This window comes from Papaver somniferum, unplaced genomic scaffold (genome assembly GCF_003573695.1).
Source record: "Papaver somniferum cultivar HN1 unplaced genomic scaffold, ASM357369v1 unplaced-scaffold_21, whole genome shotgun sequence".
NCBI lineage: Eukaryota > Viridiplantae > Streptophyta > Magnoliopsida > Ranunculales > Papaveraceae > Papaver > Papaver somniferum.
In genome coordinates, this window is record NW_020631041.1 from 5134432 (window position 1) to 5206520 (window position 72089).

The window sequence follows — 72089 nt, forward strand, 5'->3', positions numbered from 1 at the left end:
TAATCCTAAGGGAATTAGAAGTCATCTAGTTCTAAGAAAAGGAAAGACATGTAATAAGGTAATAGGACTAGGAAAAGGAAGTCATAGTTCTATATATATATGATCACCAAAGTTGTGGTTGATCATATGAGCAAGATTAGAGCTTGTGTTTAGTTTTGAGAGATTTTCTAAACATCAATAAAGAGAGTTGTCTTTATATAAGCTAAATTTCATCTTGCAGTTGCCATTATTTACACTGTCCACACTATAAATGTCAATTCGTATAGAACAGAAGTAAAAACAACTTATAACTCTCATGTACATGATGAGTCACTTTTGGCCTAGTTTAATTTGCCAACGAACGAAAAACATTAGCATTTCAAGTGGGGATCAAAGAACTTTGTTTGTATCTCTTTACCGGCCACATTAAACTCATTCTCCATTTAAAACGATATTTACTACGTGAAAGCAAAGAACTGCCATAAATACATAATAAGTTTTCTTTTTTATGGAATGCCCAGTGTGTTATGATTTTGATGTTTACCTGATTCCATCAATTCCCATTAGTGCACTGAAATTCACGAAAGAAAAATTAAATTTAGCATCGATGTATCACATGCATTGTACATAATTAATTTCAGAAATACTTAAAATGGTTAGAACTGTTTTTAATTTTATCTCTTGACTTTTGATTCTAGCCCTTCTGAAAATAGTGACGCTTCAAGACTTCAACTGTGGACGGTTTGCAGGGCCCTCAATTCTGCGCACCTTTCACTGCATTATCTATTTTGTTTGTGCAAGTATAACTGTGTGGAATGGCTACGCACAATGTGGCACTCTCTTTGAACACATATCAACTCAAGTATTTTGGATAGGAATCTGACGCATTTTCCAATGTGTGTTCGGCCAAAAAAAAATTCGGCCGCCGCTGTTATCTTGATCTTTGTTTCAAATGTGCTTCAACATATTTGAGTGGCTTTAGTGAATTTGCCGTCGGGTGTCCAACGCACTTGTTGTCTATCTGGTCGGTGTAACCTTGTAAAGCTTGATTCGGGTTGAAATTTTAATTTTTGGTTTCTTCTTCCTTTGGATTTTAATCAGTGATGTAGACACTGAACAGGAGTTCTTTGCTATAAACTGCTCGGATAGGTTACATTACACTCTCTGTTTACCTAAAGCAGAAGGAACACTGTTAACAACTAGAAGTCATCAAACTAGATCGTTAATTTTCTCCTTTTCAAGTTGAAGCTACGTCATGTTATATATTAATACGGAAAAGATTGAATGCACGTGATTTTTGATGCGCATATTACCATTTATCCACCGCCAACTTAAACCATTTGCTCACCTGGATCGGCATTCACCAAGCCGATTGTCGATCCAACGGTGAATAGAGCCTCGAACGCATGCTGTGCACCCTAGCACGACTCACGGAACTGCCGGGGTTAAGGATTGGGGTTACTAGCCAGTACTGACAAGAAATAATTGAGAACTTGTTGTGAATGCGACCCAACTTTAGTACGACGTAATAAGACATATCTAACTTTACATATGCTTATCCCATAACGAAGACATTGACTTCAGTGGCATGTGAGATGTCTGGCAAGCTACTTTCCGTCATTTCGAAATCAACAGTAAACAACTCAACTCCAGTTTTCATATTAAGGTTATTTTCTCATCATTGGTGTCTCTTTTCTCTTTGATTAGAGGAGTCCGCTTGACTAAATAACCCATAAGGAAGGGCCCCCTCACTTTTCAAGGCTGCTGACAGGGGTACTATTTTGCTTGGTAGCGTACCAACATACATAAAGGATAAAAAAAGTAATTGCCTTTGCATCGGTGTACCCCAAAAGAAAATATCGTTACCACAGCACAACGCAATTTAAGAAAAATGTCCACCGGATTTTTTTCTTTTGATCGTTCACCAATGTCGATGTTAACGAGTTTCGAACTCAGTAAATTAACATCATCACCGCTATTTTTTGTTCTTTTTGATCGAAATCACTTGACCACTGTTTTATCTCTTGAGTTTTGATTCTAGCCCTTCTGAAAATAGTGGAGCTTCAAGACTTCAACTGTGGACGGTTTGCAGGGCCCTCAATTTTGTGCACTTTTCACTGTATTGTTTGTTTTGTTTGTCAAGGTAGAAATGTGTGGAATGGCTACGCACAATGTGGCACTCTCTTTGAACACATATTGCCGGGGTGTAGATCAGCTCAACTATTTTGGAAAAGAATCTGAAGCATGTTTCAACGTGTGTTCTTAAAATCCGGCCAAAAGAATATCGGCCGCCGCTGTTATCGTGGTCTTTGTTTTAAATGTGCTTCAACATATTTGAGTGGCTTTACTGAATTTTCCGTCGGGTGTACAACGCACTTGTTGTCTTATCTGGTCGGTGTAACTTTGTAAAGCTTACTTCGGGTTGATATTTTTATTTTTGGTTTCCTTGGCTTCAACACTTCTCATTTTACCTAAGGTAGAAGGAACACTGTTAACAACTAGAAGTCATCGAATTAGATTGTTAATTTTCACCTTTACAAGATGAAGCTACATCATGTTATATATTGATATACGGAAATGAATGAATGCACGTAATTTTTGGTATGTGTATTTGCACAGCCATTTATCCACTTGCCGTTCGTTCACCTGGATTGGCATTCACCAAGCCGATTGTCGATCCAACAATGAATAGGCCGTTGCACGCATGCTATGCACCCTAGCACGCGATGGAACTGTTGGGGAGTTTAAGGGTTGGGGTTACTAGTACTGACAAGAAACAATTGGGAATGTGACCCAACTTTAGTACCACTGTACCACGTAATAAGACATATCTAACTTTAGCATAGGAATTGCCCTTACTAGTCACTAACTTCTACCTAAGCAATAAACATCAAACCCTGATCTGAGAGACAGAAACAGTATCACCAATCTAATCATACCGGAAGTTGTACTCCTCTTTACCTGATAAACCATGCTAGAAAGATTCTTTTCTGTTTTCCTATATGTCACGATAGTAATCTTATCTCTTATGAAGTGAAGCATCCCATGTACTGACAATTTGTACCATTTAAATGGTGGTTAGTCTATACTGATGGTTATCCTCCTCCCCTCCTTGTAGTGTTGGCTATCTGTGACCAAGAAAGAAACTTTTCTCTAGTTTATAGCGCGTTTGGATACACATCGAGAAGTCAAAAAGCAGGAAATGAGTTTGGGTGTGCTTCAATATATTTGAGTTGCTTTGCTTATTCTGAGTCCTAACCATTGGGTGTGGAACAGAGTTGACGTGTTATCTGGTCGGTGTAACCGTGTAAGCTCATTTCAGGTTGAAATTTTGAGCTTGCCGAAAATTGATTCCTGGTCCCTTTCTTCTTTCGGATTTTAATCAGTGATGTAGACACTAAACGGCGTTACTTTAAACTTATACGGCTATAAACTGTTCGCATAATTGACCTTCGCATACTCTGTGTTTACCTATAATAGAATTACACTTACAACTTGAAGTCATTGAAATTAAATTGTTAAATTTTTCTGTGTATATATAAAAATGATTCAATGAACGTGTTTTTTGGTGCGTATAAGCGGATCGATCATCATTTATCCACGGTAAACTTAACGGAAAATGGAAAACGAGTTATTTGTCCAAATATTTTTAAAACATGGTACAAATGGACGAATAAAAATTATTATGGGTGAAATGGATACCAAAAAAAATAGCAAGGATGAAACTGGATTCATCCTGGCTTAAACTTAAAAAATAGCAAGGATGAAACTGGATACATCCTGATGTAAATTAAAAATAAGAAAAAGTATTTAAAAATGGGTAGGATGAAACTGTTTACATCCTGACTGTTTTTACATTTTTGTCCATTTAAACAGTATCAAAATCTAAATGTCTTTTTCACCTAGGAATTGTTGATTTTGATCTTTTTAGCCAATTTTGCGTATACTTAAACCATATGTTTAACTTATTTGGCATTCATCAAGCCAATTTTATTATTGTTTTTTTATGATCAGTAAGGGACTCGAACCTCTAATCTTTAACATTAGGCTAAATTCTATGGGCTAGATTAGCCAAAAAGTGTTGCAGTTCAAAAAAAAAATGTTGTCTATTTGTTAACACTAGTTCTCTCTCCTAACATTTGCTCGCAGTTGAACTAGCATCTAGATAGTAGTGCTGAATGGTTCAGCACTATAAAAATTACCTTTTCGTTGAATGATTCAGCGCAGATCGATTTATTTTTCGATCTGATGGCTGAGATTGGTTGTGCTGAACCAAACAGCGCTGGGAGGTAGTCCTAGCTGACGTGGACTGTTAATCTAGCGGCTACGTTAGCACACTATAAGACTTAGCCTAAGAGTTCAATCCCTGGCCAAATGGACTATTCCAAACTATGTCATGGGAAATCTCTTGTAGGTTTAAGGTTTGGGGTTACTGGTACCAATAAAGAAGAACTATGATTTTAGGCATACCAAAAAATTTCAAGGCATACAAAATAGTTTTCCCATCCTAGGTGACCTTATAAGGGGTGTTTATGGGTAGTTCAATTGAACCTAAAATCAAAAAATAAACTATCCTAAACATCTCTTCTTCTTCCTCTATCTAAACCACCTTCCTTTTCTCTCAGATTTTTTTTTTCATCACTGTAATTAATTATCGATTCGTGAAAATTCGATCATCGGTTAAATTGAACTATATAATGGATCGTACAAAGAAAAAAGCAAACGTCAGGTGTTCTAAATCCTCTTCCAATCCATGAATTAAAGAAGAAGAACCAATTGAAGATGAAGGTGTAAAAACTATAATTGAACCGGAAATTGAATCGGAGATTCAACCATTTGAAGCTCTAAATACTGAAATACGGATAACAAGGTATTCCCTATAAACCCAATCTTTTATTTGTTGGTTTTCATGGATTGAATGGGTTAAACTGCTAAAAACATAGGGTTTTTGATGGTTACAGTAGCGGGTTCGGCTGATAATTGAGTTGAGTTTTGAGTCGAACTGTTCTTGAAATTTCACCATGAAAGTGTCTATGAACATTTCGGCTAAACCGTCAATGTCAACTTTTAGACTAACCCCAAAACGTGTATAGAATACGTCTCAGAACAGTGTCAGGTTCGGCTAATACCTTGCAAACCTTCCCGGTCGAACCTGAGAAGTGAAATTTACCCCAGGTGGTTGTCAGGTTCGGCTGACTCGATTAGATCACTTTCAAGCCGAACCTCTCTCTGTAAACACTTCGAAAATATTGATTTGTAGGCTCTAGGTTCGGCTAGCTCGTGTTGTTGAGTTATCAGTCTAACCTTCTCTTTGCACACTCAAGTTTTTCGATCTTGTTTTGGCCATAACATTTTCGTCCGATGTCAGAATGACCTCATTCTTTTGGCGTTGTGTTTGTCTTTTCATTCTCTTGAAGTTGAAGATAATATCTAATTGATTTTAATTAGTTTAATATGGACCTTGGTATTCTCCATCATTAGACTTCACTTTCTTAACACTTTTAGTAATTTCCACTTTTTTTGTTTGGTTCATCCTGTGAAAAGGCTGCACAATAAAAAACATATGTAATAAAAAGCCTAACTCCTAAATGTGTATGAATTTAAGTGTTTCATGGAAAATCAGTATCATGTTCGGCTGATTGATGTGTTTTTTCAATGATGTTGTAGTAATAAACAGAGTTCGTTCAAGACTTGTGAAGGTTGTGCTTTTAGATTTAAATTTTAAAACTAAAGAAAATAAAGCAAATTAAAACTGATTATATTAGAGAGACCGCGGTTCAGGATTTCACCATTCACCAAAATTCATGTAATTTAATGTTAATTTTTATCATGCAATTCTAGACAATATAACTCCAATCAAAAGAAATTTTGATTCTAATCATTTCCTAAATTAGATTTTCAAAACATCAATTGTTAATCGCAAGCATGAAGTATCAAAAGCCCTAAACTAAGCATACTTCATCAAGAGAAAATACAACTAATTAATAAAAATCATTACTCAATTTTCATTCGGTGTAAATAATCATAAAATAATTGCATAAATAAATTCAAATAAATTTTACCACATAACTTTTGGAAGAATGGATTCCTCCATCGCCCTGGAAGATTGGGTCTAGCTCATCATGATGTTGGAAACACGCTCAAAAGTTGATTTCATTGCTCAAAGTAGGTGTACAAATGATGAAATGGAGAAAATTATGAAAATTGGGTGTTTGCAACGTTTATAATTGTTGCAAAACACTGTTACAAAGAACGATAGAAAAGAACTGATGTTGTTGTAACTCTGCGACCCTCACGTGGCTGTCGTTGTCACTGTTCATAAACGACTGCCTCTGGTGGTCTTTTGTTCTTCGTGTTCTTGGTGCAGCAGCAGAAACAGAGTTCTGAAAACTCTTGATTCTGGCCTCCCGAGCTCTCCTCTCGACCCCAAACTCTCCGTCCCCCTTCTCTATGATCCCAGCAATCTATTTATACTCCTTAGCCTCATTTAATCACGCCATAATTCTCAATATTCTTCATTGAACTCGGGCAGTAAAGAAAATATTTTGGGAATATTTTCTTCTCCTGCACGCGTCTGGATACGTGCATAGAATCTTTGTTTAACTCCTTCACGTTTCTGAAGCAACCAACGCGTGCGGTACACGTCCAAACTCGCTGTAATCCCGTGACTGTCTCCTCTCATGCACGTGCTGCCCTGTTTTCTTCTCACGGACTTTTCAGCCAAATTTGATCGAAACAAACACCCATACCAGCTCTGTTAGGACATATCACAACTACTCATAAAGTTTCAGCGATTGAATCGCACAAAAACTCCCCAAAAATCCGATCGAAAAATCTGCCAGTGAATGGAAATATATTCTCACCAAAATATTTTTTTGAAATGTTGAAGATGAAGTGCCCCTATCCTTTTCAGGGGTGCGAATAGCAGATGGGTGCTGAGAACAAATTTGGGTGCTGAGGATGAATTTGGGCTATGCATAACCTTGGGTGTCGCTTAGCCAAATCTGGGGTCCGTATAGCAAATGTCCTCCAGGGGTCCAAATAGCACTTTTTGAGCAATTTTTTCCGCACAAGTGTATTTCTCCAAAAACACCTACACAAATATAAAAACACCATAATAAGTACAAAATCAAGCACTAGCAACAGAGACACTGAGGACAATTCAGACACAAAAATGTGTCTATCACTGATGTGATTTTTTGAATATGAGCCGAACTTGGAAAAGTATATAGTTCGGTTGATACGATATTTAGAGTGAGAACCGAACCTAACTCTCAGGAATAAGTTCGGCTTGTTATTAGACTTTAATATAAGCCGAACTAGGATCTTGCAAATAGGTTGGAAGTTGGAAAATGAAGGTTCCGCGTATAACGTTAACAAATTTAGCTAGCCGAACTGTTCATCAATTTAGTGGGTTCGACTTATATTTTTAAGCTGAACATAGTCCTGGTTCGCCAAACCATGATGAAAAATACAATTTTTTTGATGATTTCAAGCTACAAAAGTGAGATTAAACATAAAATAGAAGTGTACGTGTGTGTTAGAAGCATTGGGTTCCTCATCTATGTATTCATCATATGAATTTGGCTCATCAAAATCATCATCTTGAGTTTGAGTTTGTGTAAAATCATTCTCACAATCTAAGAAATTAGCCATTTCTGGATCATTGTTGTAGTTGATATGTATTTTCCTAGGTTTTATAGATGAACAATGACCCTCCTCATCCTCCATTGAATCAAGAAGAAAAATTTTCTCATTTTCTCCTTCTCTCCTTCTCAATAAAAACTTTGATATTTTTTTCCCCAAATTTTTTCATCTAAACAAACCTTTATAATTCCGAAAATTATCTTAATCACTAAACAAAAATTGTAATCACTAATCCAAATTACTAACACTAATACGTAAAGGGTAAATTTGCCATTAAAAAAATTGGTTAAAGGGATTTTTGCTTTTGTTATTTAACATCGTTTTTTATCTTTATTCAGTATGCTTAACAAGATTTCAATATGTCCGAAAATCATAGTTGATAAAGAAACAATTGGGAACTTCTTCTGACCCAGCCGTAGTACCACGTAATAAGACATATCAAACTTTACATATGCTTGTCTAATTATGAAGACATTGACTTCAGTGGCAAGCTTTCCGTCATTTCGAAAAAATCAGCAAACAAACTCAACAGTAGTTTTGAAATTAAGGTTATTTTCTCATCATCAGTGTCTCTGTTCTCTTAATCATAGTAGTCTGCTTGATTATTATCTTTGTCATCAATTCTTAGATACTGTATTTGACAGAAACCAGTGAACATTTCACAAACACAACAACACAGCACGATTCAAGAAAGATATCCATTATTTGTGATTTTTTTTCCTGGTCGTTCACTTGGATTCAGGTGTTGATGAGTTGGAACTCAGATAATTAGTATCATCGCCCATTTTATGGCAGTTTTTTCTTTTTTTTTTGTATAATTTGTCCATTATACAATAACATATGTTCCTTACACTATTATATAATAACATATGTTTCTTTCACGTATTATCAGACATGGTTGTTAATAATGGGTGCTGAATTATTGGGGAGGATACCAAAATGCATATAGGACAAAAATGAAAATCATCTGTCATATATGGGTTTTGGTACCCTCCCAATAACCCGGTACCCCATTAGCAACGGGCGGGTTTACAACTTATTCAGAACATCTATATCTCTCAGATTACAATGTTGAAACTAAACAAAGTTTAAAAATCAACTAAATTTTTTTCTTCTTTTTGTATTATTGTAAAGCAAAAGAGATTGAACACTAATTATTTTAGCTCCAAAAACGCCCTCTCAATATAGTTCCACGATCCAACCATAGTATATGCTATCTATATATCTAGCCCAACGAGCATTAGATCTAATTTAGCGTGTGTCTATGCATGCAACGAGACTATTTAAATAATGTTGGTGCTTTTAAGGGTGCAACTAGCGAGAGTGCAATACCAAACTACCGAAAAAATCCCAAAAAAAATATAATGCCAACATCTATTCTAACAATGCTTAGACCTATTTCTGGTTTGTTCATAAGATCTCATTGTATTTGACGTGGTACCGCATGTTTGAATGACCTTTGAATCATGGCATTTAGTCCGATGAATGTTGATCTAAAACTTTTGGAGATAGACACGCATTTGACGGGCTAACAAATTTTTTCAAATCATGTGTGTTTCCCAAAGTACAACTACCAAACTAAACAAAATATAAAAACCATCAAAAGGGCATAAAATAATTTTTCTTTTTGTATTGTTGTAAAGAAAAAATGATTAAAGTCATTGAATACTCACCATCCTTCCTTTTCTTCTTCTTTTCTTTTCTTTTGGTCCAACAACACACCCTCAATTTGGTTGAAAAATCCCCGGACATTATGTTCAATCCAACAACATTAGACATGATATTTTGAAGCCCCTGCAACCTTTGGATTATGACAATCAGCCCAATAAACATTGATTCGAGAGGTTAAGATGAAATACATCTTACCTCCCATTAAAAACTGTCAGTAGACTCAGCATCCACGTCAGACTATCAGTAGATATCCTAAATTACCAACAACGATTTAGGGAGGTGAAAAAGAATTAAAGTTCTGAATATTTTTGAAGATATGAAACATATAGATGATGAGCACCAACGTATTTAAAGCGTGAAACGAAGCGTGACTTGTTTTTCTTATTTTTGACAAGGGAAGCGTAGGTTGAATCGTGAAACGCCGATTCAAATTTGGCGTTGAATCAAAATTTGATATCTTATATGTAAACATTTATAAATATTAAAATATAGTCAAATATTATCACTAATAACCTTGTGGAACAGTGGTTAAAAATTCACATACTACGAACGAGGTGGTAGGTTTTCGATACTCACCATCCTGTTTTAATTTTTGAAGCATTATTTCTTGAAGTTTGATCATTTTGCGATTCTGACTTTGGTCAAAATTATTGACTAGACGTTTCGAAGCGTGAAGCATACCATGATCATTACATCTAGTGGCGGAGCCATCCCATGACAAGTGTGGGATGCTGGGTTGGTCCCCAAGCCTAATCTTTTTTAAATGTTAGGTTTCAAAACATAATTTTGTCTAACTTCCCAACATAAAAAATTTCAGCCTCCCATAATAAAATTCTGGGCGTGAACACACTGCTACCATAGAAGGATTTAAACCATATATATGATAGGTTTGCCAAAATTCACATCAGATTGCCAACAACGATTCAGTCAACTTAGTTTACGTCATCATCCACGCCAGAGAAAGATCCAAATTTCTAAGTTAAGCTATGAACATTGTGAATATCTAAAACTTGTTGACGACGAGTATGCCATCATTTGAAGATACAAACTTTGTAGATGACGGGCGGGTGGGCACATTACCATCCATTTCAGATTCCCAACAACAATTCAATATTGAACTTGGACAGGGGCGGAATTACAACCTAGATTCCCCTAGCTCAGGCTAGGCCATGAAACCCCTTGATTATATTTTTGCACCTAATATTATAAGTTGGGATGGAAAACATATTTAATATTTAGGCTCAAGCCCAGTACAACAAAACTTATCAAGCATCTCATGTGCGAGTATCATGATTCTGCTATTAAACCTGGTTTAAATCGCCATCCACATCAGATCACAAATAATAATTAAATAATTTCAAATCCATTCATGTTAGAATTCGGGTATTAGTGTCAGAGTTACTATTACCATTCGATGGCCCAATGATTGTTACTATTAGATTCTCATTATTATAAGGATTCCCTTAGCTTAAGGTATAATATGTTTTGTTTAATTATCTTGAATAGTTTTATAATTACCAGAATCTCATAATTCCTTTAGCTTAAGGTCTAGTATGTATAGTATGCTTACTTTTTCGGTTTTGAAACCAACAGATCTTTTACGGTTTGCACGGAAGATATGCATACCTTCCTGGATCACGAGTCAACAGACATTTTATGATATGAATACTGGGTATGCATACCACAAATTCGCTGCCGTCTACACCTACGCCAATATGTGTACTGGGTACATGTACTGCAGCTCCGGACTTATAACATTTCTCTCAGTATGTGAATTGGTATGCATATTGTCCTATATCCAGATTTACAGTAGTTCTATATCTCCCAAATAATCGATTTGAAACATTCCCAAATAACATCAATGATACATATCACTGTTCCAAGCTATTTTCAAATGATTAAATCTCGAACCATAGTTAGATCATAAACAATAAATTGTTCATAACCAAATTCATCAAGTATGAACAGATGTTCTTAAGCATATTTCGAGAACAATATTCATGATAAACTTGACTCAAAAATTTTGTAATGCATATATTGTCTAATTTAGTTATGCGACAATGTCTCAAAGATAGAAAGGTGAAAACTTGAGATATAGGTAGTTCAGTCTTCACTTACCTTTGTTGAAGAAGTTCTCCAGAGCTCCTATTGATCTTCACCTTCAAACGGTTGAACGCGGTGATATCCGAATCTAAACTACACCCTTCTATCATAATCCTAGACTGACTAAATGTAGACTAGAAATCAAGATATTGTTTTGACAACAAGCTTGAGATAGCAACACTTGTGAGTTCGACCGAGCAATGGTCTAACATCATGATTATTTTTTTGCACCGAGTATTATAAGTTGGGATGGAAAACATATTTAACATTTAGTTCAAGCCCATTGTGAAAAACTTATCAAGCATCTCATGTACGAGTTTCTTGATTCTGCTATTGAACCTAGTTTAAATCGTCATCCACATCAGATAGCAAATAAAAATAACTAATTTCAAATCGATTCACGTTAGAATCCCGGTATTAGTATTAGAGTTACTATTGCCATTCGATGACCCAATCATTGTTGCAAGATTCTAATTATGCGATTCTGGTAATGAATTCTTTAGCTTAAGGTCTAATATGTTTTGTTTATCTTGAATAATTTTATAATTATCGAAGCACTTTAAAAACCCTAAAATGATAGGCACATTGTCATTCTTATCCGATATAATTAATTAAATTCAAATTACCATCCACGTCAAACCGCTGTCAACCATTAAACGATGTTACCCGAATACATTGGAATCAAAATGAGTAGATACTCAGTCCATAGGGGATGGGACCGGGACACCATATTATTTATTATTATCATTACATGTCACCAGTCAGAATCAGTCCCATAAAACACCAAAATGCATTCACCTCATCACCTAATTCCAAAAGATGTCAAGTTTGTTTGATAAGACCCTCCCTATATAAAGATGTATCTCAACTCCTTAACTTACTTTTCAATTCTCTCGCTCACTTCCTAAAGAGAAGCATTATTGCAGTCCTCTAATTTTCTCACTTTAAAAAATAAAACAGAGGATTTTCAGCTCTTCATGCAAAATTCTCTTAAAATCAGCCATTAACACAGGTGAGAAGAAGCAGCAGAAGACTTTTAATTCTGAATATTCGATTTCACTTTCTTTCTGAGTTTTCTTCTTTACACATAAGTTCGGATTCGATTCTTGTCGCTGCTGACGATCACAAAGTTTCAGATCCGTACGGTTTCCTCTGTTTTTTTTTTCTTTTAAATTGAGATTGGAACGAATCATGATTTGGATGGAATCAAATGATTTTTGAAAATCTGAACTTTTGTCTTTTGAGTGATTCTGAAAGGTGTTGACTTCATTAGCCCCCCCCGAGAAACTTGTTTAATCAGAATTTTTGATTCTCTCTGTTTTTTTTATTAAAATCCGACCTGGGTTTCATTTCAAGGTCTCCTCGATTTCAATTGTCCAGTTGACCTCTTTTTCATTCCTTTTTCCTCTGTTTTTTTTCCTTTTTAAAGGTGAAGCCTTTATTCAATCATGCATTCACTCTGAACAACTTTCAATCACCTCGCATGTAATTTTTCTACCTTAATTTTACAATCCCTATTTCAGATTACTAAATTTGGTGGAATTCTGAATTCTGGGTTTGATTTCAATTTTCTGTTTATGAGTTTTTTCAGAAGTTTTTAGTCCAGGGGGGCGATTGCCCCTCTAGGCTTAACTAGTTCAGTTTCTTGAATTAGGAAGTAATGAGATTTTGATTTCAATTTTCTGTTTCATGGGATTTTCTGAGTTTTTTAGTTCAGGGGGGGGGGGGGGGCAATTGCCCCTTGTTCTTGATTATGTTCATGTCTTTCTACTGAATCTGCATTTCAATTCTTGATTGTAGTAATCTGTAGTGGAGTCAGGGGGGCAGTTGCCCCTGATCTTAGCTTGATTGTTACTAATTTGTTGCTTTTTCTTTGCAGTTGACAAAAACCATGTTGGATAAAATGGAGGAATTCAATCACAACAATGTGATAGAAGCATTTGATGCCCTTACAAAAGATGTTGGTAGAGTACAAAGAGAAACGCTGCGTCGAATTCTAGAAGAAAATAGGGAGGCGGAGTATTTACGGCAATGCGGCTTGGATGGAAGAACAGACCCTGAATCTTTCAAGAATTGTGTTCCTTTGGTTAATCATAAGGATTTGGAGTCTTATATTCAGAAAATTGCTGATGGAAATGCTGGTCCGGTGCTCACCGGGAAACCGATTACAGCTATTTCGTTAAGGTATTGTATAAATCCATCGCCTTTTTTATGCTGTGTTGGAATGTTTGTTGAATTTTGTTTTGTCTTAGTTCTGGTACTACACAAGGGAAGCCCAAGTTTGTTCCGTTTAACAATGAATTGGTGAAGAACACAATGCAGATATACCGAACATCGTTCGCCTTTAGAAATAGGTAAGAACTGCAATTCTGCGATATTTTAAGTTGGATAACTAGGCAATCAGTATGCACAGTTCAAAATTTGTAATTTTTTAAGTTGGATAACTAGGCAATTGACAAAATGTAACACCTTTTATGTTGCAGAGAATTCCCCACTGGAAAGGGTAGAGCGCTGCAGTTCATTTACAGCAGCAAGCAGTTCAAAACAAAAGGAGGTCTTTCAGCGAGTACGGCAACAACAAATATTTACCGTAGCACCGAATTTAAGAACACAATGAAGGCGCTCCAATCTCAGTGTTGTAGTCCGGATGAAGTCATATTTGCGCCTGATTTCCATCAATCCTTGTATTGTCATCTCTTGTGTGGACTTATCTATAGGGATGAAGTTCAACTTGTCTCTTCGACTTTCGCTCACAGCATTGTCCATGCGTTCCGGAAATTTGAGCAAGTATGGGAAGATTTGTGTTCTGATATCCGTGATGGGGTTCTTTCTGAGCGAGTGACAAACCCATCTGTACGAACTGCTATGTCAAGAATTTTGAAACCCAATCCTGAATTGGCAGATTTGCTGTATGACACATGCAAAAATTTGAGTAACTGGTATGGATTGATTCCGGAGCTATTTCCGAATGCTAAGTATATCTATGGGATCATGACTGGGTCTATGTTGCCGTATCTGAAGAAGCTGAGACATTATGCTGGAAAGCTACCTCTATGTAGTGCAGATTATGGTTCTTCAGAAGGATGGATTGCAGCGAATGTTAATCCAAGTTTGCCCCCAGAGTCGGCCACTTTCGCTGTTCTTCCAGATATTGGGTATTTCGAATTTATTCCACTCAGTGGCGATATGGAGAATGCGGGACTAGACAGTACTGCCGCTACTTTTGTCTACGACGAGGCTGAACCAGTTGGTCTAGCGGAAGTTAAAGTTGGCGAAGAGTACGAAATCATCGTCACCAATTTTGCAGGTAAACATTCAGATCTCTCATCTAATTCAATTGTTTATCAACTGTGTTCTGGTTTACCATTTACGGTCACAAAATAGTTGGCTTTTTAGATGACGAATACCGTTTTGTACCCACTGTTGGTTCACGGTGTTACCGTAATTACCAATACATGATTAGCTGATAGAGGTGGATAAAAAATAGATTTTTCCAGTCAAACCAAGGTTTCACCAGATTCGTACTGTTTCCACCCTATACATGTAGAAATTTTGCCTCCCAGGCTTGTGGAAAATGAAAATTTTTTTGCAACATTATCCGATTCCGCTTTTCTTGACTTATATGTAAAGTTGATGCGGTAGAACTTGGTTCGTTTAGAAAATCGTGTCTTAGCTGTTTATTTTTGCTTTCGTTGATTCTTTGTGCAATTTACTTTCATACAGACTTTGGTGTCAGACAACTACATAAAATTGATAGGATAACCAAAATTTCATATTCTTATGATTTCTCTCGAATGATGTTTTGAACATAATGGCTGGATGGAATCTTTGAATACTAAGATAAGATTTAACAAATGAAAACCACCTTATTGTGCGAACTAAATTGTCTTACCCGTCGTGTTATAGTGATGACAACTCTTTTGTCTAAAGAAGAGAATACTTAATTATGCTTAGCTGAAATTTCAACAGAAAGAAACAAAGATTAGGTGAAATGAATTTGTGGTTAGATTATTGACAGCACGTGTTACAAGTTTTGAGTGAGCCCAATGCTAAACAAGTCATTGTTCTACTGCATAATTACTCCTAATTACCGGATAATGATGGTCAGTGGGGTTTGCTTGGGCAATGTGAACTCAGAACTGAAGATTCAATGTGTGAACTTGCCGTATATCATTGGCAGATTTTATTTTTTTTCTCAAGTTGCCAATAATATTTGGGTTTTGTGATCTGTTTATTTAACATCTACATATTTGGTTGAACGTTGTAGGTTTATACCGGTACAGACTAGGGGACGTGGTTAAAGTTACAGGCTTCTACAATTCAACCCCGGAACTCCAATTTATTTGCAGGAGGAGCCTTCTATTGACAATCAACATAGACAAGAACACTGAGAAAGATTTGCAAATAGCAGTAGAAACAGCAAGCCAACGATTAATGGAAGAGAAACTCGAACTCATAGACTACAGCAGTCACGCCGATATGACAACAGATCCCGGTCATTACGTTATATTTTGGGAACTAAGTGGTGAGGCAGACGACGAAGTAATGAATGAATGTTGCAACATCTTGGACCAGTCTTTTGTGGATGCAGGCTACATTGGGTCTAGGAAGGTGAAAGCTATTGGAGATCTTGAACTTAGGATTCTCAAGAGAGGTACATTTCATAAGATTCTAGACCATTACTTGGGACTTGGCGCTGCTGTTAGTCAATTCAAGACACCGAGATTTGTCGGACCGATGAATAGTACTGTCTTGCAGATATTATGCAATAATGTAGACAAAAGCTATTTCAGTACTGCTTATGGGTGATGTTTGGAATCATCCCAATCTGTAATAACCTCTCTGTTCTCAGTGTCATAGTGAAAATATGTTTTGTTTGATGCTGCTCTTTTACTTTCTGCTATTTTATGGTTATCTGGTGGCTGAAAAGATTGCTAGTTGGCCCGTGTTTCAGATAGTTCAAGATAAAAAGGTTTTTCCAAGATTTCTTGACCTAACTTTAGTCATATTCAGATTGATGGATCCCAACTGAAACCAAAAGAAGAAAGATTGATGAAGAGATATGCTTGTCTAATGTTCACTTGCAGTTTACCTTTCAGGAAATAATACTTTCTATTACCTTCTGGATTCATCCAAAAGGCAACTGTAGTGGCAATTAGTGCAAAGTTGCAAACCCCATTACTTTGACTTGTTTATAGTTGCTGAAAGAGGGATGTGCATGGAACCCCATTATACCCCAGGAATGACGGATACAGAAAGCAAGTTTCTTTTGTAGCTCCTTTCTTTTCCGAAAGAGATGACTAGATATAGAGATGTATATGCTTCTCCCTGTGCATTGGTGGCGTGCACTTGTTTAAAATTAGCTTTAATGGAAACACAAGACAATCCAACACTAGCCACATCTTACAGACCGATGACTCTTAAGAAGCAGAAAGAACGTAACGAGAAAGGTAACCATCAAACAGGTCATCTAATAAGATTGACAAAATGCCTCTCTTTTATCATCATATGCAAATTCACATTTTGCATTACACAAAACTCCTCTTATTCACTGATTGACTGACTGCACTAACAATGAGAAGGTAAAAGTATCATCTTACATGTTTCTGATGTTCCTCGGCCCCACTGAGCTATATGAAAGAAGTTGGTCTGGAAAAAAAACGGAAGAAGGCTATGATAGCCGGGTATACTCCTCAAACTTTGATAACACCATTGGTCCTCAATATATCACGAACTCCATAAAACAGATGAAAGGCTGTGGCTAGGGCAGCGAGCTCGAGCGAGATTGGGACGAGCTTTGATGAATAGAACAAGAATTGGTTGAATGATCCATAGGTGAGGCAGAGCTGACTCATCTCCAGACATACAAAGGAACTAGAGAGAAACAGAGCGCTTAGGAAAGACGCAGAGATTCTGTTGGAAATTGAAACCGTCGAGGAGATCTGTGGCTTATAAACGGGAAGATGAGGAGATAAGGGACGTAGGAGATTTGCTTCTCCCTCTCGTGGCGTCGAAGAATGTAAATGTCGCCCAAAAATTGCCCTGGATGGAACCACCTATACAAATATATAAATATATAATCATATATTGGTTGTTGTAAGACACTGAATCATGTGGAACCTAAAAAATTGGTATTCTGAACTCCGGTAAACTAGTTACCAAATAAGACTTATACTGCACATCCTTCAGTAAGATTTTCAGGCTTTTACCTATTCAGTCAGTCATTCTTCTCTTGTAGGATATAAGTCTAATTTTGATGCAGTAGTTGGTTTATAAGAGCTAATGATTAATACCAACAAAGTTGATGGAAGTTAGAGAATACTGACCTTTGCAGAATTAGCTACTAAGCCTCTAGGTAATGCTCCAAAACGCTCATTTTGTACTCTTTTACGGAATGCATCAACCATGACTGAATATTCAACTGGAACTTTGCTAGTCTTCTCACCAGTGGTAGTTGAAGAAGCATTGCTCCATCCTGCCATCTGCATCCTTGGGCGAATGGCATCAAGCCTCATGTTAACACTCGGCTCAGAGTTGTTGTCCCTGTTGCAAATTTGAGAAATTGTGAGAAAATGGACATACTATTAGCCTATTACAGATTGAACGATTCCTTAAAGGTATTCATGGCTACAGAAGAAGAGGGAAACAAATGAAAGCAGTTTTTTAGCCAACCCCTTCAGACATTCAGCTAAAACGTTGCCTTGTAAGAATAGAAATAGGACCTACCTTGATGCTTGGTCGTTGCTGAAGAATTTGACTGCAGAATTTGGGACAATACGTATGCAGTTGGAACCCTGAACCCAAACAGCATTTCTTGTGTATTAGTACATCAAAAAAAAAATGCATCAAAAGGGACTTTAGTTTATTACATATATATAGATTGATAGGCTAGTGACAAATATAAGCAATTTCATAGTAACGCAACTTCTGAATACATGAACGTAACTGTTTTCCTTATATCTTGCTAACAATTTTAAAGCTTCTGAATCAATAAAAAACTCGAACCAGTTTTCTGATTCATTTGTAGTAAACTTTCAACATTTACAAGCAATCCCAGATTGACATTTTACAGTAACGAATTGAACATAAATCAGATCAAGTAACTAAGGCAAAGAATTTGCAGTTAACCATAAAAGCTAAGGAACCCAAACAAACAAACAAACCAGTGGCGACTCTTTATTTTAACGAAGTAGCCCATGCTCATAGTGCCAAACCAAAATGTAACATTTGAGCATCATAACTAAAGCTAGACGAATTCATACCCTAAGGAAAGCATCATAACTTCTGAATACAAAGGTAACTGTTTTCCTTCTAAAAAGAAAATCCATCTTGATAACAATTTGTAGGCTTCTGAACATTTGCAAAACTTAAATCGGTTCCCTTTCATCTGTAGTGTAAATCAATATAAATCTGATAAGTTACCTACAGTAAAATTTGCAAGAAACCATAAAAGATAAGCAAAACCAATACGAATTCTCTATGTTGACGAAGTCTCATGTTCATGATGCGAAACCTGAATGTAACAAAGAAGTAAGAACCCTGATTGATGGTGGTTCATATGTTGTTCTCTAATTTTCAGAATCAGAACTTAAGAAAGATGAATTCATACCCCAAGGAAGGTAACATATAACACACATAAACTCAATCCAAGTGCTCTCTTTAACACGCCTAATCCAAACTCGCATTTTCGCTATGCGAGAACCTACAGTTACTATCCTTTCAACAGTTACACGCAATCCTAGATTAAAATTTCACATTAATGAATACATCATAAACCAAATAAGGTACCGGTAAAATATGCAAAAACCATAAAGGATAAGCAAAACAAACAAATCTGTACATATTCTTTATCTAGTAAAAGCAGCTCATGTTCATAATGCGAAACCTAAATTTACAAGAAAACCCTGGTTCATGACTTTTGGTGGTTCATAAGTTAGTCTCTACATTTCAGCATCACAACTTGAGCTAGAAGAATTCATTCCCTAAGGAAGGTAACATATAATACACATAAACTCAATCCAAGTGCTCTCTTTAACACACCTAGTCCAAATTTGCCTTTTCGCGATAAGAGAACCAATAGTTACTATCCTTTCAACAGTTACAAGCAATCACAGATTGACATTTGACAACAATGAATTCAACATAAATCAGATAAAGTACCCAAGGTAAATTTTTTTTGCCATAAACCATAAAAGATGAGCAAAACAAGGAAAAAAAAAACAGTACCAATTCTTTACATTATCAAAGCAGCTCATGTTCATAATGCGAAACCTAAATTTCACTAAGAAAATCATGGTTCATGATTTATGGTGGTTCGCAGGTTGTTCTCTACAGTTCAGTATCACAACTTAAGTTAGAATTCATATCCCAAGGAAGTTAATGTATAACACTCATAAACTCAATTTAAGTGCTTTCTTTAACACGCCTAATCCAAATTCAGTTTCACGATACGAGAACCAGTAGTTACTATCTTTCAACAGTTACAAGCAATCCTAGATTGAAATTTCACATTAATGAAATTCAACATAAACCAAATAAGGTACCGAAGTAAAATTTTCAATAAACCATATAAGATAAGCAAAACAAATAAACCGGTACTGATTCTTTATGTCATCAAAGCAGCTCATGTTCGTAATGTGAAACCTAAATTTAACAAAGAAAACCCTGGTTCATGACTTCTGGTGGTTCATAGGTTGTTTTCTACATTTTAAGGATAGTAACATATAACACTCATAAACTCAATCCAAGTGCTCTCTTTAACACACTTAATCCAAATCCATTTTCGTGATATGAGAACCAATAGTTACTATCCTTTCAACAGTTACAGGCAATCCTAGATTTCACATCAATGAATTCAACATAAACCAACTAAGGTACCTAAGGTAAAATTTGCAATAAACCATAAAAGATAAGCAAAACAAACAAACCAGTACCAAATTCTTTATCTTATCAAAGTAGCTCATGTACATAGTGCAAAACCAAAAGGTAACAAAGAAACCCGGATTCATGACATTGATGGTTCATAGACTGTTCTGTAATTTTCAGTATCCAAAGAATTAATGCCCCAAGGAAGGTAGCATATATACAACTCTCCTGAACACACCTAATCCAAATTTCAAAAGCACCCATAGCATTTTTGCAATACCAGAAGTGATAGTGACTATTCTTTCCCCATCAATAGTACCAAACTGACCTTAGAAACTACAAATAATCGTAAGAATGAACTACCAAATGCTCTCCTTAACACACCTAACCTAATCCAAATTGCCATCCAAAGCACTCAACTCATTTGGCAATACCAGAAAAGCTATGGTTAACATCCTTTTCCCATTAACAACACTCATAAAGTCAATCCAAGTGCTCTCCTGAACACACCTAATCCAAATTTCAAAAGCGCATTTTTGCAATACCAGATGCGGTAGTTACTATTCTTTTCCCATTAACAATATCGAAATCAAATTAGAAACTACAAACAATCGTAAGAATGAAGTACCAAATCCTCTCCTTAACACACCTAATCCAAATTTCACCCAAAGCACTCATCTCATTTTCACAATACCAGAAGCTATGGTTAATTACTCCTTTCCCAGTAAACACAACTTAATAACCTACACATACAAAAAAACAAACAAAAAAAAAATCGTAAAAAAAAAAAATTTGAATTACCTGAAGCGAAGTTTCCAAACGCTCTAATGGAGCAACAACACTACGAGACCTGCATCTGACATAAATCCACAAAAATTTCAATTCCAGTTCACAACAAACCCTCTTGAAACAAATTTGGATTCAACAAAATCGTCTAAAATGAATCATCGCCCAGGAAAAATCAAGATTAAGAAATAAAGATCCCCAAAAAAACAAAAACCAAAAGGACTTACACTCCACTTGCAGCTCCACCGGAAAGAGATTTGTAGATATTGAAGACCGCATGTTTAGATGGCGCCATTTTTTGTAAACCCTAGAAAAATTTGATCGGGAATTTCCCCTTTTCTGAGATTTTGATTCGACAGAGAAAGAAGTGAAGATGATTCTAATCGAGATAAAAGGGTGGTGGGCACGCGCTGGGTCTTTTAAGGCGGCACGTGTCTTTTCTCCATTGAGATTGTGTCTTTGTTCAGGTGCCAGGGCATATGACGTGAATAGTGATGCGTCTACCATTTACCGATTTTAGATTTTTAAGATACATAATTTTTGGGGTGAATGACATTATATGAAATTAGAGTAATTATAAATCCAAAATAACCAATGACTAGCTATCTACCAAGAGGTTTCTTTTTAAATTCTATGAGTTGACTTTGAGCCTATTGTTTATATACAATGCCGACAAAGTTCGAGCTTCGGCAATAGGTTTTAATGTCCAGCCATTTTACAGGTTTACTGGACGAAAATTCATCGACTATGCTTAAGTTCCGGCAAATTATGTACAATTTTAAATTCTATGAGTTGTGATTTCTTTTTGTTTCCTGATAAGGCAACATAGATAAACGGAATTCAGAAACTATACTCTCAAGACAAATTTCATTAGAGTTGCTTATTTACATATTATTACATCTTCAGTCGATATTATTAGGCTCAAAGTCAACCTTAGGATAATTTTTGCAATACTATATTAGGCTGAAAATCATCCTTGAGATAAAACCTGGTTGAGAGCTTTATTAGATAATATATGTCTATGAATTGAGACCTTTATTGGATATATTTTTATTTTTATCTAATAATAAGTTATACTACTTTGTTAATAGTAAACCATAACTAAAACATCGTTAAGTACCTCAAGAAATCATTGTATAACAAGAATAAACACAATGTAAAACGCACATCGCCGAGTGTTTCGACTAGACAAAGAGAAGAAACGCCAAAGATCGGCAAATCATAAGTACGGAAAAACCAATTAAATCGGTAGAATGATGGTCTTCGAGATATGTTTGGAAATTTGATAAATTATCTTCTTTAGAAAGAGATACTCCATCAAAACAAGGGTCTGTAGTTAATTCTTGACCAGAAAACTTTATATTTCGGTGACCGAAACTTGACGCTTGAGCACTTAGACCACCAATCAACCAAACAAGAATTACTAATTATGTATAAAGTAACGTCTAAGAAACTCAACAAGAAACACCATAAAGGTGCAGTCAAACTGCATGATGAGGGGAATAATATTTTTCCAGTAAATGGAAAAATCAAAAAAAAAAAAATTTAAACCCTAACTTCTAAGTCTAAGAAAAAAGTGAATCAACATTAAATCTAAATGCTAAACACTACTAGTACCCACAAATGAATATATCCGAGCAGAAAACTATCGCCAGAAAAGTTGCTTTCCTAGACGGGTATCGTTGGCTCTAGAGTGGGAGAAGGAGATAAAAAAACGCACAAATGTAATTAAATAAATAATATATATGAAAATAGTATGCACATTTATTGAGTTTTATTATCTTCATTTCCCTAATTTTTCGTCGATGAAAACGTTAGGGGCGGAGCCGTCTTACAGATTATAAGTTGTGATTTATATCTAAAATTGTTCAGGTCACTTGTTTATTTTTTTTTATTTTTATCAACTTATGCTTCATTTTGATAAATCTAGGTTATAATGGCGAGAATCGGATTTTTAAAGAGAAAACAAGAAACTCTTCTGTCGCGAAGAAGAATTTGAGATGCTTAAAGACATCAGAAATGTAATAGAATATTAAGATGAAATATGGAGGAAGATGTATGTATTACTTATTCTTCAAGACAATACCCCAAATATATTTTCAAGTCAACTCCAAATACTCAAAATCCATCTTCAAGTTCCTCAAACAATATTCTCAAATCAATTTCCAAGCTCTTTTAGCATCCCTTGTGGTATCCATATTCCACATGGATATCCAACCTCTATTGATCAATATACAACATATACATCATTGTTTAGTGAAGGAAGCAATACCAATAACGTATCTGATAAACGCAAGTCAAGAGCTCAACTTAGAAAGACCGCGACCAATAACAAGGCCTCTCAATCAAAGCACACCACTCCACCTCGCAAGAATCACAAATGAGCAATGCATGCTCTAACTGGTTGAGTTTCTTATAAAGAATCTCGATATCAACAACAACAAAGTGTAATTATGAAAAATTTGCTAACAACAACACAACAACAAGTTCGTCTCACTTTATGATGGAAATGGATCCCAGTGTGTTGACTCCACAGAGAAAAAGATATAAGGAAATAAAATAACAAGACATTTTCCAACAGCTGACTGCAAATGAAGTTCCTCCATCACCATCATCATCACACCACCACCATTACGAGTACTAATTATAAGTTTTTAGTTTTATTATTGACGAAAAGGAGAGGGTATTTAGTAAACCACCAAATTTTTAGTCAGGAAACCTATATGGATCAGCAGTATAAATCAACAAATGAGATCATATACTCGAGTTGTAAAATAAGCGGGTAATATCACAAGTTAATATCCAAGTATCAACATACTAGAATTTACCCGAACTGATGCGAACCGAATTCCAATACGAACAAATCTTGAAATATGTATTTTAATATACGAATTCCCCAAGAATAAATCTTGTAGGTTCAACGCAACCTTTTAGGATTAAAAAACAATCTAGCTTGTTTAATATACTACTACCTGCGTCCCTATTATATAGGCGGAGTTAAAAAAATTCTAGTCCCATTATATAGGCGGAGTTCTAGTTCCAAAGTTATTTTTTCCACATACGCCCCTATTAATGATGCATGGGTATCATACAATTTAGTTTTACATGTGAGATAGAGATAAATAAAATAATATTTTTATTGGAACAAGGGAAGGATAAATTAGGAAAGTAGAAGGAAGTTTATGAAAACTAAGAATTTTCTTATTCTAAGAGAATTCTAATTCTCCGCCTATATAATAGGGACGGAGGGAGTAGTTATTTTTGATATTCATATTGTAAAGATAAAAACTATATATGTAACGAAGAAAACAAATAACACAAGACACTATAAATTATCCACCTATAAGTCCTTTTACCGAAAGTGATTGTCTATGGACAAAGTCGAGACAATACGATAAATCGGTATTCACACTTTGTGTGATCGTCTACGGATACGAGATCGAGACAATACAACAATCAAAGTGTGATTACTTGATAATAGGTCCGGACTTAACCAAAATCTATAGGATCACTATCAAGTAAAGAGGAGTTAACATTTGTGTAATTTACTTTAAATTTTAATAACAATAATTATAATTGTGGAAAAGAAAAGTAAATGAGACGGCAAGATTTTGTTAACGAGGAAACCGCAAATGCAGAAAAATCCAGGGACCTAGTCCATAATTGAATACTCTCAGAATTAAGCCGTTGTAAAAAATCTAAACCAACTTCGTATTGTTGAGACCAAGAAACTAATCTTAGTTCACTTAGTTTCCTCGGTATCCCTACGCTTCCGACTTCGATGAGTGCACGCACTGGAAAAATTCCTTTTGATCGTTTTCCAAACAGTAAAGGAACAACAAATCTGTTTGGTAACATCTTTATTGATTCTTTAAGATAAGATATCTCAAGTTATATGCAAAGGATCTTCCATTTAAACTAATAAACTCCTTTGCCTAGTTAGATCAGTCCAATCTCTATTACCTAAGTAATAAGATTCAGATTTGTAACAATCAAAATAGATCATAATGGAACTATTAGGTGTTACCGATCTCAGCAACTAATCAATCGAATAGATCTGATTCTAGTTGGATCCCATCCTATCAAGGTTTGTGCAACACAAAGATATGAGAAACCATAAGAAATCTTCTCCATCTTCAAATGTTCTTTAATCTTCAATTAAACCTGCAAAACACCACTTAACTCTCTTGTGATCCATCACGCACAGTTCTAAAGATCCTGTCGACACTTAGATCTAGTATGAGTGAATCTTACATCAAAAGAGAAGATTCTTAAGAATAAACAAACTAGGTGCAATCAAAGTTCAACATCCGTTAGTTGATGTAATTGTAGATAGTGATAAAAGTGGTTCGATTCTCAGACTTGCGAAGGATAAAATATAGACTTAAATTCTAAAACAAAAATAGAAAACTCAAACAAAGATGATGTTGTTATCAATATTAAAAGAACACTGAAGCTAAGATTCCACTATTTTCCAAGTTCAAAGTGATTTAAATCCAATATCTATATTTATTCAATTTTTTCGTTTAGTTTGATTCTAAGATATTTCAACAAGTATATTTTTAAAATAACAAGTGTAAATCAGAAGCATGGGATATCAGAAACCTAAGTCCAAGCATATACCATCAATGGAAATCACAATTGTTGAATAAAAATCATTAAAACAATTCTCAAACAAGGCAAATAATCATATAAATAATTGTAATAAATAAGATAAATAGAAAATACCACTCTTTATTGGAAAAATAGCTTCCTCTATCGCCTCAGCAATGGGGTTTAGCTCCTCATATCAAAAACAGGTTCAAAATATTTTTCCATTGCTCAAAAGGTGTTTTCAAAGGTGAAGAGACTCAAAGGGAGTAAAACAGTTCAATCGCAACGTTTATATGTGTTGCAGATCGACTGTTACAAAAGAAACAGAAGGAATAAGTCTGCTACAGCAACGATAGAAGCGAAGTGCTGTATAACAACGACAGTGTTCTGCGACAGTTGAGCGTGGGTTGATGTTCTTCGTGTTCTTCAGCAGCACCAGCAGAACAACTTTCCTGCAACTCGTGATTTTTGCTCTCTGTTCTCTTCTAAACCTCTCCTAGAGTTGTCTGCCATTTTTTTCCCGCCAATTTCAGTTTTTGAACGTGAAGGGGAAAGGTTACCCCTTATCCAGTGGTCTCCCCTTATCAGCTTCTGGAGTCCGTATAACACTTGTCCCTTGGGTGCGTTTAGTGATTTTTCTGGGATGTTTTCAACACTTTTCTCGGGGTTCCTCCGGGGTATTTCTGGGATGTCACTGGTACGTCTGCTACGGAGGTTCAAATGCCACGTTTTGAGCCAATTTCGCCGCAAAAGCTTATTTCTCCGAAAACATCTACACACACATAAAACACCATAATAAGTACAAAAATGAGAACTATCAATATATAGAATAGAGACAAATTAGACACAAAAATGTGTCTATCAAATACCCCCAAACTTATTATTTGCTAATCCTCGAGCAAAACTGTAATAGAAAATAAAATCCTAACTCACTGTCGCAGGCATCGTCGATTGCATTTAGCGTATGCAATAAGCCTTTAAACCCCTAAGTGTCCCTAGTTGCGGAGTGTTGTCTCAGGAGGGCTTACCAGAGGTATACCCACAAAACCTTTATACTCCAGACCCTAGCTATCTACGCAGAACCTTGGAAAGCATTAAAGAATCTCCTTGGTTGGCATACTTATGGACTACAGGAGGAAGTACCCTGATGCGAAATTCCAATTGTTGTACACTAGTTTGCACTCAAGCATACTAAAATTCATTTAAAGTGACAGAGCTCTACTCAGATAGTCGCACTATGGACATCAATATCCGGAGTCAAAACTAATCACATGGATAGATCAAGAAGATGGATATAGGGAAACATAGATGGTTTTGATGTTTACTAAGTGAACGGTGTTTCTCATATCTGTCTGAAGGCCTCCGCTAAAATGAACCTATCCTGATGGACTGAGATACTAGTCTGACTAATATCAACACAACTGGCATATACAAGGGAACCAGTGATTGATAATCCTAACTCTAGGTCAACACAGCTGGCATATACAAGGGTACCAGTGGTCGACTTTATTGAATTTATTCCTTTTGGTCAAATGGTCTGGTCTCAATTTTTTTTTCTCTTTTTTTTTTCTCTTTTTCTTTTTCAACTTTTTTTTTTTTCATGGTATCTCAATCACTCTAATTCACCCTAGCATTGGTAACAACTTGAATCGTGAGCCCCACCTAATCACTTAGAGTAACATAGTTTAAAAAAAAAAAAAAAAAATAGAAGTGAAAAGGACTCAACGAGATATGGTGAAACTATCATGTTATTTCTAACACCTGAGCTCTGTGCTTTTATGAATAGACTCTTCTAGATGTTTCCATCTAATCAGATTGGTTCCTCAACTCCTACAACCAAAATGCTTCCATCCACTTAGGTTGGTTAGTGCTATCCTTAATATGCATAAATTTCTAGGCTCTGGAGTTTATTTAAAACAAAAAGTTTCTACCCCCCCCAAACTTAAATCTAACATTGTCCTCAATGTTTCGAATGAAAGAACAGTACCAAAAATATAAGTAACATGAGGAAATAGTAAAGAGAGAGTTCGGAAAGATAGTACCTGGGTGAAGTGAAACCAAAAACTGACAAAAATATTATACAACATACAAATCGCCTCGATGGTCAATCAAGGGTAAACAGGGTCCTCCAGAGGGACCTCCTCAACATCACCTGTAGGAAAAGGCTCTAAAAAGGGCTTCAATCTCTGACCGTTAACCTTTGAAGAACTAGTACCATCTGATGTCTCAATCTCAATAGCGCCATGAGGAAAAACAGTACGGACCACAAAAGGACCGGTCCACCGAGAGCGCAGTTTCCCGGGGAATAGATGCAAACGAGTGTCATACAGAAGAACTTTTTGACCTGGAGAAAATGACTTCCGTAAAATATTCTTATCATGCACAAGTTTCATTTTGTTCTTATACTCCTTAGCACTATCGTATGCATCTCTACGAATCTCGTCCAACTCATTGAGCTGGAGCTTTCTGTGAGCTCCTGCCTTGTCAAGTGAAAAGTTTAACTGCTTAATAGCCCAATAGGCTCTATGCTCTAACTCAACAGGCAAGTGACATGCCTTCCAAATACTAAACGGTAGGGTGACATTCCAATGGGTGTCTTAAACGCGGTACGGTAAGCCCATAAGGCATCAGTAAGCCTCGACGACCAGTCTTTCCTATTGGGATTAACTGTTTTCTCTAAAATACGCTTAATTTCCCTATTGGAAACCTCTACCTGACCACTAGTCTGTGGGTGATACGGGGTAGCTACTTTGTGGGTAATACCATATTGTTTCATTAACAGAGCAAACGGTCTATTACAAAAGTGTGAACCCCCATCACTAATTATAGCTCGCGGTGTACCAAAACGTGTAAGTATATTCTCTTTCAAAAACTTAATTACGACCCTATGGTCATTTGTTTTACACGGAACCGCCTCAACCCACTTAGACACATAGTCTACAGCGACAAGTATGTAAAGATAACCTAAAGAATTAGGAAATGGACCCATAAAATCAATGCCCCACACATCAAAGACCTCAATCACTAAAATAGGGTTCAAAGGCATCATATTTCTACGGGAAATGGTTCCTAACCTCTGGCAACGATCACAAGAAACACAGTGACTATGGGAGTCTTTAAACAGTGAAGGCCAGTAAAATCCACACTGCAATATCTTAGCAGCAGTCTTCTTAGCACTAAAATGACCCCCACAAGCATGTTCATGACAAAAGGAGAGAATACTGGACTGGTCACTCTCAGGTACACATCTCCTAATAATCTGGTCGGGACAATACTTAAACAAATAAGGATCGTCCCAAAAGAAATGCTTAACCTCGGCTAAAAACCTAGAACGATCTTGTTTACCCCAATGTTGAGGGGTACCCTGGGGTAGAAGTAACAAGATAATTCACTATATTTGCATACCAAGGTGATTGGGAAACAGAGAACAATTGTTCGTCAGGAAAGCTATCCCTTATAGGAAGGGCATCACTAGGGGAACTAACAACTAACCTGGATAAGTGGTCTGCTACTACATTTTCAGCACCCTTTTTGTCTCTAATGTCTGGAGAAAATTCTTGTAACAATAGGATCCACCTAATCAATCTAGGTTTGGTGTCCTTCTTAGACAAAAGGTATTTCAAAGCAGCATGATCGGTATAGATTACGATCTTAGAACCTAATAGGTAGGATCTAAACTTATCCAAGGCAAACACGATGGCTAGCAGTTCCTTCTCGGTAGTTGTATAGTTTAATTGGGCATCATTCAGAGTTTTGCTAGCATAGTAAATCACATGAAGTAATTTGTCTACTCGTTGACCTAACACAACGCCTATAGCATAATATGAAGCATCACACATAATCTCAAAGGGTAGGTTCCAGTTGGGTGCCTGGACTATGGGAGCGGTAGTGAGTAAATTTTTAAGCTTCTCAAAAGCCTCTAAACAAGCATCATCAAAGACAAACTTAACATCTTTTGCAAGCAAATTGCAAAGAGGTCTAGAAATCAAGCTAAAATCCTTAATGAATCGACGGTAAAAACCTGCATTCCCTAGGAATGACCTAATGTCTTTTACGGTTTTTGGGACCTGTAAAGTCTTAATAAGGTCAACTTTGGCTTTGTCTACCTCTATACCCTTTTAAGAAATGATGTGCCCTAAAACAATTCCTGATTTAACCATGAAATGGCATTTTTCCAATTAAGCACTAAATTCTTTTCCTTACACCTAGTAAACACTAATGTCAAATGATGCAAGCACTCATCAAAAGATGAACCAAAAACTGAAAAATCATCAATAAAGACCTCTAAAAACCGTTCTACCATATCAGAAAATATGCTCATCATACAACGCTGAAAAGTCGCAGGGGCATTACACAGCCCGAAAGGCATGCGTCTATATGCGAATGCACCAAAGGGACAGGTAAAAGTGGTTTTCTCTTGGTCTTCTGGGGCAATAACGATCTGATTATATCCGGAAAAGCCATCTAAAAAGCAATATAAACTATATCCAGCTAATCTCTCTAGCATTTGGTCGATAAAAGGAAGGGGAAAGTGATCCTTCCTTGTGACCTTGTTCAATTTCCTATAGTCGATACAGACACGCCATCCCGTGGTCACTCGGGTTGGGATTAACTTATTATCCTCATTCTGGACTACAATGATACCTGATTTCTTAGGAACAACCTGAACGGGGCTGACCCACTTACTGTCTGAAATTGGGTAGATAATACCCGCATCTAACAACTTAAGCACCTCTTTTCGAACTACTTCTTTCATGTTAGGGTTCAGTCGACGTTGCATCTCCCTAGACGGTTTGGAGTCTTCCTCTAAATGAATCTGATGCATACAAACGGTAGGACTAATACCCTTAATGTCTTCTATAGACCACCCTAAAGCTTCCTTATTATTTTGAAGTACTTTTACTAGCCTACTTTCCTGATCACTATCCAAGTCGGCAGCAATAATCACAGGTAAAGTCTCAGATGGGCCTAAGAACACATACTTCAGGTTATCTGGTAGTGGTTTGAGGTCCAACTTAGGGGGCTCTTCTAAGGAAGGAACTGAGGTAGTCTCAGAAGTTGGTAATGGTTCGAACCTAGCTTTCCATCTATCAGTGTCTAACACAGGGGTAGAATCTAATAGAGCATTCACTTGTTCAATGGTACTATCATCGTCAAAATCTAAACCAAAATGGGATAGACAACTCTCTAATGGGTCTTCAGACAAGATGTTTGGTAATGACTCCTGAACTAAGGATTCTATCATATTCACCTCTTTAACACATGTGTCATCTAACTCATAAGGTAGCATACTGACATTAAAAATGTTCATTTAGATAGTCATATTACCAAAGGATAAATTCATCACACCATTTCGACAATTTATGATCGCATTAGACGTAGCTAAGAATGGGCGATCTAAAATCACAAGTATTTGGTTCTCTGGGTCAGGTACAGGTTGGGTATCTAGGACCACAAAATCCACTGGATAAATAAACTTTTCGACCTCAATAAGAACATCCTCGATAACACCTCGAGGAATTTTGACAGACCTATCAGCTAACTGCAGTGTTATCTGAGTAGGTTTCATTTCACCAAGTCCTAGCTGTAAGTACACATGGTAGGGCAGTAAGTTCACACTGGCTCATAAGTCAAGTAAAGCTTTTTCTACCCGGTGTTTACCTATTGTACAAGCAATGGTTGGGGAACCTGGGTCTTTGTACTTTGGAGTGGTAGTGTTCTGAATGATTGAACTTACATGAATAGCTAAAAAGGATTTCTTATGGACGCTAAGTTTTCGCTTTCGCGTACACATATCCTTAAGGAACTTGGCATAAGCAGGAATTTGCATAATTGCATCTAATAAAGGAAGATTTATGGTAACTTGCTTAAAAACCTCAAATATGTCATTAAAGTTCGATTTCTTCTTTGTTGATGCTAATAGCTGGGTAAATGGGGCTCTAGGCACAGAATTAGACCTCTCAGGAACCGAATTGGCATCATCGGAAATTTTATCAGTCCCCTCAGTTAGTGGTCCTGAGGGATGAGATCCTGAGGGGTGAACTACAGTATGTTCACTATCGGGCATGGTTACCTGATTGTCTACTACTCTACCACTCCTAAGGGTTCTAATAGCATTCAATTGATTCGATGGTTTTGCACCTATTTCATGAACTCCTCTAGGGTTGGGGGTAGTCTGACTAGGGAGCCTTCCGTTATCTCTCTCACTTAAGGTCTTAGCTATTTGGCCGACTTGAAGTTCTAGCTTAGCAAGGCTCTGAGCATTAGTTTGAAAGTTCTGCTTGGTTTCCTGTTGAAAACTAATTTGGCTCTGTGCTAACATATCCTGAGTTTTTGCTAACATATTAATAGATTCCTCTAAGTTAGTCGTTTTGTTTTCTGGGCCTGATGAATTCTTAGTGTAACCAAAACCTGGGAGAGCATTAGAATTACTAAACTGACCTTGACTCTGGCCCTTAGACCATGAAAGGTTCGGATGGTTTCTCCAACCAGGATTATAGGTTTCTGAATATGGGTCAAACTTCTGACGGTTATCATACATAGTGTTATTATAGAGAGCATTAGCTTGCTCTTCATTATTCTGGCCTTCCCAAAAAGGCTCCAATCTACCACTAGTGTGGCCCACTTCTAAAGCTTCCTTCTACCCTATTAACTAGAGCTGGCAAACCAGCCAAAACCCGCGGATAAATCCGACCCGGCCCGTGAGAACCCGTACCCGGCTTGGCTGGTTGTATTAACAAGCCGGGTTAGGGTTGGAGAAACGCCGGCTTGTGTGAGAACGGATAAACCCGGCCCGTCCCGTAAATCCGCGGATATAACCCGTATACCCGTAGTCCATTTATGCCGCCGCGTGTCCCTATCGGTTTCTATACGTGTCTGAGCCTGAGCAGTGAGCATACATAAAACACAAAAGAAAAAGAGAAGAAACCCTAGCAGTAGCAGCATTAGTTATCTTCTCTGAATCTCTGCTTGATTTCTCTCTTCTTCTCCGTCCGCAGCGACAATCACCTGAGTCCTGACCGAACTGATATGGTTGATTATAAATAAAGCGAAATACCTTTTTCGTTTCCCTTCACTTCTTCTGCAACATCTTCAAAGGAAAATCATCATCTCTTACAGACAACTTATAATAATCTACAGGTATCTTCTTCATCTCTTTATCTTTTGGTCTTCATCTTTATTATGTAAAGTTGTAAACTGATCATTAGAAGAACAATTTTAGAGATTCTGATTTTTTTTAATTTCATCATTTTAATTTTTTTTAATTTCATCATTTTTTCTTAGGATGTTATTCATATATTTTGATTCATGGTATCCAAAATTATGTTGTTTGTATATTGGTTGTAGAAGAAAATAGGCGGGGGAAACATGGATCCCAACCATAACAACTAATTGTGATTTCTAATTGATTTTAATTTTCAAAACAACGAGTCTTCTTCTCCATCTTAACTTCTGCAAATAGTGATTCGATTAGTTTGAGTTTTTTCAGATTTTCGAATTGGGGTTTTGTTAATAATCTCTGCTAATTCTTCATCTTGTTGTGGAAGATTCAGAGTTGAGGACAGGTAATCTTCTAAGTTCTAATCCTAGATTGCTTTCTTCCTTGAATTTTCTGGATTCAAGGTACCATATAATAATATAGGCTAGGTTTATTGCTTCATTGTATTTTTGTGATAATTCTCTTAATCTATGATAGTTCCTGCCAATATGTTCTGTCCTAGTAAGAGGCCCATCTTCATTAAGTGAAATGTTAAGGGGATGTCATGTTATGATTAGAAATTAGAAAGTAAAGTTGAGTCATTGCTCTACGCTCCCATGAACCACTTCTCTGGATAAGATGCTTAGTATAATTTTGATGTGTGACTGGTGTTTTACTAGAATGCATAATTAAGCAACTAAATGGTAAACCATCGTTTAATGAAAGATTGTTGTGCTTATAAATAGTTCCTGTGTATTAGTTTCTGTGATGTAGACATGTTAGTCAGAACTGTTTTGCTTCGGACACTATAACTATCCAGACTAGCCCGTGTGTTTGCTTCTGTGCTTGTTAAGCTCAGTCTCTTGGATTGTTTTTGAATTATGTTTTGCCCATCTTGCAGTTCCAGGATCTGTTTATGCTGCTGATTACCAAACTTTCACTGCTCAATCAATGACCAAAGTTGATGATTGAGTCATTTTGCAAGGTAAATATTTATGTAAGTAAATTAGTATAGCCTTCAGTTCATTATTAAGATTATGTGAATGCTTATGAGGTTAAGAATTATGTCGATATAAAATGGAGCTGTATTGATTGGGGTTTAGGTTTATTTTGTTTTACATAGGTTGGTACTTATTAAGAATGAAACAGAAACTGAGTTTTAGAAGTGGTATTGACATCAGTTACACAAAACTTTGTTTGTTGTAGTGAACTGGACAAGGAAATGGTAATGGTGATAGCTTTAGTGTGGCTGTTGGGTTGTTGTATAGTGACTGAGAAGATGTTGATGAATAATTTACTTGTTCTGTATGTGTATTTTGAGTGATCTAGACATCTAGTGGTGCAGGAATGGATAAGTTAAACTACATTTGGTGATGATGTTGTTGTGGTGAGGTCATAGTTGTGATGGAGCTGAACTGATAGTGCAGGAGTTAGAGGTACTATAGTGATCAATATTGTTTGTGCTGTGCAATTGAAGCCTTACAGTGATCCATATTATTTGAGCACACCTGAAAAACACTTATCTATATGTTGTAGTATCCAAGTCAATTGCTGATGTTAGTCCATGAACCATGATAGTAGACAGTAGTATGGTTTGAATTCTGTGAGTGTTTTGTTATTTAACCTTGATAGTAACTAGTAAGTAATGTACTGATTTTTGTGTTTTTGTGGCTCTAATCCAGATTCCAGGATGTCAAGTGTACAAGAACAAACTCATTATAACGATGTTATGAGTAGTGACAGTGAGGATGATGATGTTGAGATGGTAGATCCTTTGGATGGCTCTACAACTGTTAATTTCGGTGTGACACCGAGTCACTGACTGTTGAATCTGTATTTCTGTAATCTGTTTCTGTTGATTGAATTGAATGGAAAATGTCAAATGAATTTGATGCCCAGGAAACCAGCTAACCCGTGAACCCGCGGGTTTAACCCGTTACGGGTGCGGGTTGATGAAATGACCACCCGTGAAGAATATCAACCCGCGGGTTTTGACCCGTGTTAACCCGTACCCGTGTAACCCGTAACAAGCCAGCCCCGGCCCGCCCGTTTGCCAGCTCTACTATTAACGTTTCCTCTGCCTAGAAGAATTGTTTTCTGGGGTACCCTATTGCTTTCCCATTGTTGGGTCTTTTCGGCGATTTCATGCAAATATGTCATCGCATCATCAACTGTTTGGTTTTCAAACCCACCTGTACACATGGACTCTACTGTAGTTGTGGTGGGATAATCTAAACCCTCATAAAGGATCTTAACTAACCTAACCTTTTCTAAACCATGATGAGGACATTGGGCTAATAAATCATTGAACCTTTCCAAATACCTATACAAAGATTCTCCCTCCTGTTGTGTAAACGTGCAGATTTGCGTCCTAATAGACGAGGTTTTGTGCCTAGGGAAAAACTTGTTCAAAAAGGCAGATGTAAGTTGTTCATAGGTTTCAATTGATTCGGAAGCCAAACTATACATCCACGACTTGGCTTTATCTTTTAAGGAAAAGGGGAATAACCTGAGTTTTAAAGCATCATCATCAAGGTTTCTAATTTTCAGGGTACTACAAATTTCCTCAAAGTCCCTAACATGGAAATAGGGGTTTTCATTTTCTTTCCCTAAAAAGATTGGGAGCAACTTAAGGTTCCAGGCTTAAGTTTATAATTTGCTTCAGTTTCAGGTAACCTGATACACGAGGGACGAGTAGTCCTAGTAGGATTCAACAAGGCTTTCAAAGTTGCCATTTCTGGCGCTATTAGACTATCAGGGATTCTTTCCTCAAACGGACGTTCAAAAACGGAATCTTCACGAATCGTACTTTCTAAATTGAGGTAATCAAGACGCTTAGAACTACTAGGTTTCTCTTTAACAAGTCTACCTAGGGCGTCTCTTTTACGTTCAGGCATGCAACAGAATAAGGTAGGAAATTCTATGCAAACACAAAATAAGGCTGACTCAACCAAATCAAACCTAAATTTCTAGCAAACAAAAAGCATGATGGCTCCACTTAGATTGTTTCTAGACCAGCTTCTATTCTTTCGAAAAGGAAACTCGTTACAATCTGAGCAGACCCCTCTGGAATCAATCTGAGTCAGAGTAAGTTGAATCGAGGCGAGGGAAGCTTAGTGGAGCTTTGATACCCAAGGCCTCACCGGTTACAAGGCGGCGCAGTCACGCATTCAACTCACATAAACCTTCAAGAACTTTGAAGTATGCTCAAAAGAGTAACCAATATTCTTCGAACGACTTTCCTATTAAGCTCGTTACCCTATAGGTCTCGTTCTAGTCAAAATTTTAGGCTTAGGTTCGCGTTTGGTTTCGTTTTCCTAAGGCGGGCAAGAAGAGAACGGTGATGAAATCCGAACCCTTATCTTGTATGGCCAGTCCTTTCCCTTTACTAGGAAATTAAAGCAGCCGTTTTCAAGTCCTCAGCATATATACAAACGAAGGAATACAGTAAACCCGCTGACAGGGGATTCGCGGGTGTTTCGAAAAACTTACCTCCCGTACCAGACGGGCGAAGAACCGCTGAATTTGACTCGGGCCACGACTCCTATGTCATGTACGAACCGGAGGGGCCGAGGCGATATCGTAATCACCGTCCTTATCTGCACACAGTTTATATTTAAACCAACCCTTCCTTAGGGTTTAAAAATAATAATGTCCAAAGTTTAGTGTCCAACTGTCCAAAAAGAAAAGAAAAAATTACAAAAATAACAAATCCTAACACACTTCTCTTTTTTTTTCTTTATTTTTTTTAATAATAAAGAAAAATAACTAAAAAGAAATTGTTTTCTTTTCCTTTCTTTTCGCTTTAATCTTTCGCTCCAAGTCTTTATGCTTTAAGATCCAATCTTTAGGAAATCACCAAACTCCTTGGCTCAATTCTCTTTATGATCCAAAACCTATAGACAAAAGATAAATACCCAAAAACGTAAAAAAGAACAAAAATAATAAAAACCTAAAAAATAAAAGAAAAAATAAGTCTAAAACCCTAAAAGCAAATCCGCGTCGGCGGCGCCAAAAATTGATGTAATTGTAGATAGTGATAAAAGTGGTTCGATTCTCAGACTTGCGAAGGATAAAATATAGACTTAAATTCTAAAACAAAAATAGAAAACTCAAACAAAGATGATGTTGTTATCAATATTAAAAGAACACTGAAGCTAAGATTCCACTATTTTCCAAGTTCAAAGTGATTTAAATCCAATATCTATATTTATTCAATTTTTTCGTTTAATTTGATTCTAAGATGTTGCACCAAGTAGATTTTTAAAATAACAAGTGTAAATCAGAAGCATGGGATATCAAAAACCTAAGTCCAAGCATATACCATCAATGGAAATCACAATTGTTGAATAAAAATCATTAAAACAATTCTCAAACAAGGCAAATAATCATATAAATAATTGTAATAAATAAGATAAATAGAAAATACCACTCTTTATTGGAAAAATAGCTTCCTTTATCGCCTCAGCAATGGGGTTTATCTCCTCATATCAAAAACAGGTTCAAAATATTTTTCCATTGCTCAAAAGGTGTTTTCAAAGGTGAAGAGACTCAAAGGGAGTAAAAAAGTTCAATCGCAACGTTTATATGTGTTGCAGATCGACTGTTACAAAAGAAACAGAAGGAATAAGTCTGCTACAGCAACGATAGAAGCGAAGTGCTGTAGAACAACGACAGTGTTCTGCGACAGTTGGGCGTGGGTTGATGTTCTTCGTGTTCTTCAGCAGCACCAGCAGAACAACTTTCCTGTAACTCGTGATTTTTGCTCTATGTTCTCTTCTAAACCTATCCTAGAGTTGTCAGCCATTTTTTTCCCGCCAATTTCAGTTTTTGAACGTGAAGGGGAAAGGTTACCCCTTATCCAGTGGTCGCCCCTTATCCGCTTTTGGAGTCCGTATAACACTTGTCCCTTGGGTGCGTTTAGTAATTTTTCTGGGATGTTTTCAACACTTTTCTCGGGGTTCCTCCGGGGTATTTCTGGGATGTCACTGGTACGTCTGCTACGGAGGTTCAAATGCCACGTTTTGAGCCAATTTCGCCGCAAAAGCTTATTTCTCCAAAAACACCTACACACACATAAAACACCATAATAAGTACAAAATGAGAACTATCAATATATAGAATCGAGATAAATTAGACACAAAAATGTGTCTATCATTAGTCAATCAAATCAATCTAAAACTAATAAACTGCAATTATCTAGTTTCCACTAACGGTACTCGTAAAGCTTCTTGATCCCACAAAAGTATTTAAACGAGCGGTCGTAAGAGATTTCTCCTAATTAGGGTACTTTCCTTTCCGAATAGACGGCTCCACCAGAAACAACAAAAAGATGAAGTTTTTCTGGATCTTAAGATAGTTTGCTAGAAATGCAAACTTAGGTATTTATAGACCAATGATGTTTGGACACCAAGGAATTTATAAAACCAAAAGTATTCTAAAGATATTCAATAGATTCCCATTAGGTTTTCATAATTCCAGGAAAATGCTTTGTCCAATATTTTCCAAAATCTCTCAATAGAAAATCTCCAATTAGTAAATGCACATTACTAATTTTTATTCTCTAGAGATATGCATTTAATTTCTGGTAATTAAAGCATATAAACTAACAACCTTAATTAAAAGATTCTTAATTAAGGGATATCTTTGAACAATAAAAGAGAAGAGTTACTGATCGTGTCTAAAGTATGTTGACATCTTTTCTTTGTAAATCATTTTTCATAATTACAATCTTGGAATCGAATATACCACACTTCCAAACAAGTTTAGAATTGGTTCATCTGTATTCCAAGACAACTATGTGATTGATCAAATATCAAATAACATTCATGGGTTCAATCGGTTCTACCAATCACTAGGATCAGTTATACCTTAATATGGAACACTGTGATCTGTCACACAAGTTACCAGGATCGGTTACATCAGTTACTAGGATCGGTTATCTCGATTACCAGGACCGGTTACCATATACTCATGGTATTGCTTGTGATCGGTCACACCAGTCAGTAGGATCGGTTACACCAATTACTAGGAACGGTTATACAAATTACGAGGATCGATTACACAACTCTTTTGTGATTGGTCACACTAATTACTATGATCGATCACACCAATTAAAAATATCGATCATACCATCTCAGTTGATTACTTAAGATCGGTTACACTAATCAAAACTAGTCACACAAATCATAAGTCAGGCATTGTGATTAGTTGTACCAAGATACATAACAAAGTTACGATCGGTTCTACCATCTCACATATATTGGTAGTCCAAATATATGCAATGAATAACAATACCAATAAGCCTAGCGATTTCCATTTTGATTCATAAAACAAGTTCATGAATGTACTTCCTTTAATCAAATGTAAAACATTGTTCCTATGATGAAATCTTCACCTTTACCCATACACTTAATCACAATAACATTCATAAGATTATGTCAATGTCATATATACAAAGTTCAAAAGATAAGCGTTATACTTTGTAGCCTAATTCCTTAATACTATGACCATATGATCATGTATCACTTCTAGAGTAAAATATTCATTCACAGGTTCGCAGTTATGTTTTCAATATAGCACGACTTGAAAGATACATTAGGAATGAAACAGTTCAAGTCAATATTACTAACCTCAAGAGGACGATGTCGTCGTTGTACCTCGTTACTTCTTCAGGTCTTCGAGTAATACTTGTATGTCTCATATTCCTATACTTTCTATTCTAACATATACGAAGTTGTAGTATATAATCAAGCGACTCTTAGATGAGTTTTTATTCACTAAAATATGACAACCAAACTTGACATACCAATGCTTGGTGGGTTCAACCGAGCTATGCTCTAACACTGTTCCAGAACTTGAATACCATATTGTATTAAGTCGTTATAGACACTAGATATCAGACTTCAGACTTGAATGTTAATTAGAGACCGAATGGACCATACAATAAAATCAGCTTCATTCATGCTCCTTACATCTCTTAAATATCACAATATTCTAAGCAACATGATACCCCTAGCTGACGTCCTGTAGTGGTCTCTTAATTTTCTTCAGCCTTAGTGACGATTTTGATTCATATTCCTCTAACAGATAGCCTACCTATTTGATTTCCTTCAAAAAGATGAACAATCATGGTACTGGGAATTTATATGCTTATGATGGATCTCCAAGGAAAAGTAGAATTCAAGCAAACTCAAAAATTAGGGCAACTTAATTTCCTCAAAAGTTGCAAAATGCTCGGTCGCCTACCTCACAAGAACAAACGAAACAAATCAAAACCTAAGTGTTTTAGATTTCTATATTGTGGAATAAAAAACTCTAAGAAGAAGATTAATTTGTGATTTCTATTTATCTTGTTCTTAATTTGTAGTTCGGAAATTATAACAATTAATCAGAACATGATCTGGATATCAAAGTTCTATCAGGTAAAATATAGTATGGCTGGGATTCATGAATTCCTTAGTGAATACTTTCAAAGTCGTAACCTAATAAAGTTTCTTCAGAGAAAACCTAGGCATTTAGAGGATAGTTCCAGCCACAACTAGGACACAAAAGTATCATGATTGAGATTCTAGCATGCAGAGTGTTCTATATTTATATTGATGAACACGGATTGTAGCTTACAAACAAAGCTATATTCGTGAACTTGGTTTTATTTTTATGAAGTTCTTTGTAAAGGAGCGGGCTAAACTTCTCCATATAGATTTTTTATTTAAGCATGTGGTAAGTTTGCTTTGAATCACAAAGAAGAAATGCGCAACCATATATTAATCGAAATACATGTCATGCACCAAGTGGTTAACCTGAGACTGATGGTTAAGTTGTTATGGAACCGACAAGCCTCAATTGGAGATTAATATCAAAAGACCAAAATCAGTTCGTGAACAATTAATCCTATTATAACTCAGATTTGTTTTTGTATTTGATAGGTTCACAAAATTTCTCAAAAAAAAATTATGTACTCGAATACAAAATGTATCCAGGAACCTTTGAAAATCAAACTGGAAAACTGCATAAAACCTTTCGTGTACTATTGAAATAAAAGTTATCCAAGAACATCTTAAAATCGACGAGTTCGCGAACCGAGCAAATCAGTTTGTGTACGAGAGCCATTTGAGATTTAGTTCATAAAGTTTTTATTTTATATAAGATTAACTTCGCGACCTGAGCAAACCAGAATTGAAAACTACTTGTGAACTCATTATTCAATCATGGTATTTAAACAATGAATATTGTTCACAATCTATTATGCAACAAGCTTTTTATTGCATGGACTCTTCTTTGCAATGTTCATCATAATAATAAAGTCATACGTCATGTCTCAGTAGATAAAATGGTAGATAATACTAAAGTCATATGACATGTCTCAGTAGATAGAATGGTATATAATACTAAAGTCATACGACATGTCTCAGGAGATAGAATGGTAGATAATATGAGTAAATAAGATAGTAAGTCTTCGCATACCTTTTGTAGTTGCACATTTTCTGACTACTACACCCAACAAGATCTAATGAGCATAAATCATTGAAAATCAAGTAAAGAGATAAAAGTGCATAAAAGTAAATATGAACACAAGATATTTAGAGTGGTTCGGCCATTGAAAGGACATACATCCACTCTTAGGGTTTCACTATCATTTAGAAATTACATCAACTCCATGAATGGAGGCTCTATGGAGCTCGTGAGTAGAGAGATAGAGAAAACCTAGCTAGAGAGGAAATTCGAGCGATCCCCTTCTCACCCTTATCTCATTCCTTTGTATAGGAGATATGGTGTACATCAAATTACATTTCCGCCCATAGGGCTGACTAGATGATGACTAGATAAGATAAGGATAAGAGGGAGTAAGATTATTATACAATTGGTTGTAATATTACAGGGCGCTCCCATCTTGATCTTGCGCCACGTGTCGAGTTGATATTTTACTTTCACATTTTGCTCCTTTTCTTGGAGGTTCTTCGAAGAAGAATCTTCATGAAAATCTTCTTTAGGTGTTGTTTCTGAGACGAGATGAGTGGTCGGGAAAGATTCTGAAAAGTCTTGTTTCCAAGTGTTTTTGCTCCAAGTTGATCTTATGATCGTCCTCCTTTTCTCCTAGTCATGAGTGTGGACTCACCGAGTTACATTCATTTTCACTGAAACATAAAATACAAAAGAAAACTTTACTTTATTCGCCTTTTTAGGGTGACGACCCTCTCCGTTTGTTGTACTATTTCCACTATTGGTTCTTTGAATAGCAATCGCGAAGTATCTCCTTCGTCGTTCTCCATTGTGGCATTCTCCGGATGCGTCTTTATTGGATGCTCATAAATTATCGAAATCTTTTATCGAGTGTCTGCTGGGACATTAAGTATAACTTCCTGGTGGTGGAAGGCCTCCATGCGAATCTTTTTTAAACGTAATTTGTTTGTCATGGTATGTTCACCGTTTATCTGAGAATTAGCTTCTCCATCGTTGACAGGCCTTCGAAAGGACTCTTTTTCAACAACGAATAGTAGAAAATTTTATCGTCAATCGTCATCGTAGGGTGACGACCCTGTTCTTTTGCTACGCCGTTATGATTTTTTGTTTTCTCCATTATTTGGCACTACGATTGTTGGTGAAGGAACTGAGTATGGGAATACAACTTGCTCCTTTGTAGGTGCCCCTGCATGCTTGCCCCTATGCTTATACTCAGTCCCGAGACACAGGAGGTGCCCCTGCATGATTCAACTCGTCATGTTATTTCGCTTTTGAAATTGGTGTTCTCCGAGCTCCCTTTTGGTCACCATGTTTCTTCCCGATGCTATTATCAAGGGTTGGTTGGGACGGACATCGTTCTCCTCCATTGGGATTGGTGCATGGCTATTCTCCTAATAGCTTATAGATCGGTGTGCCTTGCTTGGTTTTTGTGCGTCTTTTCTTCGGAGTGAGTTTCAGTTTCTACTGTTAATTTCGTGCTCCTGGAAAAATTGTATTTTACACCGCTGGGTCCGTTTGGCTTTGTTTGCTCGGATCGCCCTTGCTTCTGTTGGGCTTCAGTTGGTATTTGACACAAACTGGAAAAATGTATTTTTTATCGTAGGGGAAAATTGTCCTTCCTTTGTTACTCCATAACGTGGCGTCATTATGGGACTTCACTTCGATTCGTCCATCCATCTTGGGAGGTAATTTTTCCTCTTCGCGGTGCCCCATTAATATGAATGGGTTGGCACTGAAATCGCCTCCTTGTGAGGGTTCATAATTGTAAAATATTTCTTGAATGTTTGCGGTTTTGCTATTAATTTTTTATTTTTTATTTTAGAGATTTTAGTATGAAACTTCATCTCCTGGCCATCATTGAGTGGTCTTGTTGGCGACGTGGAATTTTGCTAAATGCATGTGCCCCTGCCCATGTCTTGGGTTCCAAGTACTCCTCTTGGATTGTTAGGCTGCATCGTATTGCGCCAGAACTTCTACGTCATATCATAGTTGGTTTATCACCGTGTGCCAGTTGGCCCTTCTGGTAACTTTGTATCGCACTGTGTTCCACCTTTAACCATCGTAGTAGTCTTCGTGTTGGCAAAAAGTGAAGCTGATGCTTCGCGAGCTTAACTCGTTTTTATGCCTATTAATTTATTATTTAATGGTTGCGGGGAGGCTCCATTCGACCATCGTCTTGCTAAGATTCTATCTTACTAGCACCTCTGACTCCAAGTGTTTTCACCACGTTTATGGTTATTATTTGTAATAATTCCTCGATAGTGTCGTCATGATGGAACATTTACACTCTTGTGCATGCGTTGCTTTAAGTGTTGGTAATGATGGAATGACGCTCCATTTTGAATTTCGTATTTCTCGCCATGTGACTAATATTGATGTCCCGCCATTTTTTGTTATGTTTTTCGTAAGCCCTCCTGTGAGTTTTCTCCGACATGTTGTTTATCATCCGAGGAGATGTATTAGTAAGTGATCTTTTGTAAACCCTCGTGCTCGCTCCGAGGCGATGTTCAAAGTATTTTTGTGGGGTTGCCACTTTTTCGGAATGAAATATTTTTTCTTTTTGGAATTTGTGATGGCTCTGAGGATAATTTTCGGTTGTGCCATTAATCCAATCATAGGTGACAAGGCCAATGAGTGATGAGTTCCTTAACTGGACAGGTCATCACTTAGGGTGTTGGATTTGGAGTATAACGAATTTCCTTTATGACCTTTGTTATTTTAATAGTGTCCTGTTTAGGTTACACTTGTCCCTTGGTTCCGTGATCAGATGTTTAAGTCACGTTGTGCGACCAAGTTTTGTAGGGTGATACCTCGGCCGAATGATTCTTTCCTTAGCCAAAGGTGAGTTCCTCAGTTCTGGATACCTCCTGTATGTTTGGACATCATCCGACTCGTGGTCACGATGGCATTATCTTAGGGTTGTTTCCATTTCAGGTAGTTTGAGTATTTTATCCGCATCATTCTATGGAGAATGGAAGGTGTGGCTAGCACCATACCATGTTTGATGGTCTATCGAGAAAAGGTTTTCTGGATTGAGTGCCATACTTGATGGGCTTTTTATAAGAGTGTCATTTGGAATCCTGTTTTCCTTGAACGTGCCAATTTTTCCTATTGGGCTTTAGCAATATGTATATTCCATATTTGATGATGTGGGAGGAATGTATCCTCCGAAGGGAACATACTTGATGGTCTTGAAGGAACGTATTCTCCAAAAAAAATTCATTCTCATTAGAATGGTAAGGTACTCTCCTGTCTCGTCTTGGAGATGTCTGTAGTTGCTTTGGGTAGTGACCTTCTTAGCAATATTTTTCCTTTAGAGGATTGTATGGTAGCTCTCATATGGCTCCCCTATTTTGCACGTCATCATGGCTTAAATTGCAGGTGTCGGGCTCGTCTGGCTTCTTCGTGGCTCGTCTTCTCCGGCACCAAATTATTTTTTGCGTCTTTATATACTGACTCATGATATTCAATATCAGCTGTTTTGCTGATGGTGGAGATTACTTCTTGGTTTGGCCATCTTTGGGTGTCGCCATGAGTTACCGAACACTCCGGGTATAATTACATGGATGAGTTTCACCTTTATTGATAAGAATGGGCTATGGTTACAGTAGCTGTAACTTCAAGCATGGACTTCTCCTCTGGCAGCAACATTGTGCGTCACGGGAGTCATAATTCATTATGGAGCCTAATCGTTATGTAAACGATTGCTTCGTCTTGTTAAATTAATCCCATTGTGTTGGGTTCTCCGTTTTGAGATGCTTTAGTAATTTTAGTACGTAACTAAATGTTTATACATAAATGGTAGTTCGTTTGACACCATCATGATTATTTATTTTATCGTGAATACGACGAAGTGGAATAAGAAATTTAGACTCCATCCACCATTGTAGGGTGACGACCCTCTTCCCTTACAGTGGTTCCGCCACTGTTGTCAGTTGCTACGGAATTCGCTTCGATTTTCGAAGTAGCATTTCATTTATGCCCCATTGGTGGGTTGCTGTTAGTGCAGCGAGCAGCATAGACTGCGGTCACCATTTGTCACATATGAGTAATGGTTCCTTCGATTTTCTCCATTGGAGTGCACTGGTATTTATCATGGGATCTCGTCTCCCTGATTCTTCCTTTGAATGTTTGCCTTTGCAAATTCTGCTAGATTGGTTACCCTTCTTTATTGGTGCTGGGAGTTAAGACTCATCGCCTTGGGGAATATTATTGTGATATTTTGACTTATGACGTCATGGTTCATCGATTTATCGTCTGGAGACTTACTACTTATGCCCCGTCATGCAATTTATTTTTGTAATGGGCTTATCATTTCCCCGGGATAGACCGTAGTCCTTATCCATCTGCTATTTATTTACACCTTGGATTCAAAAATCCTTAATGTTTTCTCGTCATTATTAGTGAGGTAGAAGCTATTCTCCACTGGCTAATTTGGTGTGCATTTGTATGCCTGCACCTAATATGAGAGTGCGTCTCTCAGCTATGGTGGAGATTGGTGATCCAATCAACGACTCCTTTATGGCTGTAACGGACTCTATTCCGCCATTGCTTTTATTAGGCTGGCTGGCTGGCTCTTCTTCCCACTTCTGGGTATCGCGTCTTTGGCTTAGCATCTTAGTTCAACCTTGTGAACTTTGGCTCTTACGTCTTACCGTGAGCTTACTTAGTATTAGCTTAAAAGAGGTTCTTGCATCATGGCTCGACTCCTTCATTTTATATAAGCTATTTGTTATTGTTCTCCTGACATTCATTTGTGTCACGATGTCAAAGTCCTTCGTACCTCCTTAGCTGTATAGGGCGACTCCATTGATCTGCTTAAGGGATCGGTCTGGTGTTACTACACGGTCTTTGTATTTCGCTATCCAAAGCTTATGTGACCGGGATTAGACTCCTTCTACTTCACACATTATTATAGTATTGACTGGTAGTGAATTCCGATCAACCATTTTTTGTTTCTTCGAGATTGAGTGTTTACATTTCTCGTTATCATTATTATTTATGAATTCTCAGTGATTGGTGTTTAAATCCAATCGTCTCGTCATGGCAGTGAAGCCTTACTCCTCCGAGGTTGTTTTACCTTTTGGATTTAACGCCACTTTGGATCCTTCCTTGTTAAAAACAATGAAAAGAGCTTATTGATACAAGACTGTCATTATGTGAACTAGTCTTGCTTCGTCGAGATATGTCGACTTGATATTTTTATCTGGACAGTATTGGACTGTGCCCCATGGCCCTTCAGACTTCTTTTTCGTCTTATTATTTATGAATTGTTGATGGCTGTGACAAAGAGTCAGTGTTCATGCCATCTCGTCGTTTTTTATTTTGTGGTAGCCAGGCATTCCACCATATAATAAACATGGTAAGTTCGATCTCATGTTTTGGGAGCCTCTCGAGCTCGTGCTCAACAGTAATGGGTATTGGAGATGAATTCCAATGATCCATTTCCCCTTGTAACGGGACGTCATTATCGTAATCCTTGCTTTGATTTGGCGCCTTTAGGATTTATTTGGTTACATGACCATTAGTATTCCCCTTTCGTCTTTATATGTATGAAAATGTATCATAGTATTTTTGATCAGGAGTCTCCATCATGTGGAGTCGTTTCTCCAGTTTTATCATCGTGGGATTGTCATCATTATTCGCCATTGTTGCGAGGTCCTTCAGACCATTTCATCACTTAGAGCACCGTCGCGGTATATGACACTGGATTGTCTTTCATGATAGCCTCGTCCGAGCTAATCGTCTGGGTGATATTTTTAGGAATTTTCCTTTTCGAGTTGAATCAGCTGAGCTAATGGATCGAGTCCGAGCAAGTCAATCTGTCCGTCTTGGATCGGTTCGTCCGATGTATCTATAAATTACTCGAGATGGTCTGTCCGATCTGTTATGAGTGGAGCAGGAGCTGATGAGCCCGAGCCACTACTCCGAGTTGGTAGGATTACATCATTATCTTTTCGTCGATCGGATGAGCAATCACAAATTTATTCGTCCGAGTATATCATCTAGAAAATATGTATACTTGACACGGCTTCTTCATATAAGAAGCATGAAGTGACAGTCCGTCTTGGAACCATAATGATAGAGATTGGTGATTGCTTCCAATTAACTTTCTCGTCGTGGAAGTGAAGTTTCACTCAGTTATACATCATTATGTTACCGCACAATGCGCGGCTCGAGTGCCTCTGGCTCCTCCATTGGCTGCACGAGCTGGTGCTCGTTCCATAAAATTTATTAAATCAAGGAATTTATTTCGTCTGCAACGAGACTTGGCATCATGATTATGTGAGTGGGTGGACTCTCCATCCACCATTAATTGTCATGGGTCGTAACCACCGGAAAACTTGTCCTTCTTTTGAGGTATATTAGAAAATAATATATGAGAGTCTATATTTAGGAGATATGCACATTAACTTGTGAGAGTTATATTAGGAAAGTGTCTATGTTTAGAGTTTGATCTTAGTTAGGAAAGTACCTTGAGTGGTCGTCAAGTTTGTGAACAATATAAATAGGCTGTTGAGCCATGAAAGTTGAGACACCGAATTATTATCAATGTAGTCTTTTATGCTTCCGCGTTTATGCTCTCCTCTCTCTTGCTCGATCATTAACATGGTATCAGAGCAAGGTGAGAGGAAGGGAGAGGAGAAGGAGAAAGAGAAAGAAGAGAAGTTCCATTGTTTTATGTTTTTAGGGTTTAAGAAAAAAGTTAAAGAAGTTGTGCGATGTTCTGATGATTTAAAAGTTGGAGAAGAAAAAAAGCTGCGATTAGGGTTTTAAAATTTGAAAGAAGTTAAAAACAAAGAGTTTGAAGCTGTGAAGGAGCGGTGCTGGATGCTGTATCCGTGAAAAGGAAAGAAGTTGAAGATCTGTTAAGCCGTGTTGATGTGAGGCGAGAAAAGAAGGTTTAAAAAGTTGGGAGTGTTGCTGAAGGTACGTGGGTTTAAGGTGTTGTTTTCACCACCTGAGTAGTACATGGAAATAAGTTTCTTTGGGAACCAATTTTACGAATAGAAGATGTTGGTTGCTCGGAATAAAGCGAGAAATCAGCTGATATATTTGCAGACGGAAATTGCCGAGAGTTTGAAACCAAGAAGATTTGATGCTGCTGGCGGTAATGAACGGAAAAAAAATGGAGTCGTGTCTGGTTGTGATTAGGGTTTGTTTTAGGAGGTGAAATACCAGATGAAGTTGAGATGAACATTGACGAAGAAGAACTGTTGCTGCCCTAGATTTGATTTTCGGCGATAGTGTCTGGTGAGATGGTGGTGCAGAGAAAACATGGTTTTTAGTAGGTGCAGCTGCTGCCATGGATTTGATGAAGTTAAGGAGTGGTTGAATGGTGTTATCAGAACAAGAGAGACGTGTTGCTGCTATTGTTGGACCTCTGATGTTGTTGGTGATTCTTATGTTGCTGTGATGTCAACGTTGATTAATAGAAGAAGCTGAGAAGAGCTGGGAGCTGTAGATGATCCAAGATGATTAGTTGTTGAGTTTGGCAGTGGTGCAGGTGACGGTAGTGTTCTCCAATCGTTAATGGGAAGATTGTGGTCACTTGAAGTTGGAAACAGACGTGAGTACCATGAAGATGAGACCGTATGGGTCTGTGAGCTTGCTGTAGCGCATGGGCTTGCGCAAGTCGTGTTAGGTCGAGGTAAATTTGGAGGAGCCAAAAAAAAAAAAAAGGAAAGAAAGTGTTATTAAAAGTTTGTAACAGTTTGGGTGTTACAAAGGAGAATTGTTACAGATGAAGAATAGTAGTGTGACAAAAGGATGTCACAGTTAAGTGTTGAAGAATGGTTACAGAAGAAAGTGTTACAGTGAGCGTGACAAAAGAGTTATAACAGTTGGAAGATTGAAGTGTGGTTGAAGAGTTTGTGGTAGAAACTTGGAGATCCTACAAAGTGTGGCAGACTTTGTAAAGACGACAGGATTGTGAGAGAATCTTGAAGAACAAAGAAGTGTGAAGGTTTCGCAAGAAGTGCGTGACTGGAACAAGAGAGAAGAAGAAACAACATTCATGTTGTGAAGAAAAAAAAGAAGAAAGAAGAAGAAGGAAAAAAAAAAAAAAAAAAAACCAATCACCAAGAGGTGATGAGAAAAAGAACAACAATAGTAGGTTAAAATCCTATGAGTTGTCGAGAGAGTACAAAAAGTATTCTATCGAAGAAACCAAGAAACCAAGAGTACAAGAAGTATTCTACCAAAGAAATCGAAGAGGACCGAAATGTCCCTAAACTTCCGAAGATGGGACCGTAATGTCCTTAAACTTCCGAAAATGGGACCGTAATGTCCTTAAACTACGAAGAGGACCGTAATGTCCTAAAACTATAAAGGGGACCGAAACGTCCTTAAACTACGAAGATGGGACCGAAACGTCCTTAAACTACGAAGATGGGACCGTAATGTCCTTAAACTTACGAAGGGGACCGAAACGTCCTTAAACTACGAAGAGGACCGAAAGATGTCCTTAAACTAAGAAGATGGGACCGAAATGTCCTTAAACTACGAAGGGGACCGAAACGTCCTTAAACTACGATCTGAAGATTTTTTTTTCACAAAAGTGTTGAAAAAAAAAAAGAAGAAGAAAACTGAAGTTAAATTTCTTTTGTCCAAGATGGGCACTCTCCATCCACCATTAATTGTCATGGGTCGTAACCACCGGAAAACTTGTCCTTCTTTTGAGGTATATTAGAAAATAATATATGAGAGTCTATATTTAGGAGATATGCACATTAAGTTGTGAGAGTTATATTAGGAAAGTTTCTATGTTTAGAGTTTGATCTTAGTTAGGAAAGTACCTTGAATGGTCGTCAAGTTTGTGAACAATATAAATAGGCTGTTGAGCCATGAAAGTTGAGACACCGAATTATTATCAATGTAGTCTTTTATGCTTCCGCGTTTATGCTCTCCTCTCTCTTGCTCGATCCTTAACAAGGTACATCTCATCTTTTGGCATCGTTATGGGATATGGGAATGAGCTGTTCTTTCACGAGCTCATTCGTCCGAGTTAAGCTGTCCTCAGATGTGGCTATAAATTACCTCTCCGAGTTAGTATATTATCTTTCCCATGATCGGATGGGCAATCAGCATTTCGTCTTGCAACCACAGTGATAGAGATTGGTGATTGGTTCTAATTTATTATCGTGGCAGTCAGCCTTTACTGTTGGGTGCAATAATCAAAAACAAAGAAAAATCAAATAAGCAAAAGTTATTGATACTTAGCTCCTTTATAATGGAAGTGATTGCTTTGACGAAACGAACAAGCTCCCCATATCTCCGCAACAGCAACAAGGCAAAACTTTGGAAAATAGAGTGAGTCACGTGTTCAACACGCTGTCCTTAAGACATTAGCGCCCGGCTACACTCAAGAGTGATGCTATAGCCCTCACAGGACGGATATCTCCAGGATAAAACACCCTAATACACCTACTACTAGCATATGTAGTAGATGCTCAACTTGAGCTTGGCAACTCCGAAAAAACCGTTAAGGAAAATCGCGAATGCTTAAAAACCGCTATAAAATATTTTCCCTTAGGGGTCCCTCTAAAATATAGAGCAACCCCTTTCCCATAGATTTTACAAAAGTAGTGAATTTCTTTATATAATTGACAAATACAACTTAAGAAGAAAAACTCCCCGATGTGGGACTAAAAGGTTTATATAGTTTCTTAAAACTACTAAAAATTGGAAACTCCACGATGTGGGACTAAAAAGTTTCATTCACAAAATAAAACAATAAATATAATTTTTTATTAAAACTTTAAAAAATTATTTTTTTATTAATCGTTTTCCAACAATCCCCCACATGAATGAAAACTCAATAAAACATGAAAACACAGATAGATCTTGGTAAATAAACATCCCAACCTCACGATCCAAACAGACTGATCGTGCAAGTGTTGAAATCATACTAGTCATTTCTACGTCCTCTCCCTCACACAAAAGTGTGTTGACCCCAGGGTCATACTATGGATTGCATAAATCATAATAGTATTGAGAGCTTTCATCTTTAATTCTCACATGGTGAGACTAGGTATCTTTCACCAAAGTGAAAAAGCATGAACTAGTGAACCCTTAGTGACCTTTAGGTCCTAAGTTCCAGTAATACCAAAACCATCAAAATGAAAATCACATAAAAAACGCAGGAAATACCATTTTAGGCAGAGGTGTCCATGAGGTCTTGAACCTTTGCTTAGTGAGATATTACCAGAATTACTTGCTAGAGACAGTGAACTATGTCTTGAACTGCTAGCATTTGATGTAATTCGTGATAACAACCACGGGTGATATCTCCAAGATTGCTGCCAAGCTCGTGCCGTTTTGTCCGTTTTGGCCCTGGACGTATCCTGTTTCTCAGAATGCTCTAGAGAATCAGCTCATATTCTCACAGGAAGCGACCCACTTCCTCATTCAGATAGGTGAGTTTCCATAAAGAGTGTTACTGCTACACCCCACTTCAATCTTAAATTGAAACTATAGAACTCATTAAGACTTATTAAAAAGTCATCCACATGCAGTCACATTATCATCTACACCATAGGGAAGGGACAGAGAATGAAAATCTCTGATAGTGTTTACCTTTACCCACCACAAATTAGTTGTCTCATTCGAAACCTTGATCATGGGATCTCCAGTCAGCAAGGTTGAGTATCCTTCATGGCAAGTTTAATATATGAGCTTAAGCCCCAACCCCCTCGATGCATTTTTAACTATCTCTTTGTACAAACCTTTCGTCAAAGATTGCGCGATATTCTCCTTGGACTTTATCCAATCAATGGAAATAACGCCGATTGAGATTAGTTATTTCTTAGCTTTAACTATTATAGCTTGGCTAACACAATGTATAGATATAGCTGGCACAGGCCTATGCCAAAGAGGAATGTCTTCTAAAATCATTAGGCACTCGGCCCCCTCTCATGCTTTATCTAACGCAATACTCTCAGATTCCATAATGAATTGAGCGATATGTTTGTTTGGAAATCTTCCAACAACAAACCCACATGTTAGAGTGAAACCATATCCACTCGTAGACTTAGACTCCTCTGAGTCAACTATCCAGTTTGCATCATAAAGTCCCAAGGACAACAAGATACCTTTCATAAATCAAAAGAGTATTTTAGGTACCATAATACTCTACTCAGTGCATCTGAATTCTCTTGCTCTGGACTACAATTATATCCACTTAACTTACTCACAATATAGGCAATGTCTGGACTCTTACAGTTCATTAAATTCATCAGACATCCTATAACTTTTGAGTATTCAAGTTAAGATACTCCACTACCCTTATTTTTCTTGAGACTACAAGAATAATCGTACGAAGTACAAGCAGGTTTACAATCAGACTGATTGTATCTCTTAAGCACAACTCAACATAATGAGAACGACTAAGACTTATAAATGTTTGATTATCTTCTAATCCTCATCCCTAAGATTACATCAAAAGGGCCCAAGTCTTTCAAGTCAATGTTCTCATTCAGTGCATGTTTTTAGTGGAATTGATCACATCTATGTTTGTATCAAGCATATCATCAACATACAAGCATACAATTACACAGACATCCTTAACAAGTTACTTGTAGACATACTTGTCAGATTCATTAATTTAAATCCACTATCCATTATCACATGATTAAATTTTCCATGTCACTGTTTACGTGCTTATTTGAAAACCATACAAAGATTTTTCAAATTACAAACTTTGTATTCACAACCTTTCACTACAAAGTCTTCAGGTTGATCTATGTAAATTTCTTTACCTAATTCACGGTTTTAGAAAAAGCTGTCTTAACATCCATCTGATGTATCTCTACGTTCTTTATGGCAGCAATAACAATTAGTATCTCAACGGAAGTAATTTCCGTCACAATTGAATTAGAATCAAGGAAATCTACACCTTCTTTTAGTTTATAGCCTTTAGCTACCAACTTAGCTTAATATTTTTCCACAGTTTCATCTACCTATCGTTTCCTCTTAAAGACTCATTTACATCCCATGGTCTTACAACCTGGAGGTAAACTAGCAAGCTCCCAAGTCTGGTTCCAACGGACTGAGTCCATTTCACTAAATGAAGCTTCTTACCAGAATGGGGTTTCAGTAGATATTAAGGCTTCTTTACAAGTCTGTGGCTCAGACTAAGCTAGGCATGTTATGAAGTCGGTTTCATAAGAAGTCTCAAGTCTAATTATTTTACTTCTCTTAGGCTCAACATCAACTTCATCTTCCTTTAAAATAAGTTCTGACTATTTGAAGATAAATCTAGGGGATCAACAACACATCTCTAATGAGGTACAGGTTTAGAATAAACATGTTCAAAGAACTCAGCATCCCTAGATTCCGTAATAATATTCACACCAATGTCAGAAAAAATCAGAACACACAACCAAAAATCTATTTGTAGAAGTATACTCAATATACCCTATACGAAAACACAATCAACATTTTTGGTTTCAATCTAGTTCTTTTAGGAAGAGGAATTACAATCTTAGTCAAACGCCCCCACACTTTGACACATTCATAAGAAGGTCATCTACCGTTCCATAAACCATATGGAGTTTCATCTGATTCTTAAAAGGGTACTTTATTCAGGATATACTAGTTAAGAGGACTGCCTCCCCCCACAAGGCCGCAGGTAATCCTGAACTAATCAACATGGAAATTATCATCTCCTTAAGGATACGGTTGTTATGTTCAAGGCTTCTAATTGGTTTCCAACTTCAAGTTTATACATCTTAAGGCTTCTAAGGCGTCATCCTTATCCTAAGCAAGTATACAAGATAGTACCTCGTACAATCATCTACGGAAGTTATAACCATCTTTTACCACAGTGGTTTTGGGTTGAACTCATGTCAACTAGGCCTAACTGAATTAATTCTAAAGGCTTAGAATTACTCTGAACATTTGTGCTAAAAGATTTTATAGCATATTTTGATTCTTCACAGATTTCACTTTTGTGTTCAAAATCCAAACTAAATTTGGGTACGAAGCCTATGCTAGCCAGTTAAGCATTGACTTATAAGTTTACGGTTCCAAGTCTACCACGTAAAACAATCAATCACACAAAGATATCACAAGAATCAACTACGTTCACATCATCAGTTTTTCCGTTAAGCTTATATAGACCCAAAGTCCTATAACTCTTGCTTAAAAAATCACTGCCTAGTTACAACAAGTTTTCCAGATTCAATTAAGATCTTAAATATTTTTCCATCTACAACAGAACAAGATACAAGATTTTCGCATATGCTCGGAACATGAAAACTTCATTCAATGTGAGAATATTACAGATATGAGCTTCTGCTCGACCTTTTCCTTTTATGCAACCTCTATTGCATATGAGTTACTCAATAAGAGTTTCTCGACATCCCCTATCCTATGATAGGAGGTGAACAGGTCTCTGTTTCAACAAACATTCTTGGTGGCTCCAGAGTCCACCTAATGGTCTCTCACATTGGTTATTAAAATAACTTCCGACATCATGCCATCAAACTCGTTCTAGTTTGTTTCAACTAAATTAGCATTAACTTTCTACTTATTAAGGTTTTTATGTTGTCTACAATTTACTGCCGCGTGGCCAAAAATTTTACAAACATAACACCCACCCTTAACTAAAGTAATTCCGGATTCCGGTTTACGAAATATACCTTTATCATGAAGACCATGCTTAGAGTTGCGTTCGATGTTCTCACCTTTGCCATCTTTGGAAGATTTGTTTCCAACCACATGCGGCTATTAGCCATGTCCCTCGGAGATGACACCTTTATTCACAAATCACAATTCCAAATCAGAAAGTAAAATATGAGTTTTAACATCTATATATACAAACTTCGTTTGAATCAGCGTTTCAAAAAACTCATGGTTACCCCACAAAAATTAATTTAGTTAACAACAATTTTCTGCTCGTCAGAACTTTTCAGAAACGTTTTTCTGTTTTGTAAAATATCAAAAAAATACTTTTACAACTCTAAAAACTCTGAAATTTTACGCGGGTAACTATCAGAATGTCTACTACGTTGTGTCAAAAGGGTTCATCGAAATTCCTTCTAGATTAAAAGATAAAATTGAAACTCTACATCTGACCAGAAATTCGTTTTTGTTTTTCACTCCACAATTAACATCCATGATTCACAAACCAATCAATCGTTTTCGATTATTACAAATGATGATGTCTTAAGATTGTTGGGTGCAATAATCAAAAACAAAGAAAAATCAAATAAGCAAAAGTTATTGATACTTAGCTCCTTTATAATGGAAGTGATTGCTTTGACGAAACGAACAAGCTCCCCGTATCTCCGCAACAGCAACAAGGCAAAACTTTGGAAAATAGAGTGAGTCACGTGTTCAACACGCTGTCCTTAAGACATTAGCGCCCGGCTACACTCAAGAGTGATGCTATAGCCCTCACAGGACGGATATCTCCAGGATAAAACACCCTAATACACCTACTACTAGCATATGTAGTAGATGCTCAACTTGAGCTTGGCAACTCCGAAAAAACCGTTAAGGAAAATCGCGAATGCTTAAAAACCGCTATAAAATATTTTCCCTTAGGGGTCCCTCTAAAATATAGAGCAACCCCTTTCCCATGATTTTACAAAAGTAGTGAATTTCTTTATATAATTGACAAATACAACTTAAGAAGAAAAACTCCCCGATGTGGGACTAAAAGGTTTATATAGTTTCTTAAAACTACTAAAAATTGGAAACTCCACGATGTGGGACTAAAAAGTTTCATTCACAAAATAAAACAATAAATATTAATTTTTTATTAAAACTTTAAAAAATTATCTTTTTATTTATTAATCGTTTTCCAACATTTACTCCATTATTCATCGTCATGGTCACTTCGTAAGTGTACGCACCATGTGCAGCTCGAATGTCTGTGGTTTCTTTATTCACAGCTTGAGTTATTGCTCCTCCGAGGAGGTTAACTGAACCAGTTAGTTGGTATCGCAGTCATATGGTGGGTGAGTTCCCCTTTCACCATTAGTCATCGTGGACTCCAACCGCCGGAAAGCTTGTCCTTCTGGGTTACTTATGGGAGATTTTGTTTGCGAAAGGTCTGATGTTTCCTTTCTGTGTCAGCATTAACTATCTCATCTAGTGACTCCTTTATTGGAAGTGTCCATTATTAAGAACTCCTTGTTTTGGGGTTATACTTCTCTGTTCGTCACTTCAGGATGGCGGCAATGGTGATTACTCTTTCATGACTCCGTTAGGAAATTTAGTTTTATCATCTACAGAGTGGTTTAACCTCCGTGTATGATTGACAAGGTTTGACTTGCAACAACAGTGATTGGTGATTAATTCCAATCAACCATCCCTTCGGCCGAATGGCTTTTTTCGTTCGTCATTACTGGTAGCACGAGCTAGACCCATCTTGGGATCGTTTGGGACTTCGTCTTCACGAGATCGGATTGTTCCATCAAGGTTTTTACTCCACGAGATCGAATAACCTCTTTTTCCCCTCGGGGAATTGTTTTCTCGTGATCGGGCGATCACGCATATCTCCTTTAGAGATCACTTTCACGAGATCGGATGACTTCTTTTGCCACCAGGATTGTGCCTTTATGAGATCAGTTGATCTCCTTCTCCGTTGGAATTTTTTATTGACGAGATAGGTTTATCTCTTTTGTCATCAGGTTATCGTCTTTGGAACTTTTCCTTCACGAGATCGGGCGATCTCTCTGTCCACCAACATAATGCCTTCACGAGATTGGACAAGCTATTACTCCATTGGAATTTTTCCAGTACGAGGTTACTTATTTTGTTTTAGGGCTTATGCCTTCGGGAGACTTTTTCTCCGTCATCATTCCTATCTGAGATCAGGTGATCTCTTTCTCCATTAGGTTCATGCTTTTACGAGATCGGGCGATCTCTTTCGCCACGGGAGTTTCTCCTTCATGAGATAGGGTTATTTTTGTAACCTACAGGATCATGCCTGCACGAGATCGGATGATCCCTTCCGCCGTTAGGTTCATGCCTTCGCGAGATCGGATGATCTCTTTCACCATTGGGATTTCACCAGCACGACATGAGCTCATCTTAACGCCATTGGAGCTCTCTGTGACAGGGGTTTGAATCTTGTTTATCCATGACAATAGAAGATGGTGATTATATCCATACGACTATTTCTCCGATCATGGCAGCCACATAAATTGTTTAAGCTAGAAACTTGACATCGTGATGTCTTAGAAATCTCTAAGAAGAGAGTAAAAATAATTACAAAACTGCCGTTTTAGCAATAAAATCTACTGGATCTCCTGTAAGGAGTAAGATTTATCACTAGAAGTGATGAAAAGGTGCAGATCTCATGTTTCCGAGGCTCTTCTAGACTTCACTGATCATAGAGATCGTGTTGTGTCCGAAATCTACTCGTCAATTTCATAGAAATCTACACAGTGGTACGAAAAACCATTTTTCTTTTAGAAATCATGAAAACAATATAGAGCTGTTTTAGGGAGGTAGATTATATCTTCATACCTCCCTGTAGTTTCTAGCGCCAAAATGTAGTTGCACATTTTCTGACTACTACACCCAACAAGATCTAATGAACATAAATCATTGAAAATCAAGTAAAAGAGATAAAAGTGCATAAAAGTAAATATAAACACAAGAGATTTATAGTGGTTCGGCCATTCAAAGGACCTACATCCACTCTTAGGGTTTCACTATCATTTAGAAATTACATCAACTCCATTTAGAAATTACATCAACTCCATGAATGGAGGCTCTATGGAGCTCGTGACTAGAGAGATAGAGAAAACCTAGCTAGAGAGGAAATTCGAGCGATCCCCTTCTCACCCTTATCTCATTCCTTTATACAGGAAATATGGTGTACATCAAATTACATTTCCTCCCTTAGGGCTGACTAGATGATGGCTAGATAGGATAAGGATTAGAAGGAGTAGGAGTAGGATTATTACACAATTGGTTGTAATTTTATAGGGCGCTCCCATCTTAGTCTTGTGCCACGTGTCGAGTTGATATTTTACTCTCATTCCATTGTTGAAGGAGTTTTCGTTGACATCATTGTTCTTTAGTTTTGAATCTTCAAGGTTGATTGCTGAACTATGATACTCAACTATCATGCTCTATTACAAGTCTAGGACCGACTTCAGTGGATTATAAATTAAGATACACTTTTGATCTTTTAAATTTGCAATAAATAAAAAAATTAATCTATTATATTACAAGATTAGTCATATAATTGTAAGAGTTGATCTTCAGTTTTCTTGTTTCTCAAATCTATATGCTAAGAAAATAAAAATTTACAAAAATATTACAAGAACCAAATTTAACGATTAACAACTCAATTTCTCATAATAATGTTTCTCCATTAAACAAAATTTAATAGCATCAATAATTCTAGATCCCTGCTTCAAAAAGAAAAAACATCTTCGATTTGATGAAGCAACTAATAATTTACTCTAATGTAGTTTTAGTTTGCTCCACCATCCCCAAACTGTTAATCATAATGTACCTCACTGAATTTTGGAGTATATTTTGCCCAATTAAATTACAAAAATCCCAACATATGAATCAAAACATCTTGGTATTGTATCTTCAGTCATTATATTTATTGGCAGAAAAACATAAAATAAATATGATTAACATTAACATACAAAGTAAATGACTACATATTACTAGTGCACTCCCCAATTAGATGCATGTGGTACATGACTCTACAAATATCACAAACATTACTGTGCTCATCTTTATCCCTTTGAGAATCAATGGATGCTTTTGATTGTGAGATAGCTAGCTCAAAAATTGAGATTTGGGCATACCTATCCGCTGGAGTGTAAAAAGTTGACCTTCCTGGCCACAGATGTACATTCTAACTCGAAAATCTGCCAAAAAGTATGAAATTTTCTCGGTAAACTTGATTTTCATAGAAGCGAATTTAAAGTTTCAATTTCAAATTATACTTTGTCCTATCAGAAATATGAATTGACTCATTGCCCGATCATACAAGAGGTTTAATGTTAGTAGTCAATTTTTATCAGTTGGACAATTATGATCGGAGTTTGGGAGGTCCTTTTCTAGAGCGAGTTCATTAGCACTTTTAAGTGACCATGCTATGAAGATAATAATGACGAAGGTACAACCCAACTAGGTCTGTTTAATGTTCCCCGGGAAACATTCTTAATTATGTTCAAATATCTTTTTTTTAGCTCACAGAAAAAAAAGTTTTGCCAATTCTATTAATAACTCCATAAAAAAAAGTCATATCTGGAAAATCTAATACAATAGTTCTTTCAACGGAAAATGGGTCATTTGTCCAAATATTTTTAAATCACGGTTCAAATGGACGAGTAAAAAATAGTTTGGGTGAAATGGTCAAAGAAAAATAGTAAGCATGAAACTAGTTTCATCCTAACTTAAATTTAAAAAATAGCAAGGATGAAACTGGATACATCCTGTGTAAATTAAAAATAAGAAAAAATATTTGAAAATGGGCACGATGAAACTGGTTACATCCTGTCTATTTTTACATTTTTGTCCATTTAAACAGTATCAAAATCTAACTGTCCATTTCACCCAAAAATTATCGATTTTGGTCTTTTTAACCAATTTTGTGTTCTTTCAAGTAAGTTCTTAAGAAATTTTATTTGTACATCAACAAAAACCAACTAATGTAACTCCTCATACTTACGGTTTAATAACTATCAGCACTAAGCGGCTTATTCGTCATGAACAAATTTCTAACAGACTGTGAGAAACTATATTGTAGTGTTATTTTGGTTTCTTCCACCATCTCAATGTTATCTTCTCGACTGGTTTCTGGAAAAAGAAAATTTAATAGATCAAATCACCATGCCAAAGACCGATGATAAAAGCATAATTATTTTTAACTTATCCTATTTGTAGGCATAAGTGACGCAAAATATATGTAACCACAGACGGATAGGGTAAATAAAAAATGACTAGTTATTGTTTTTTACTAGCAACACCGCAGAATGAGTGACCCGCCGGTGATAAGTACATAATTCATATGATTTTGGTGTCCATTCCATAATTGCTTTAGCTATTATTCTTGCATATTTTCGTATTATTACTTTGGTTTTTCTTATTTGTCTCAATTAGGTAAATCATCCAAAAAGGAGATAAAAAGTTCTGAAAAGAGCTAAGAATAGAAGTATTCCAAGTATCCAAGTGACCAAGTCCAAGAGAAGTGGAAGAAGTGCGACGAAAAGGAGCAAAACAATCAAAATCAAGAGAAGGGATAAAGACCGATCTTAACTCATTCAAATTAAGATTTCTCATCACCATAATCGAGAGAATTGAAAAATAAAAATAATGCAAAAATAATGAGGTCATTCCGAATTCGTATGAAGAAGTTGTGGCCAAAACAAGCTTTTATTGAATACCGAAGACCAATAGGTTCGCATACCGGGTACGCATACTTTAATTCCGAAAATTTCTGCAGGAATTTGAAGTTTGCGGACTGGGTACGCGTACTTAGCAAGTGGAAAACGTGTATTAATACCTTGGAAGGCCTAAGGTCACGTTTGGGAGTCTTTATGTCGTATTTTCGGGTCGGGTTCTTGAACCGATCTAAATACTTGGAGACCAAGTAATGTAAGCCTACAAAAAGGTATTAGGTTATGTAAAACTAAATAGATCATCGAATCTCATATTACAAGTTCTACATCAAAAACCTAGGGTTTACCCCTTTAAGGAGAAACCACTATGATTCATCTTCTTTGTAATATGAGTAGCTAAATCCTTTGTTGATTAAGGATGAATTCAATGTTCTAAGCGTGAAGCTTTATTAATAATACAAGTCTATTTGAGGTTTTAATCATCATCGTTTGTTTTTATTATATCTAGGGTTTATGTTTGATTCTTAGATTGGTTTGCGTCCGCAACCAGATTAGTCTATTTATCATTCTATTGATAGTAGTGAGTTGAGCGATCTGTAATTGTCGTGCATCTCCTACACAAGTAGAACACATGAGACCTTGCAGAGGGATTCTATAAAGCAATTGTATGTGGAAACAACACCAGTCAGTGAACCGAGCGTACTGAGTTTAACTGCTGGAATCAAATCTAAATTCACAAACCCTAAAGCGTTCGATTCAGTTATACCTTGTAAGTGTACCTCAAGGCGGCTCAGTTGAATAGAATCCGGTGACTAAGGGTACCTGTTATCCGGTGATACAAGGAGTTTTAGGGATAGCTAAGCGTACCTTCTATTCTACGGTTGGTGATGAATGGTTCTAATGGAATATAGATAAGTATTCTAGTCCTGTAAACGCTTGGTAATGGCGAAGGATTCCTTAATCATCCATTTCTTCTTTTTGTCTTTATATTTATCTTACAACCAAAACCCCCTTTGTTATTTACTTTATTTTGCTAATACAAATAACCTATCAATTACACAGCTCTCTGCGGGAACGATATCTTACTGCCGCTATATTACCAGTTAATTAGTGGAAATATATTTATTAATTTGTTGATCCTACGACAGCCCATACTAATTTTGGCGTCGTTGCCGGGGAGCAGTCGCTAATTGATTTGTTATTCGTTTAGCTTGTTTTATTTTATCTTTTGTTCTTGTGAGTCGTCATGTTTCCTTACGGAAATAACATGTACGAAGCACAAGACCAATCAACATATAATAGTGGTAATCAATATGGTTTTCAATCTCATTCACATGAAAACTACCAACCATCCTATGGGTATAATCAACACCAATCTTTTGGTTATCATCAGTATCTCACGGAACCTTATGGATATTCTCATACATGTCAACAACCTTATGACGGGCATGTAAGTGAACAATCACGAGGATGAAAGGATAGTAATGCTTCTGATCAATTTTTTTCTAGTAATGTGTAGATGAAAAGTTATGATACTCAATCAAAACCTATTCCTCTTCATCATGTTTTTCCTTCACTCTTTCCAAAAGAGGAGATTGTGCATAATGGTGGAAAGTGTGTTAATGTCAGAAAAAATTTTAAGCAACACGAGCAGCTAGAAAAAGCTGGTGCATCACAAGAGACTCTTTACGAAATCAACAAGGCCATTTACATGGATTCGAACGTCGTTTTGATGTTGACGATTCTGAGGTTGACAGTGATTCTGATGAAAATGAACCACCTATCGAAGGTCCTTGCAACAATGATACGATTATTCCAACTCCAGATCATAATAAATATCCTTTGACTATTCAAAAAAGGAGGAAGTTGGGTATGACATATCTATTGTTATAAATGATGTAACGTACTCAAAAGGAGTTGCATCAATGAACTAGACTTTTTGGGGGAAGATTCTGATTCCGATAAAGAGGTTGACGAATAAATTGAGATTGAGAATGAAACCAAATTGATTAAATTCGTGGAAGACCCAATTGAGCTAGATAACAATAGTTTCATAGAGGACCAATATATACTTGAGGTAAATAATTCATTGGAGATAATTAATGAGGATCCGGTACAAGGTTTATCTAATCCTTTGATTAATTCTATATCTATTGATCCTTTCCATACAATTGAAGTAGCTTCCCAGAGAGTTGTTAATTCAACTTTTAAGAAAGTACACTGAGGATTGGATTCGTGTGCTTCCAAAGTGTTAACGGATTATTTTGCTTATAAGTATCCACCACTTGATGTGTTTGATTCGAGTATTGTGCAGGTTCACCAAGCTGAGGAACCTTTTGAAGTTCCCGAAATCTATAATCTCTATCCACTTCCGAGTGTAGAAAGGATTAAGTGTAGGGGAAACTTCAGCAAAGTGATAGCTTCAATATTTATATTTTGTGCTAATGTTTTTGTGACGCTGTTATTTGAATTGCAGATTGTTATTTGGAAGGATTACCAAATTTTCAGATTATTGTTGTACGGACGATTAACAATAACGTCGGGCTGACGACGTTAAACCAAGCGCTGCGAGGGAGGAAACCCATCAGTTGTGTATCTCTATCCCTTTTGTTTTTAATTTTCTTAGTTTTTCATATCATATTTTGCATTCTCATCTTGAATTTTACAAAGTCCTATATCTATAATGAAAGTTTTGACGAATTCTCGTCAGAAAAATTATGACTGCGGCATTGTCACGAAAAAAACTCTTGAGACTTCATACGAAGTCCGATTTGAGTGGTTGACCCCAAAGTTTAAAAAGGATAGACTCGCCTTTATTTTACAAAAAGAAAATCTGAATTTGGAGTCTGTTAAGTTGGACCGATTGGCCTGGACATTTGAGTTTCTGTATTTTTACAGAACTTTTTCAGATTGCATGTCAGTTAGTCCGGAGGCCATAAACGTCAGACCATTTATCTAAATACTGTGAAATTTGGACACCTTATATAAAAGACGTAGGAGAACAACTTTTGTTTACGATGTTTTTCCTAGTTCCCTACTAATTTGTATAGTTTTTGAGTTTTTCAGGGATGTTATGTTAGAAATCAGAATTTTCGGTTTTGAACATTGAGGACAATGTTGAGTTTAAGTGTGGGGGAACATTTAGTATCTACTATTTGCATATACACATAATAAATAATAATCTTTTATTTCTTGCATTCTTGAGACTTCATCTTTTGGAGTTAATTATGAGCTACTTAGGATGACACTCTAAACCTTTTAAGGTTGAAACAGTTCTTACGGCTATAGGTTGAGTTCCACTTTGTCATTCCACAACCCTTAATTATATATACGTTCATAATTGAATGTGAAACTAAGCTATGGTAGTCGTTTGAAAGATTTATCCTCGCTATTAATCATCACTGAATCACTTTCTTTTTATTTTTGCAGTTATATGTTTTTTCTAAAGTGATTTGGTGGGTTCCTGATACTGTCGTGGATGTTGTAGCAAGGTAATCATTGGTTGAGTTATTTAAAAGCCCCATAATACAATTGTTTTAGACTCATAAAGAATGATCCGGAAAAAAAAAACATATATATAAAGCTCCTCTTCATTTATCGACACCAATAATGATAGGTTCGGAATTGCGGACTAATCATAGTCGATGAAAACAAAAACCATATCATCATTATATAGCAAGTCAAAAATACTATTGATGAGGTTCTTGACACTTTGATAGCAGTATGTGTGAAAAGTTGTCCCTGTCTCCGTAGCCTAAGCAAGCGTGGTACGCAGGATCCAAGGCAACTATCAAATACTTGCTGGAAAAGAACATGCGCTTAGAATATCTAATCATTTGGTCGAGTTAAATGGGTGCTTCTCTCAACTATTGTGCTATAAATAAAGATCCTTTCACGACATTCATACAAGTATTGCGGGTAACATCTTTCACTTAAGTCAACATTTGCACATTTCACCTTTATATTTCCATTCTCTTATCTATCCATGTGATTTCAGTATCCGAGTGTTGTGACAAACGTTGAAACAAGTACAATGACTATCTTAGTTGACGGAATTAGTTCGTTATCTTTTCCTCCCATGGTCTTATATGTGTGATAAAAGAGGACGTAAACCGAACTTCCGGGATCTATAAGTATTCTGTCAATTGCCCATACATTTGCATCATCTTCTTCCTCCTCATCATCGTCTTCTAATTTTGCTTTGGGATTAATGCCATGCTTTACCACTAATGGACTATCATGTGGTTCTCCTCCTCTTGGTGTCTCTTCAGCTCTGAACGAAATGACTTGTTTTTGCCAATCTTTTAATGGCGATATCTTCGCAAGGTTAAGTATTTCTCGTCCATCATTATCTCTCGCATGCACTCGACTTAAGATATTATCATGAAAGTCTTTGTGTTTTTGAAAGAGTGAATAATTTAATTGCAATATAAATTCTTGGCTTTCGCATCCACTTCAATCACATATGTGTTTTTTCCTTTCTCTGCATTGTATGCGTTGCCTCCAAGTGGTGGTGGTGGTGGTGAATTATGTTGCTGTTATGCTAAGAAGTGATTTAATTTTCCTTGTTCTATCATTTGCAGTATAATCTTTCTCACATTTCTACAATTATCCGTTGTGTGCCCATGAAAATGATGATACGCACAGAAATCCTTACTTCTTCTTCCTGATGGTGGCTTATTTCCCAAATTGAATGGCTCAGGAATATCTTTCATTAAAATAACAACTTCCCAGACTTTCTCTATTGTTTTATTCAATGGCGGAAGTTTTATTTGTTCCCAAACTATCTTTTGGTTTCCTTATTTCTTATTATAATATGGTTGCTGCTGTTGTTGACTTCCATAACTTTCTTGTTGGTTATCCATTCTTTGAATTTTATTATTTCCTCCTCGATTTTGAAATTGTTTTTCTTTCTATTCTCTTTCAAACTCTTCTTGATTTTCATTTCCCATGGCTACTAGCTTTTGTTCTACCTTAGCTCTTTTCTTTCCCTGACTTCCTTGAGATGTACTCGCAACTGCATTCGTTATCCTTGGAAGTAAACTAGCACCCCCATTCACTTGGATCATCGCAACCGGGTAAGACTCCATATCTCTTTGCTTTTTTATAAAGATATATATTCTTCTTGAAATTCCCGCAGCTCCGACATAGTGATGGTATCTTTTATCCTGAAGATTTGTGTATAGAATAAGTCTGTGGGGAAGAGAGCATTGATAAAAGATAATATAAGATTCCGTTCATCCACTCGTATGCCCATTTCACTACACACGGTTCTCCAACGTGTTGTTAAATGTCACAGACTCTCATTAATCCTTCTGCGAAGCCCAAATCTTGTTTCAATTCCTGGTCTTGTCATGTTATTGCTAATATATTTCCCCAAGAATATGTTCTGTAGGTGATGAAAATATCTTATGGTTACCATTGGCATCCCCTCAAACCATTGTAATGCTTCTCCAGTTAAGCTGGCTAGGAAATATTTACACAATACTTTATCATTCCCTTCCCACTGCAATAAAGATCGGCTATAAGCCTTAATATGTTGTATTGCGCACGTTGTGCCATCAAAAATATGAGTAAATGTGGGTAAAGTACACTTGGGTGGTATTATTGTAATTTGTATGTGTCTTGCAAAAGGTGTTTTCCCAGCTTCCTCTACTGCTTCTTCTAACTGTCTTCTTCCACCATTTTTTCGCACAGACATCATTTCTCGTAACTCTTCCATTTCTTTAAGAATTTCCTCACTCATAGATTGATCTAAATCGTATTGCATAGGAATTTTTAGTCTCACTTGTCGCAATCTATTCTCATGATTATTCTGTCGCACGCCTTCCTGTATCTCTCTCTTCGGTCTCCTCTCTTCTTCTTCTACGCCTTTCTCTTTCATCTCTTTCTCGTTCACGGAGTTCATTACTTCTTTCCTCTTCTTCTTCGCGTGCATATTGATCTCTTAACATTTTTCTACCATGTAATAAGATTTTTCCTTGTTCTGGATCATACTCCTCATCATTGTCTCTCTCATGATGTATGCGATGGCGTTCTCCAGCATTTTGATATCTGTCAGTCCTTTGACCTTCTTGTCTACGATGATGTTCTCATGGCTGCTCATATCGATCATATCCCAATTGCAAGTTGTCACCTAAATTTTGTTCCCTTCGAGCATGTCCTTGATTAGACTGACTTTGTCTTGATAAACTTCTACTGGTTCTTGATCTTGATCTTTGCACTTCTGGATCTCTGATCTTGCGGTCTAAGATTCTCTTCTCTCAGATTATTATTTTGTCGTATCAAATTCCCACGTATTTCATCTTCTCTTCGTCTTTCTGTAACCAATCTTTGCCTCAATTCTGCAATTGTCATATTTCCTTCATCTCCTTCTATCATTCCCATTCTTGCAGTTCTTTGGTCCTGTTCTTCAGTAGAATCAGTTTGTGAAGTATGCATGCTTACTTTATCAAGATCGATAGGATTGTTCTGTTCTTGTGTATGTTGAGGTCTAATTGGATCTTCGTTTCTTTGAATATTTCTTTCTTCCATTTCTGGTTGATCTGGAATTTCACCTCTTCCTCTTTCAGCAATTCTTGCACTCCTTCTTGTTGCCGTTTGTTCGATAGTTGATCCAATTCTCACCATTACTCCTTCTTTTTGAGATTGAATTTCTAAACAAATTCACCAACAGGATTTATCACTCCGAGTTGTTTTCTAGCGCCAAATGTAGGTACAGGAAATCCTACAACCACACAAATATGAAGATCCTTTGATAATCAATCGATCTTATTTATCAAAATCATAAGAATGAATTACAAGATAATAGAGATTCTAAGTTTTCTCTCCCTCTCTACAATCTTTCTCTCTCTTAATTTCTTGACCAAGGATCCTAAAAAGAACTCTCCCTTCTACTCGGACCATCTACCCTTTATATAGGATATTACATAATGGATGACAGGTAAAAGATCATTTATTTTCGGAATCTATGTGCGTTGCACATGTACATTAGTTATATTCGCAGACTCCATAAGCTTCGCACAGATCTTCATACTTTATTTGTGACTAAGCTGACATCATTCAATTCGTCACTCTATCTTGATTTTTGCAACGTCTTTTGCACTCACCTGGCTGTCCTCTGCTCGCATATGATACATGTGGGGTATTCTATTCCTACACAACTTGTACAATAGTTTTCCATTTGACTCCACAATACAACTATTGAAATTACACAAATCAGCCTCATCACACTCCTCATCTGTCGAATTAATCAAACAACATATATTTATTGTAAAATAATATTATACTCGACCCTTGGTTAAGGATAACAACATTTTTATAATGAGGATGCCCCAGCACAACATACATTTTCATTGTTGAAAGACAAACTGCAAAAGAGACCTACAACATACTCACATTCACACACCAATATCTGTAGACTAGAAAATTTGGAAGTATACTTCTCACAGTACGTCCCAATATGAAATTACGAAAGATAGATTCAAACGCTCTAACGAACAAACAAAAAACACTCGAGCACTTAAGCTTTATCTGCCTTGGCAGAAGCAGCAGCCTGTCCATGAAGACGTCCAGCTCTCCTAGCATGACGAACACTACTGAGACGGTCACCGCCAATATGTATGACGTTAGGTCCTGCGTGAGGATGCTCAACTGAATTCATTACAACACTACGGACATGATCACCACCAATATAACAACTGTTAGGTCTTCTGTAAGGATGCTCAACTGGATTGATTCCAACACCACGAACCTTGGGCAAGCTGTTCCTTTCCACTCCAACCTTTTGTTCTAGAGGTGTATCACGGGGAACAGTAGTACTGACATGATCACCACCAATATGGAAGTGCCTCAGGTCTTCCCCCGTAAGGATTGATTTCAGCACCACGAACCTTGGGATGGCTGTCCCTCTTCACTCTGTTTTCGTGGTAAGCGTTTCCTGCCTTCAACATGGGCTTCTCAGTCCTGCCTCCACTAGCATCTTGGTCAATCATAATACTTAGATCTTTCAAAGATCGTCAGTTCTTGGTTTTTCAAAGAGTCACGAATACCGGTCTGAATAGTCTTTGACCCTTCGTGCCTCAACTTTTCAATCACGTTTGGATCATATAATACTTGAAGCATAGATTTTTTTTATTTGATTGGAAATAAAATGTGCCATGACGAGGAACATATATGAGATCGAAGCAGTAGCCGTAAGAAGGTTTGAAGAGGAGTACGTTTTACAGGAATTTTATACCATCCATAACTTGATAGGAAAATTTCTTGTTTGGTCTTAGGCCCATAAGGTTATTTGTAGTAGAGTCCAACCGAATTTTACCATTATCTTAGGGTCCAAAGTTCTTTGAAAACATGGAAATGACTAATATACCCAACTGTTCTACGTGTGAAATAACAAACTTCTACCGAATCGGGATTTTATTTAGCTGGAGGTCCAAATTTAATTAAAACATATAAAGGACCACAAATTTGAGTACGTATCTGCTACACTGTTTACAAATTTGATTACATATCTGCCACACTGCTTACAAATTTGAGTACATATCTGCTACACTGCTTATAAATCTGAGTACATATCTGTTACACTACTTACAAATCTGAGTATATATCTGCCGCACCGCTTATATATAGAGTATGTATCCATTGGACATATTGAACCTGTAAATGTGACCAGAATATAACAATATTAAAACACAACAACAAAACTAGCATCTATTTCAGTATTTCGCATACGTACTCATGGATCAAACCAAAATAAAGTGGAAAAACTATGAATAAAACAAAGTCAAAAGAATTCATAAACTAAAACTCAATTGCATGTCAACAAGTGATGAATCCATGAATATAACCGAATCAAAGCACATACTTCACTATTTCACATACGAACTCATGGATCAAACCAAAAAAAGTGGCAAAACTCTAAATAAAACATAATCAGAAGAAGTTTCAACCAGTACGACATATATGTACTGTGAAATTCATGAACTAAAACTCAACTGCATGTCAAGAAGAAGTGATGAATTCATAAAATCTAACCGAATCAAAGCAAATATTTCAGTATTCATCAAACCAAAAAAATAAGAGAAAACCTACAGATTCATAGTAAACACAAAAAGAAACAATACGTCATATATGTACTGATGGTTAATACACAAAAAAAACTAAAAAGAAGCAAAAAACCATAAAAATATCAGATCTACTAATGAAATAAACATAAAATATGATGTTTTATTTAGATCTGAACTTGTTTCATCACAATCAACCAGTATATCATATACGTACAGATGATTGATACACAAAAGAAACTCAAAAGCATATCAAAAACAACCAAAATGAAACTAAAATCTGTTGCATGTGAAAACCGAGTAATGAATCTATATATGTACTGCAATAACAAAATTAAAGCATAATTTTTCAGTAAACCATATATGTACTGCTTATTCATAATCTAAATTTCATATGCATGTGAAAAACAAGTTAAGAATCTATGAAAAATAGAATCGCAACACTTTTAATTGAGTTTTCCATATATGTACTTCTGGATCAAACAAGAAAAATCTCCAAAACTATAAAAAAAAAAACAAAATTAGAGCAGTATATTTCAGTATACCAAATATGTATTGTTGATTCATAACCTAAAAATCAGCAGCACGTGAAAAACAAGAGACACATCATGAGATCGAACTACCAAAACTGCAAAAAGAAAGTGAAAACATCAAATCGATCGAATTTTCATGATTCAGTTGAGAAACAAAAAAAACAAAACAAAGAAGAACTGGAGAAAAGATTACATAACATACCTGTAAAACCACGAAACATCTTCACAAACCCTATGTCTAAACTTCATAAGAGGCAGCAGAAGAGGAGAGGGAGAGTGAGAGAAAACAGATCTGAGAAGAAAAAGAAAATTGAGGAAAGTTAGCTTTTATTTCTATTATATATAGTGAATTATTTTGGGAATTCTTAAAATGCACATAATAGGTTACACGTGTGTGCAGGACCCGGGCATAAAAAATTGGATCCATTTTTCTCTTTTCTTTTAATTATGGACCTCCGGTTACTGGGCTTTAGTGGATGGACCTGCCACTAATTAAGAACACAATAATAAAATCTATAGGTAATTCCTACAACTTGATATTCAAGTGAGAATTGCGTGTAAATCAAGTCATAGTAAATATAATCCAATACTAAATATTTTCCTAACACGTACTTTCCATATAAAGTGGCATAACCCATTGATACTAGGTTCAAAGGTGCTTTCACATTTTTCACCCAACAACTAAGGAGTGCGAGAGAATTCCCTAAGAACAACCTGATTATCAGAATAATACTACCTCCGTTTCAGGAAAAATGTTATTTTCATTTTTTCAGAAACGGAGGGCGTAATTAACTATGAGGATAGTGGAACCGTATATTACTAGACGGGTATACGTAGGGATCGGATTTACGTAGAAGTGCTCAAACCGTGGGCTATATATTTCGTAGGAAGCGACACAACGGGGTTCTTGTAAATTGAGCTTTTCACTGCTTCGTCCAAGAGCGTGGTGAAGTTCGTTTAGTTCCGTTGGATATCAGCAAAGACGGATTCGACGAATTGCAACTTCCAGAAGTCTTAGAGGGTTTACGGCTGATGATCGGAGGTTCACAAGGGGCAGGGCGCATTGGCGTACTCGTGAACGTTTTTAAGGTTGGTCTTGGAGTTTAGATGATGCAAGATTACGGAGTTCATAAATCTGGGACTTCACATTATATCCTTCACCTTTTAGTTATCATTTACTTTGATCACCTTTCGAGAATGATCAGATTCCACCAAGTACCAAAGACCAGTTATGATATTTAAACGGACTTTCGAGAATCATCAGAAGATCTTTAAATGTACTAAAATGGAAAATATATAATATTTGGTTCCCGCAGATGTATCAAATGGATGGGACAGATACGTGTCTCTGCTGCCGGCTGCCCATGCACGTACCACCACTACCTTGAAAGCATCTCTAATTGATCACCAACACGTATCCTTAATCTCCCAAATCCGACAGGGAAAAGCTCACATGAATTGGCCATGATAGAATAAGGAATAACATTAACCAAAACTGTATAGGAACTGAAACTAAAACGATATAGGACTTGCTAGTTAATCACGCCATTCCTCTATATATACTAGAGCCATGGCCAGCAAGCCTATCATTCTTTTGCAACTCAAGATCGATCTAATAAAAAACAAGAAGAAGAAGTAGAACCAGAAAAAGAGATTTATTTCAAGAGCTAGAGAGATTCAAACTACAAGAAAGGTATGATTATATAATCTTTAATCGTATTCGCTGGTCATAATCAAAGTTGCATCATATTGAAATATTTGATCTCTGAAAAATACTTGTATACTTCTTAACAGAAGGATATTTGATCGGTACTAATGGAGGGTTTGATACCGCTGGTGTACAACGCAATAAAGAGAC

The 72089-nt window shown here is 36.7% G+C and overlaps 2 protein-coding genes, 1 long non-coding RNA gene and 1 pseudogene across 5 annotated transcripts; 3 read left to right on the plus strand and 1 right to left on the minus strand.

Annotated features, from left to right (window-relative positions):
* The first annotated feature begins 12263 nt into the window (after positions 1–12263).
* LOC113340287 (jasmonic acid-amido synthetase JAR1-like) lies at positions 12264–16303 on the plus strand. 2 transcript variants are annotated; one of them, XM_026585493.1, is made up of 5 exons: positions 12264–12412; positions 13280–13584; positions 13653–13754; positions 13884–14707; positions 15668–16303. In XM_026585493.1, exons 2-5 carry the CDS (start codon positions 13292–13294, stop codon positions 16207–16209), a joined length of 1761 nt encoding a protein of 586 aa, XP_026441278.1. In that variant the 5' UTR covers positions 12264–12412; positions 13280–13291; the 3' UTR covers positions 16210–16303. The 2 variants fall into 2 exon arrangements, with proteins under 2 accessions (XP_026441278.1, XP_026441279.1); XM_026585494.1 differs by having other exon boundaries at positions 12271–12540.
* Positions 16304–16726: 423 nt separating this feature from the next.
* Positions 16727–21440, minus strand: LOC113340288. 2 transcript variants are annotated; one of them, XM_026585495.1, is made up of 5 exons: positions 21279–21440; positions 21067–21121; positions 18127–18194; positions 17727–17943; positions 16727–17456 (listed from the first exon to the last, which is right to left on the minus strand). In XM_026585495.1, the coding sequence occupies exons 1-5, from the start codon at positions 21344–21346 to the stop codon at positions 17094–17096; spliced, it is 771 nt and encodes a 256-aa protein (XP_026441280.1). In that variant the 5' UTR covers positions 21347–21440; the 3' UTR covers positions 16727–17093. The 2 variants fall into 2 exon arrangements, with proteins under 2 accessions (XP_026441280.1, XP_026441281.1); XM_026585496.1 differs by having other exon boundaries at positions 21067–21115; positions 21279–21437.
* Positions 21441–33674: 12234 nt separating this feature from the next.
* On the plus strand, positions 33675–34729 carry LOC113339734. Its single transcript, XR_003355102.1, has 2 exons — positions 33675–33827; positions 34525–34729. It is a non-coding gene; the product is annotated as an uncharacterized LOC113339734 (long non-coding RNA).
* Positions 34730–35114: 385 nt separating this feature from the next.
* LOC113340390 lies at positions 35115–35214 on the plus strand (annotated as a pseudogene).
* Positions 35215–72089: the final 36875 nt, after the last annotated feature.

Coding starts and splice junctions, on each gene's coding strand:
- LOC113340288 (XM_026585495.1), bottom strand. CDS start 21,346: ATGGCGCCATCTAAACATGCGGTCTTCAATATCTACAAATCTCTTTCC. Junction 21,122..21,278: donor GGTGGAGCTGCAAGTGGAGT/GTAAGTCCTTTT, acceptor GATTTATGTCAG/ATGCAGGTCTCGTAGTGTTG. Junction 17,944..18,126: donor AGCAACGACCAAGCATCAAG/GTAGGTCCTATT, acceptor AATTTGCAACAG/GGACAACAACTCTGAGCCGA.
- LOC113340287 (XM_026585493.1), top strand. CDS start 13,292: ATGTTGGATAAAATGGAGGAATTCAATCACAACAATGTGATAGAAGCA. Junction 13,585..13,652: donor ATTACAGCTATTTCGTTAAG/GTATTGTATAAA, acceptor GTTTTGTCTTAG/TTCTGGTACTACACAAGGGA. Junction 14,708..15,667: donor CATCGTCACCAATTTTGCAG/GTAAACATTCAG, acceptor TGAACGTTGTAG/GTTTATACCGGTACAGACTA.